The following is a 72,089-nucleotide window of genomic DNA, read 5'->3' as shown; positions in this document are numbered from 1 at the left end:
CTACCTATATAAATGAAGAGACATATAAAGTTTGAATGTCCATTCAAGAGAAAGGGTGTGAAAACTAAACAAGTATGGAAAGTAAAAGAAACATCCTTTATTAAACCATCGAGACCCAAGAAAGTATGGGTACCTAGATAAAGAGACTTATATGGAAAATCTCAAAGAAGAGCTTAAGAGCTTATCTTGTCAAAACAAATAAAAACAAAAATGAAAATTGTTGGCCTAAATTAATGAATGACTCATACAAAGCTTAAATTAGAAAGCATTAAGATACATGAAGTTTGAATGTTTATATGAAATCAAAAGAAAAAGAATATCTAAAGCAAATAGAACTGGTTGCATAAGTATTTTGATAAAGAATAAAGCTTGGCAGAAAAATTGTGAAGGTCAGCCGACTAACTATCGACTGGACATAAGCTCAGCCGACTGACTAAAGGTAACAAGTTTGAAATAAAATAGTTGAGCAAAATAAGAACAATCCAAGCAAAAGTATAGTACAATGCACATTATACGATATACTCCATGCTTATATGAATTCGATATGATACATGTGTATATCTTGAATTTGGTATCTTGAAATCGTTAAAGACAATGAAAATATTGATGATTTAAAGCTCACTATATTTTGAAAATCTGAGCATGAAGTTATTGAGTATAATTTTGAAGCATGAATTGTGATATTGATATATGAATGTGAAATTAATGCTTATGATGGATCAACATGGATAAATCGAGTTGTGCATAATGTGACATTAGCATCGTTATCTATAAAGTGTATTAGTATCCATGAATATATAAATTGATATTTGAGCATGTCAAGCATAATGATATCCATGAGTATGTTGTGACATTGATATAATATTGATATTTGATATTTGATATTTGATATCCATGAGCATATACATGATATGAATCAAATGTTTGAAACATGGACGATAAATTTAGAAAGCATAATTGGTATCAAATCTGAATATATTAAATTCAGGGGGACTATTATGACTCATTGCTTGATTTTTCCCTAGTTTTTAAATAGGTATCATAAATTTTCAATTGGTATTATTCTTTAATGTTTCAAATGGTATTAAAAATTCAAAAGTTTTCAATTGGTATTAGAATTAATGAGAAACTCAATTAGTATCATATGCTTGATATGCATGTTTGATATTCATATGCTCAAAATATGATTTATTTTTTGATATCCTACTTTTTTTTATTGATGTCAAAAGGGGGAGAAGTTTTGAGAAAAAATTGAAAAATTAAGCTTGCTATTGAAAATTTTTTGATTGAAAAATTTTGAAATTTTGTAGCAAAAGGGGGAAAAGTATTTGACAAAGGGGGAGAAATATTTGACATTGAATGATCTTAAACTTAACATGATGTGATGAACATGATATTGTATGATATTGAAATTAGTGTTGATATTGATCTTGAAATTACAAATATTGTCAAGATGCTGCTTATTGTAAGGGGGAGTCTTTTTAAGGCTTACTCATATTTTTGCTCCTTGTCTGTCATCATCAAAAAGGGGGAGATTGTTAGTCTTACAAGGCTTAACATTTTATCTTAATGCTAACAAATAAGTGAAACTTAACATATTTGTTGAGTAATGATATTTCAAGACTCACAAGGATTAAACATGAAAATGCAAGCTTATACTTCAAAGAAGGATGATCATATGAAGCTTAAAGCGTGGATTTCAAGATGACATTTTAAAGCTTGAAGAATATGAGAGAAAACTTAAAAGTATATCAAAGCTTGAAGAAAAACAAGAGAGGCTAAAGAAAACAAAAGTAAGAGAGCACAAAGAAAAGACAAGCATAAAGACTCAAGCACTAAGAATGTTCAAAGTTCTAGAAGTTTTTATGTAAGTGCTTCATATTTTAAATATCTTTTGAAATATTGTTAAAACTCTTTAGGGGATATTTATGGACTCAGAGACCTATTTTAACAAATTGGAAAATGTTTTAGGAAAGATTCAAACAAGAGAGCAAAACTAATTTTGAAAACTAAAAATGAAAAATGAAAGATTTTCTGAAAGTGGACTGGTTAGCCGATTAACCAGAACACACTTGGTTTACTCAGCCAACTGGCAAGAATACAAGGGTTAAATAAACTACCCAGTCGACTGACTAAATGAACTGACCTTACTCAGCCGATTGACAATATCTAGTCGACTACCATTTTTGAACGTGATTGAGCCAGCCGACTGACAAATTAATAGAATTTATTTTTGGCAGATAGATTGGCCTCAGCCACCTGTCCAGCCGACTGACCCTGTGAAATACACTACTTAGCCACATGTCCAGCCAACTGACGCCACAAGAATTTAAATTTTTTCAACTTCAACGGGAAAATTTTAAAAATTAGTTTTTCAAATATGAACGTTATAAAAACATGGTGGACACTCCAAGTAACTTGGGGAACAAGGAAACTAATCCTAAAAAACCTATAAATACTCCATTAATCCCAATAAATTATTTACCAAGCAATTACACAGCAAACTTGCATTTAATCTCTCAATCTCTCTCAAAGTTTTCTATTGCTTATACTCTTGTTGGGGGAAATCATCTGAATTGCTACTGAAACATCAACCTATGGTTCCCATACTGAGTTTTCTCAATCACAAAAGAACCTTTAGTGATCTCTACACTTGAGCTTCAATTCTATTTCATATTGGTATTTAAATTCTTGAAGTACATAGTGCTGAAGTTGTACTAATCTACTATATTTTGAGAGTGTTCTTGTACGTGGCTACTCTTTTGTAATCTTACAGTATTTTTGATGATTCAAGGTGTTTAGATCATTGGCTAAGCATGGGGTATCGCTTAGAGAGGCGGGCTCTAGCCTAATTGAAGGAGTGACTGAGTGAGGGGATATCACTTGGAGAGGTGGGCTCTAGCCTACTAAAGAAGTGTGTAAACGGTGTTGTTTCACCTATAAAAGGAACTGATTTAGTGAATCTTTTGGTGGTTTGCCAAAGGTGAGGACGTAGGCTGGGTATAAGCCGAACCTCGTAAAAATCGTGGTCTTACTCTCTCTTTCCCTTACTCTTTATTTTCAGTATATATAAACTGCGTGGATGTTTTAAATTCCTAAATCATATATACTGCGTGGATTATATATTAAATAAACTTAAGTTTAATTTGTTTTTGGGATTGCGAAAACTAAAGGGAGTACGTTGGTTGATCCATACTTTGCGGAAACTGTAATGGAGTACGTTGATTGGTGAAACACCCAAAGACTCTTTAACTAAAAATTTATTAAACGTCTAAACTTTTAGAAAGAGTATTGAATTTTATATTAAGCAAATTCATTAACCTCGGGGCTTGAATCAAACTTTCATATATACAGGGCTGCAAACAAACAAACGATGAATCTTATATCTTAGTTTGGATATTGAGGTTGATTGGGAAAATTGATTGGTTTGGTTGATTGATTGTTTAAGTACTTGTGTTGGGAAAATTTATATTGTTTTAAGTATTTGTTGTGTATTTGATAAATCAATAAGAAGTCAAGAATTCTTAAAAAAAATTAAAAGAAAATTTTTAAAACTCAATTTACCCCCCTCTTGGGACTACACCCTAATTTTTCATAAATAACATGAATTGATGATGCTTTAGTCAAGTCAGTGGATCATATAAGTAGGATTGGGCGCTTGTTTTTATAAGAGAGCTAATGAACCCACGAAAATTTTTACCACTAGTTTCTTATGAAGCTGAAGGACCAAAAAGAAGGTGGAGGTGTACGATGAGTTTTTATGCATACATAGTCGGACTAAAAATGACATTTTGGAGATGGGAGAATTATCTCAAGGCAAACTATTATTTTTAAATGTTGAGCGACCTATTTAGGAAGAAGCATATGATGAATTTGCTTCAAAATAGATTTTATCCACTACTCAACTATATATATGTCTCCAGAGACTTGTTAGCTATTGTTTGCTTCACAATTCATATATTATTTGTGTTAAAAACATTCTTAACTACTGCCCATCTATCATTTTATTGTTGCATCCTATATGTATTAATATTTTTATTTTTTAATAAAAATTTGAACTAGTTTTACTTACTTAGTGTTATTTTTCTCTCACTATAAATTTTATCGAATAGTTTAACACCAATGTAAGTGCATTTTGAAGTTTGAATTTTTTTGGATATATTTTTAAAAAAATATTGCAATTATTTCATCTATAGGCCAAGAAAGGAATAATGTGTTTTTTTTATATATCATAGTAATAATTAAATTTTGTATTACTTTTTAAGAATGTTGATGTGAAACCAAACATATAAAAGAATATTACAATCTTACGAATTTGATATTGTCATGACTAAAGAACCAAATATGAGCATATACATATGTACAATAATTTGATTACTTAATTCTACATTCCAATAATTTGAAGCTGTCAAAAAGTTTTCTGCGCGGGGCAAACGCAAGTGTCACCCCTGGGTGCGCGAACTGGAAAAGGTGCTTTTAACAATATTTTTCGTGGAAAATAAGGTGTGATGGAGTCACCACTAACCTTTTGAAGTGTGGTTAGAACACTTAATTATTACCCACTTAAGGGTAGAATCGATCTGCGTTACCAGAGTCAGGTCCGCAAGTTCAGTTACGTGAGAGGAAGGTATGAGCACCCCCTATATGTCTGTTCTTACGAACGGTACCTAATTAATCAAAAATTATCCCATAAAATAAATTTAATAAGTCTTAGATATTACTCCCTTTCATGAATTTATGAAATGCACATGCAAAGAATAAATCACACAAAAATGTACATAACATATATATATTCCCTCAGAACTAGGGCATATCTTACTCCGAAGAGCTCATTCCTCTCTTTTAAATCATCGAGATGGAAAACAGGAAAATATTTTTTTACAAAAATAGCTCCTAGGTCTTTCAAAATTTGTAGGATTTTTCTAAGTAAGGAAAAATATTATTTTTAGGAGGTTTTTGGAGCACATTTGGGGGTGAAAAGGGTGTCAAAAATGATCTTCAACCTCAAAAATATTTTTTTTTTTGGATTCTTCTTTTTTTTTTGAAATTTCGGTGATTTTTCCTATTTTTAATTAAATAACAAAAATACAATTAAGCAAAAATAACAAAATTTGAGTCAAAAATATTTTTAGAATTTTCTCCTAAATTTTCTAAATTTTTTGTGATTTTTCTGACATTTTAAAGATTTTTTATGGATTTTTGTGGATTATTTGAATTATTTAAATGAATAAAATGGTCAAAATAAGAAGAATTGGGGGAAACCGATTCAAGGGCGAAATCGGTCAAACTTTGACTTGTCCAAGGGAAACCGATTTAAGGTCCAAGTCAGGACCAAGAGTGCTTGGGGAGATGTCTGGATTGACCACGTGACCTCATCATGGTCGCTGATATGACATGGATCCAATGCCTATGAGGTAAGCACACATGCCTCTGTGTGCGTGAGGAACTGGAGTCCACATGTCGCTGATCTGATGGTGGAGCAATGCTAGAGGAGGCATTCTTCTCGGGACAACTGTGGCTGTTGATGAGGAGCGGTGATCCTATGGCAAAGCTGAGACACACCTAGATTAATGGTGTGGCTAGATCCTAGGCATCCCATGCAAACACCAATTGTATGGAGAAAAACAAACACGCAAGGATCTCTGATGTGGGTTGATCAAGAATATTGGCAAGAAATATAGGCAGACAGCAGTGAGAGAGCCATGTAACCCTTTTGATCGAACAGGCAAGGGAATTCCACGTGTTCGAATCCTGTGGCATTCCCTCTCTCTCTTCTCTCCTTTCCCCTCTCATCCTTTCTATTCTTTCTCTGGTCTATGTGACCTGCAATCGAAACCCTAGTCCTAACTCTCACCTATCTTTTTGCTCTTTCCTCTGCGAAACCCTAGTCAGCTAACTCCCCAATCGAAACCTTAATCTCCACCTCGGATGGTTCACCCTCTTCTCCTTCTTCTCTACAAATCCTTGAGCAAAATTGAAATCCCAACTTGTCAGTTTCCTAGCTCTGTAACTCGAAACCTCCGAATCAATCCTCACTCTCTCCTCTTTTGTTTCCTCCTTCGAACTTCTCAAGTTCTTACTCACCTACAACTCTCCGAACACGACACCCTCCCCCTCTTTGTATTCCCAAAACAAATTGCAGTCTTAGGGTTTTAGGTCATCCTAATGTACTACACTGAGATCCACAGTTCGTCATAAAATCTAAATCACAATTTTATGGTCTTCTTTCTTATTTTGATATGATACCGCAGCTGGTTCATTCTCTTGGCGATGAACGGGCAAACAATCGAGGGTGCTCGAAGGAGTGGAGCTCGAAGCAAAGCCTAAGAGGAATCCCGATCGAAGCTAAGTATTTCTACCCTCACTTGGTTTTTCTCTTTTCTGTAATCGGCTATGAGTCTGTGTGTACTACCTGCTTGTGAACCGTGTGGTGGTTCAAATATGGGGATTAAGGTCTGTTTAGGGTTTTGAACGTTGAGTGAGGCTTTAGGTTTGGGTTCAGGGACGAGCTTGGCTCGTCCAAACCAAGGTAATGAGTGTGGTGTTGACTCATACAAGTTAACCTGGGCAAGTAAAAGAAAACTCGGGTGGACCCGAGTGGGCTGGGTCACGTGTGTGGCTTGACTCGTGTGGGAGTCGTTTGAGTGTTGGGCCCGGGTTGAAATTTTAAAATTAGGCTGCGAGTAATTTTTCAAAAATGGACTTGGGTTAAATATTTTCCTGAGCTTGGTTTAAAACATTAAGTTGGGCTTTGGGGTTATTTTCAATTAGGCTTCTTGTAGTGACCTGAAGAATTATGGTATTTAAATAATAAAGAGGGAGACGAACAAGGAAATTAAAAGGGCACAACAGATCCATGTCAACGAACGTGAAGTATTCGTCGATGACGTGACATATTGGGCTTGTCGACGAGGGTGCGCTTTGTTGACGAGAAAATACCGAGAGGTTATTTTCCCATCTCTGAATTTCATCGGCGAGAAGCAAACGTTCATCGATGAAGATGAAGGTCCTTCTTGACCTCATCGACAGGGTGATGTGACTCATCGACAAATGCTAGTGTATAAATAGGTAAAAACTTCATTTTTGGCTGAAATTTCATGCGTAAAAACTCTCTCTCTCTCTCTCTCTCTCCTCTTCGGTTCCTACCCCTGCTTTGCTAGATCAACGATCCGAAGCCACCATGACACTCCTGGGGAAGTTCTCTACAAATCTGCTAGAGTGGATCGTCGGTGGGGCTAGTTTAGATTTCATCTCAAACTCAGGGTAAGGCTTTTATTTAGTATTTGGCCTTCCCTACAATTGTAGAAAACATAGTACTCGTAGAAATACTGAATTTCTGTTCTGGGAAGTGTTGATTTCAGGGTGTTGAACAGGGAACATTACGGGTGCAGGACTAATTGTTTTAGGGGCTTTTCAGGAATTAGGTAAGGGGATAAACTAAGCTAATTGTTTTATGAAAATATATGTATAATTTTATAGCATTTGATTTCAAGAATATATATATATATATATATATATATGTGTGTGTGTGTGTGTGTGTGTGTGTGTGTGTGTTATGTTTGGAAATCTGCTGTAAATGACGATATATTCTGAATATACATAATATCCATTCTGTGTGGCATGAGTAGAATTTATTATGAGTTACTATTTTTTGGGAAAATGTTAAATGATACAGAGTTTTATAATGATAAACTAGCATATAGGCCAAGAGTTTTTATATGATATACCGGCGTACAGGCCGTGATTGAGCCAGCGTACGGGTCGAACCTCTTATTTGATATGTGATACGGCGTATGGGCCGTGATTGAGCTGGCGTACGGTCTGAGCCTCTTATTTGATATGTGATACGACGTACGGTCCGTGATTGAGTCGGCGTACGGGTTGAGCCTCTTATTTGATATTTGATACGAAGTACGGGCTGTGATTAATAAAATATGAAATACCAGTGTAAGGGCCAAAGATTTTCATATTATGCTATGAAATGTGATATGATGATATTGATTTGACTATTATTATTATGGAATAGCAATGTTTCACAATTTGAAATATGTTATATGTTATCAGAACCTGGTTGGCTTGGTTTAGGCTTACACGAGCACGGTACCGTTGCTACGTGATCATGATCATTATGATGTTAGTGTTATCGCTGTCGTATGGGGCAATATGAGGAAGGATAGTTGATGTGGTTTATTGAAGTGTTGGAGCCCCTGGTGTACGGACCAGTTGTGGCAAACCCATCGTACTTACAAACTTTTGTTTTGACTTGACAGTGGTCGTCCAGCCATTGTCAGGTCTCGCCTTCGGGCCACACAGCCCAGTCATGTGGGGGTAAGACATGACACCAGCCAGCTAACCTTCTAGGATTGTTTTCGTATTATTATTATATGAGATGAATGATTATTATGAAATCCAGTATGTTTTGTCATGCTATGATTATACATGTTTTTCCTAGAAATAATACAGACAATTTTACTAAATATGCTTATGTATGCTTTTATGTATGACACGGAAATACTCATGTTACCACACACTGGTATTAGTTTATTTGTCTTACTAAGAGGTGTCTCACCCCAAATTATATGAACATTTCAGGACCCCAAATAGGAGAGCGGATAAAGCTCTGCAGAGATAGTTATAGCTAATCTACCCTATCTAAAGGGTAAGTATTTGCTAGAGTCAGACAAATTTTTGGGTGGAGACCCTAGGATTATTTTGGGTACTTTTGAGATGTGTGTATCTATATGATGGATGTAGTAAACTCCGGTATTATGTTAAATGGTACTTTGAGATGTATATGATTATATGTTTCCTCCTGCTTAGGCTTCCGTGTTGTGTTTCTGATGTATCCCTAGTACCCCATGGGTTCAGGTTGATTATGATCTACTAGGTTTATTGTATCGATTTTTATTATCATGGAAAAAAAATGGTTAAATAAGTAGGTTGTTACACTTCGGGTTTTATTTTTCCAAAACAGGTGAGATGGGTCACATGTGTGGCTTAACTCGTGTGGGAATGGTTTGAGAGTTGGGCCCCGGGTTGAAATTTTAAAAATGGGTTGCGGGTAATTTTTCACAAATGGACTTGGATTAAAAAGTTTCCTAGGCTTGGTTTAAAACATTAAATTGGGCTTTGGGGTTATTTTCAAATGGGCTTCGAGTTCATTTTTTGCAAAATAGGTGAGCTAGGATTGAGTTAAAAAAAAAAACAAGTGGGTTGGTTAAAGTTTTTCAAAAGCAGGTCTAAGTTTAAATTTTCAAAGCATGCCTGAGTTTAAGTTTTCAAAACGGGCTTGTGATTTTAAAAAGGAAAATAGGGTGGGTTAGATTTTAAAATAGGTTGGCCTCAGGTTCGCTTGCTAAATGGGTTAAGGGTTTAAAAACATGGGTAATGGGTTGCCTTTTAAAATTTTGAAGTGGGCTTGGGGCTTGGTTCTTTTGATGGGCTTGGGTTAAGTGATTTAAAAAAAAAAAAAAGAGGTTGGGGAATTTTTTATTTTTATTTTTTTTAAAATGGTCTAGGCTTGAGGTTTAAAAAAAAATGGTTAGTTGGCATGAATTAAAACGTTTTGGGCTTTGTTTTAAAATGGAAATGGGTTGGGTCGGTTTTAAAATAGAGAGTTGGGCTAGTTTAAAACACGAGTGGGCTAGGGGTTTAAGATCAAAATGGGTCTCGGGTGATCCAAATATAATGGTCCAAATCCAAGCTTGGGTTCGGGTCTGAGGGACTCAAGTCTGGGTTCAGGCTCGGATATGGAGGACTGGTTTCAGGGGCTCAGATCTGAGGATTCGAACCCGAATTGGGGGTTTGGATTAGGAATTCAAGTATGTTCCCTATTGAACTTAAGTTCAGATTCACGCATGAACCTAAGACCTAGGGGAGATGTCCCTACACCCACAAGGCCACAACTACATTTTAATTCATGAATGCATGCTTAGAATGGGGAAAAGGAAGACCACATTTACCTCAACCTTTAACTCCTTTGGTCTTCTTCTCCCTTCCCTGAGCCTTTCTGTTGTTCTGCTTCGGTTTCTCTCTATTTCTTCTTCTCCGCTTCTCTTTGCTCTTTGCAATTTGGCAGAGCTTCACTAACCTCATGAGTTTTTCTCAATTTTTATAGAATCTCCCTCTTCTAACTCTCTCATCTCTTGGTTTCTATAGAGTGTCTCTGGTTTTCTTGTGTGTTCGGCTGCAGTGCGAGCCTCACTATTTATAGGGAGGCTTTGGGGGTTACTTGGTGCCAATTTCTTCCTCTCCAACAGAATTCCCTGTGCTGGCAGGGAATATTTCCTTAACCATTCATTCTTTGCACATGTGAATTTTAGTTTTTTCATTTTATTTTATACTTTTTAAAATTCCAGTTAACTGATTTTGTTACTCTTTGTGCGTAGATGAACTGGAAGATCTAGGTGGCAACCTCGAATTGGGGCACTTGGAATCCCACCTGTATTTTTAATGTACATGTTTTTGTATTATTTATTTTCTATATGTAATCTGTATGTACCCTTGGGTTGCTCCCCCTGCAACCATTCTTTGTAAATCTGTATTTCACTTTTGTATCTTGTTGTATGTATCCTATAGACCTCAGGCACATGCACTCCCCCCCCCCCCCTTTCTTTAATAAAATCTGTGACAGATGCACTTTTCAATTTGGATTAGAATTTTTACATCACAGTTGACCAGTCTTGCTCCTAGAAATACCTGGCAATAAAACGACTTTAAAACTCCACAAACACTCGGTTTAATTAGACTCAATTTAAACGACTCAAATTCAAAAGTTTTGAAAGACTTAATTTAAAATCTAGGACTCACATGCAAAATTAAAAACTCAATAATGATGAAAAGAAATAAAGGAAATTTAACTAAATGTTCAAATTCTTAAAAATTAAAATTTAAAGGACTCAAATTTTTTTAAAAACATGGGATTTACCAAAACCTAGCCCAATAAGAAAGATTCATTTCGACATTATGGGACCTCAACTAAGATTATAAAAATTAAGTTCAAAATAATAAAATTAAAAGGACTCAATATTTTTTTCTTAGAATACCGGGACTCCAGACTTGAAATATAAAGACTTTGTTTTAAATAACCGGGACTCTGAAATGGGACTCAAATTTAAAACTTAGGACTCAAAAGGCTTATTTTTTGGAACTCAGGATTGTTTAGGATTCAAAATCAATTTTATTGCACCGGATCTTCTCAAGGAGGCCTAGTTAAAATTGGGGTGTCTATAGCTGCCCCTTTTGTAGGCTTTGTTGCTTTAATGTAATAGTAGGAACTCTCTTGTGTTATTTGTAACAATAAGCATGTAGAGATAAAAGACACCTATTTTAACCAGACCACATAACTGTATGGGGCCCTTATATAAATTAGATGTGGTTTGCTTTTGCCTATCAGGGATGAGAAAATTTAGACCGGGCAAAATGGGAAGGTGGCACAATTCCTTGGGAAGTTAGTAGTTTTTTTTTTTTTTTGTTGGCTAATCAGCGAGGGTTAGTGACTAGCATGGAATCACTTGGGGATGACTTGTGCTGGGTTTGAGAGTATGACCACTCATATTTGGGAACAAAGCCACGTGCCTCCAAGACAATCAGAGAAATTCTAAATGGGAGGACAACTACTCGAATTTGGGAACAATCATGCCTCCAAGACAGTCAAAGTAATTCTCCTTGAAATATGACCATTTGATTTAGGAACAAAGCCACATGCCTCTGAGATAGCCAAAGTATTTTCTGATTTGGAAAAATGATTTGGTTTGAAAAAATGATCTGATTGGAAAAATGACTAGCCACATGCCTCTAAGATAGCCAAGGTATTTTCTAACTGGAATCCTTTTTTTTTTATATACTAATTTGGTCATGACCATGAAGGCTTGGCTTAAACAATGGGGGAAAACTAGTAACAACTACCCCAGTTTCAAGATGGCAAACACAAATTTGGACCAAGGTCAAGGTCTATAGCTTCCAGGCAGATCACTCAATAAGGGCCTAGATCAGGCGCCACAGTAACCCAATCAGACCTAGGTTAGTGCCCTAGTTTTAGAGAGGATGACTGGATTTAGACAAGGTCAGCTACCCCTGTTTTAGAGTTGACAGTACAATCAGACTTGGGTCAGTGTCCCAATTTTAGAACTGATGAATCAATTTAAGCGTCGGCTAACTGCCCCAATTTCAGAGATTAGCAGAACAAGGATGGAAAAGGATGTACAAAAGTATATACAACCAAACAAGTATGAATAAATGATGCAATGCAGTGCATGCAAATCGCTGCACGTATGCATGTTGCTACCTATGATATAGGGATGCAGGAATGTATGCCTATTGCTATGTGTATGCATATAAGGATGTATGCATGTTTTTCTCACTTTTTTGTGCGATGCATGAAATGTATGAAGACGTGCAAACTTTCCTACATGCCTGTAATCAACAAAACCAACTTTGAACTCCAATCTGATATGGACACCTATGAATCGATTCCCCTAAAATCTTCCCCAATTGAATTCATTTGTAACTGATCCTGCCCATCTTGCATCGTATCCTTGATGTTTTAAAATGAATTTACAATCTAATAACCCAATCTCAGGAAAGGAATGCTCAAACTTGTTTGTTTTCACTTGACTTTCTATGTTTGCTTAACAAGAAACAATTTTACCAGTGCTTTGACGCGGATATCAGTGGGCTAACCCATTTTATTTTCATTGTCATCAGCTTCCTAACCAGAGATTCTTTACTGCTCATATCAATCTTTTTGCCTCAAGTTAAAACTAGTGTCTCATTAAGTAATCCGATTAATATTTTGATGTCAGGGCAGACTTTAAGGCACAGGATGAAATGTATAGGTTTTAACAAGAATAAGGAAACTAAGGCTCAAAAATCTCATCCTATAACGCAAATTTTTGCCCTAGTTTGGGGCGCAATATTCGCAAAGTGTTTACCGAACTTGTTATTTGAACAAGTTACCTACCTATCTTTTCAGGATCAGGTCATTGTGTAGTTCAAACTCAACATTGAGTCTGAAAAATCATTTAAGACAACAATATATACCAATCTGATCAGGACTTTCATTTGGACCGTAGTTTAGGCTAAGAGAATAAAGGTCGAAGAAGAAAGAGATATAATAAGGCTCAAATTTTGTTAATGTTATCAAAGGTAATCATTGGTCAAGGATCACATGTGATGTATCTCTTTCTTTCTTTTTTCTCGTTTTTTGCATCTTTTGTCTTTTATGAAGGAAATTTAACTTCATTTTCATTTGAACTCCATTTGGGACTGAACTTTTAAAATTTCCCCAGTGTAGGGTGTGATCATTTGATGGGTTAATCAAGAATCAACTTCTTTTAGGCTCAAAAGGCTTACAAGAAATTTTTTCTTTGGTTTTCTTCTAGATAGTGGAAAAAATGACCTGTTGTCCCTTTGTTAGTGACCATTGCCTCAATCGACTTGTCAAACTTTAGAAGACCCAAACCCAGGTTAATTTTATGGTGCACTGACATTTTTAGAAAAAGTTGGTATACATTTAGGTTCAACTAGGTTGGTAAGTGGTAAATAAATATTTGGTTTTTTTTTTCGGGAAAATTGGTTGACCAAAAATGGTCACCCTTCATTTGATCAGAATATATCCATCATACTTTTAAGACACTTATCAATTTCAACGAGCCAACGTGAAGCTTGATTTTTTTTTAAGTGCCTCATTGATTAAGATCCCTTTGTACCGACAAAATCATTCCCTATATTGCGTGCACGAAAGAAAAACCAGCAAAATTTGACAAAGGGGGCGATCTGAGAAAAAGAGACAAGACTGAAATGCACTTCATTTAGTTCAAAGCTCCAGCTACTTCAAGCAACAAGATTTATAGGCCATTGTTCCTTACACATATCACTTATTTGATTCCGCCTTTCACCTTCACATTTTCATTACGTTGCCATAGTTGATAATTAGTTGGCCTTCTAAACTTGCGCACTTACCTTTTTACTCGTACAGCTTTTCCTTTCCCTTTACTAATGATTCAACATGAGTATGCAATGGATTACCAAGTGTATTTTCATAAAAAGACAACCATCCCACATTTCTCAAAGCTTGTACCTTGTACTTGAGAGGCCAACATTTTTCAAATGAAGGGCCTATTGCTCCAGTGTGATACTCACATTGAGCATTTGGATTATACCACTTTGGATAAGGGGGTTGTATCATAATTCCTAGTATTGGGACCACCAAGTGACTTGTCATCAATTGTGGGAGCAATTCTACATATACCATCGGGATAGGCTGAATTTCCACTTTCTTCTTCCCCACTGGAGGTCTCCCTTCGGTGTTTTGAACATTTTGCTGTCTAGGAAGGAACATAGTCACAGGGGAAACTGTTTGGGGTTGTGCAACCAATTGGACTACTTGATTGACTGTGGGTTCGTAAGCAACATTCCAATTTATCCCTTGAGTCCTGCTTTCTTGGCTGGGATACCTTTCAATTATATGGGCTTCCTTTTGCTTCCTTTTTTCGACCCACTTTCTGGTTGGGCCAGAATCTGAATCCATGCCTTTGGCTTTGCCCATCTTTATCGTCGTTTCTATCCTCTCTCTAGTAGAAATGACATCCACGAAGTCATAGGGGGTTGCCCCCAGGAGATGCCCAAAGTAGGGATCATTTAATGTATTCACGAACAATGAGATTGCTTCCTTGTCGTTTACCAGAGGGTTCACCTAAGTGGTCATATCTCTCCATCTATATGCATATTCCCTGAATATTTCGGTAGGCTTCTTCTCCATTACTTGCAGGGTCATGTGGTCCAGTGCCATTTCTATCACATGGCAGTATTGGACTATAAAGACATTAGCCAAATCCCTCCAAGTGCAGGTTCGGGTCCTATCTTACTGTATGTACCAATAGATGGTCAATCCGGTCAAACTGTTCTGAAAATAGTGCATCATCAGTCTTTCATTGTTTGAGTATGCTGCCATCACTTGACAATACAATTGCAAATAGGTTCAAGGACACCGGGTTCCATCAAACTTTTCAAAGTCTAGGATCTTGAATTTTGGCAGTAACACTATCTTTGGCACTAGGTAAAGGTCAATAGGATCAACAGAGCCTAACGCCTTAGTTCCTTCAATGGCTCTCAGGCGCTCCTCAAGCTCGTCATAATGATGCTCGGTTTTAGATTTGTTCATTCCCACCTCTGTCATCACCATCGGAAGTATTCCGACCGCTAAACATCCTCGCACCGGCGCAATAGGAGTAAACGGGGAGACATTAGGGAATGGACTCTCTATGACAACAGGTGGTTGGGCCGACGTTCGCCCATGAACCAGGGCAAAACCCGGAGCATGTATGGGGTCCATGTCTACCTCGTCGTCCTGCATTTGTACAAACCTTCCCTTGTTTATTAATAGCTTCAAGATCTTATTCGCTTTATCGTTCATTTCTTCCTGTCCCTGTTCAATGTCGAGGACCCTACTTTCTAGCTGTTCCGCCCTAATCCTCACTTTCTTCTGGTGTTGTAAGAGTGGGTAGAGGTGGGCTCAATGTTGAAATTCTGAGTTTTGATTCTGCCTGACTTCACAAGAAGTTGGAATGTGATTACTTGGCCCATTGGAGATGAAATCTCATGCATCGATTATGTGTAAATTTATGCATAAATGCATGTAATGCAACCTAAATAATCATTTGGCTAGAGTTTCAGGAAAAACCCTATCTGTTAATGATCATGGGAATAATCCATTTTCCCCTTGGTAGGGTACTTTGGACGATAAAATTTGACTTTTTCATTAATGAATTGGGCTTTTTCTAAACATTGGCCAAGTGACATGGATGCCTAAGTAGATTGTTGGAACTGGTGTGATCCCAAGAGAGGGGGTGAATTAGGTTTTAAAAATATTTTGGTTAAATTAAACATTTACGCCGATTCACCACATATCATATCTCGTTTTAATTATGGTCGTGTATGTAAAAATTGAATAAGCAATATGTGCAGACATACACGTGTATCTCATTTAAAATAATGTGTGCATGCAATTTGTTATAATCATAAATGAACAAGCATACACATGCTGAATTTAAAGTGCATAAATTAAATGAGATAAGGAGAGAGTGACACATGATATTTGTTACCAAGGTTCGGCCAAACCAGCCTACGTCCCCGCCTTGGGCATGCCCCCCAAAGATTCCACTAAACCTGCTTACTTAACCGAGCAAAGCAGAAGCCATTTACATCCTCTTCTTATGGGGCGAGAAAAACCCCAATTTAATTACAAAGCTGAGCCCAACTTGTCTCACTTACGAGACTGAGACTCCCCAGTTCAATTTTTGGGTTGAACCGAACCGATCTCACTTACTGGGTTGAGACTCCCCAGTTCAATTCCGGGCTGGATCCAATCGATCTAATAAAAATCATTTTCTGTACTTATAAACATGCTTCTTAATACAAGCAGAGATGTACACCATAAAACTCAAAACACATACACTCTAATATGATATGCAATCTACTCAGTAAAGTAAGGGTGTTTATCTAACAATTTAGGGACAAATGAAATATATGTGAAAAATAAGTATTATTGTTCTCCTATAAATATTTTTACAAATAAAGAATATTTTGAGAATTTAGGAATTTCAGCTCAAGAAAATATTTGTGCAATAAATAACTTTTTCCCAAAAATATTTATCAAGGAAATAACAGGGAGAAACCAAAGTTATACTCTCAAAAAGATTTTCAAAATAAATAATAAGTGAGAGTAAGCATGTAAAAATAAATGCTAAAAAATAAATATACTCTCTTCAAGAGTAATTTTGAAATGAAAGAGTAGAAGAGAGTTGGAGAGTTTTACTTAAAAGATTTTGCCCAAAGAAAAGATTTTAGCAATAAAAATTGGTTTGGGGGGACTTTGATTAACAAAGGTTTAGAGAGAATTTTAAAGTTAATCAAAGTTGCTAATCCGGAGTTATGAGGGGATATTTATAGATTTTCCAAAAATTATGATCGTTGGGGACATACCTGGTATTTTGGAAAAGTTTAATTAAAAGTTAATGACATTTTAGCACTTTTAAAAAATTCCAACTCGAGAGTTTCGGTCGAACATATTTGAGGTTCGGCCAACCATATCACTAAGTTCGGTCAATTGTGGCATTTTTGAACTAAGGTTTTGGTCAACTATATTAAGGTGATTTTGAACCCTCTAAGGTTTGATTGACCAAGGCAGGTTTGGTTGACCAAATTCTGAGGTTCGGTTGACCAGGTTAGATTATAACTAATGGTTCAGTCGACCAGATAGTTGGGAATCACCTACATGTCAATTCGGTCGACTGAGCAGTTCAAGTTCATTTCAAAAATGATTGACCGAATAGTCAAACTGTTGACCCTGGTATGTTCGGTCGACCAAGGCTTCCATGTAGGTTCAAGTTCGGTCGACCAAACACACTTAAAGTGTGCATTTTAGTCCTGAATTTTTTATTAGAGTCACGCCTATTCATATGGGTATAACTTTTAAGTTATGGGAGACTTTTTATGTGATATTTAGGACCTAAAGTCAATATATGGTCATTGAGAGTTAATCCCAAGAATCCGACGTCGGTCAACCGGAGGTGATCCCTAAGGTCACTCTATGGTCCTGTGACTTCCTATGGTCAATCTATGGTCATGTATGAGCAAATAATTATATCATGCATATGCATACATTATTACAGACCAAATAATAAAAATAAATGCAATTACAATAAGAAATAAATGTCTTCTTCGTCTTTCTGCTCTTCTGTCTTCATGGAATGCGCTTGATCATATAGGTTTTAAGTCCTACAAGCTTCCATCGTCGTTTTCTTATGTGTGTGTTAAATTAATGGACTTATTCATATGCTAAATACACATATAAGAAACATGTGCTTTTTCAGCATCAAAATAGGGATTAGACTCAAAAAGTCAACATGGATGCAAAACATATAACACAACACAAAACATTTAGCAACCATATGTACAACAAACAGATTAAAATGTGGAGAAGGATGTGACTTCTGTCCCAACCCCAGTGGATAGGTTTGTATATGTGTGGGGTTCTTCGAGGCTTTACCCTAGGTAAGGGATTTTGGATAATCATGTGTGGTTAGACTCTAATGCCTATTGACAACAAGTTCCCAGATTGAACTTCAATCATTCCCCATAGGTGTCCATACCTGAGTGAAGTGGTTAGCGGGTCCCATCAAGCTCTACCACGAAGGGACTGACGCTATTACACTCGCATCTAATCTTAATAGGGAAATCCTGGGTATAGAGCGTGCATAAGTGTGTGAACTCATCAATTCAACCTAATCCCTTTACCCCACATTTATCCACATGTCTATTCAAACAAAATATTCAGAAGTAATCTCATGCTTGAAGGAAACAAAGTATCATTGTAACGCCCCAGACCCGCCACATGGGGTTCGAAGTGTTATGAGACCAATCATACATCTTGGATACCATTCATGCAGCAGCACTTAATTAAACAACCTCAAACAAAATACCAGAGTACTATATTTACATATGCAAACTCATAACTAGAAGACCTAAAAAGATTAAATATTTGTCGGGGTGAGACACCTCTCAGTAAGGAAGAAATAAGTTACAACAGTGTGTGACTGAAATATTTAATATATAATTAGAAAATATATATACAATTGTATATCACCATCAATAGTAGCAAAGAAAGTGCATTCTTAATCACATCATTGTCGACTTCTCTGTCACCCAATCACATACACATACATAATTATTTTTACTGATAATTTCCAAGAATAGGGAAGTCTACCTGCCCATATAAGTAGATTCCCTCTACTCTAGTGCTAATACCAGGGCACCTGTCTATATAAGTGACTTCCCTCTACTATAGTATCCATAGATAATTACCAGAGCACTCGCCTTCCTCAAAAAGCCCTCGGATAGAGAGTTCAACTTTACCAAAAATACTCATGTAATTAAAGTTACACATATCCAATGCCGTCATTTCATAGAGTTCCACACATATACACATACCACAACCAATCCACACAGTATAATTCGTACAGTTTTCATTCACACCCACACAATGTTCATATCCACATAGAATACAACATCCACACGGGACTCAAATCCATATAAAATACATGTCCATGCATGACTAGTCCATACAAGACTATTGAACACATAGGTTACACGGTCCACACAGGACTAATCATCACACAGATTACAACACATACCACCCTGTTCATGGTAAATAGGTAAAATAAACTCCTCATACCACTGCCAATGTTTTACCTCCTAATATAAACACTCATATAACGACCTCCTCATACCACTACCAACGTTATATGACGGTTATATCAGGTACGATATAACGACCTTCTCATACCACTGCCAACACTATATCACAATTTACATGAACCACAACACAAATCAATAACAAAACCAACCACTCTAGCACATCCACACATCTACCATAGTATACACAATCAGACAGTATTCACAACCAACCAGTATTTTCAACCAAGCAGAAATCGTAGCCCAAATAGTATTCACAATCACATAATAAATCATAAATTCCGCAGTACTAGCAACCATTTAATTATCAAAGTTGTTTTCATGCAACATGATTTTTTCCAATATAATACATAATCAAAAAAAATATTTTCAATACCTACACCATTCATAAAATTATACCAAAATATATAGAATTTTATACCCAAAAATTAACCATTTTAAATATTATTAAGAAGCTGTTATAAAGTATTTCTCTTTACCTGCTCCTTGGGATTCTGCCTAAAATCGAACCAAAACGAGACCCCTATATTCCAAAATTCCCAACTCACTCAAATCTTAGAAAACAACTCATTTAATGCTTCCTAGGCTCCAAATAGTTACATTTAACAAGAAAACTCTAAAAGAACTCACTTACCCTAATTTTGGGATGATACCCCAAAACCCCAAATCAACAATCAGCTCCTGCAGCTTTGTAAAGAACGATCCTATGGACCTCATGGTGGTTCCAGATTGTCAAACCGAGTCAAATCCAACTTGGAATCAAAGAGAGAAGGTAGAGGGACCATTTTTCTAGAGAGAGAAAGAGAGAGAGGCTTCTTGCAGAATTTCCTCGCTGAAAAATGAAACAAACTCTATTTATAAGCAGGGACTCGTCGATGAGACACGTGGATTCGTCGACGATCTCATGAAGAACACTCATCAAAGAGATCATGCGTTCATTGACGAGTTCTCGCTGACACCCTTTTAAATATTCATTTTTCTTCCCTTTTCTCTTACCTTTCCTTTTCTTTTATTATTTTTATTAATTAAATTTTTCATATCGTTACATTCGCCCCTCCTTTAGAAACTTTTGTCCTCGAAATTCGTTAATCACCCATTTTCCCAACTAAAAAGTTAACTAACCACATTCATACATTTCAATCAATTTAAACATGTGCAACATCAAATCAAGCAAAGTGTATCCAACATATAAACACGTGTCGGGGCACCGCCGCCGCGAGGCACCGAGTTGTTCCTCTTATTCTAATTTGGAGCAGGTGCGTTGTTTGGCGGTTCTCAACATTCCCGGGCTATATGACCATATTTTCCGCATCTATAGCCCACGACACCCCTACTCCGGCATTCTTCCCAATGCTGCTGGTTACATCTAGGGCAATAGGGGCATGACGAATCGCCCTGTCATCCTCGATCATTTCTTTTCAATCCCTAACCTGTAACATCTCTGTCTCCCCTCTACGACCCTTGTCTGACATTTGCTTGGGAGCGGGGAGACATGGGTCTCCTTCTTCATTCTGACACCTCTGCACCCCTCTACAGACTTGACTCTGCCACGGTGGCTTTTTCCACCAATTCTGTGAAATCCCGAATCTACAAAAATGCCATATGCTCATGAATCCTATGATTCAGGCCACTTTTAAACCACCTCACCTTTTGGTATTCATCTGGAACCATGGAAGGTGCAAAGTAAGAAAGTTCCAGAAATTTAGTAGCATACTGCTGAATAGTGAGATGCCCCTGAGTCAGGTTGAAAAATTCTTCCACTTTCCCATTTTTGGTGGTGGTGAGAAAATATCGGTCATAGAAGACCTGCTTGAAATGACCCTAGGTCATCGCTATAGGTAATGCTCATTGTTCCTCTGATAGCTTCATCGCATGCCACAACTGTTCAGCTTCTCCTGCCAGTTTGAAGGTGGCGAAAAGAACCTTATGCTCCTTAGTGCAATTCAACACTGCCAATATCTTCTCCATTTCTTGCATCCACATCTCAGCCTTAATTGGGTCAGTTCCAACCTCAAAATATGAGGGTTTCAAACGGTTGAATTGATCAATTGTACAACCCTGATGCACTGGTGGGTAGCTTGATCCCCTGAAGTCTCGTCTCATCTCTTCTTTAACCCATCGAGCTATTCCTTGCAACAATCGGGAGATGTCAATCTCATCCCCGTTGGAAGCTCTCAACTCGCTTCCTCCTCTTTCATCCACACCTTCGCCTCTAGGATCCATCCTTGAATATATATATATATATATATATATATATATATGTATAATAGAGGCAAATTTAGAATCTCTACATCTTAATATATCTGAAAAAATCATAACATAAGAAACCAATTTAATATCCAAATCCTCAATTAAACATCTGATATTCAATTATCCACAATCATCTTAACTTCCAAATTCAAATTCCAAGTTTCAGTCCTTCCGCTTGGAAACATCATCGTCGATAGATTTACTGTGGTTTTTTGAAATCGTCAACTGATTCAAAAAAATCACAGAAGTCCGCCAAGGGTTTTCTGCCTCCGGGCTATAAAACAAACTCAAACTCTTGTCAGTACCTTAACCTACCCATTCCTATCCTTATCCAACTCAAACCTATACTTTTGTATTAATCCTCCTAAAGTATGCAAGACCATTATGCTCTGATACTAACTGTAATGCCCCAGACCTGCCACGTGGGGCTTAGATTGTTATGAAACCAATCATACATCTCAGATACCACTCACACAATAGAACTTAATTAAACAACCTCAAACAAAATACCAGAGTACTATATTTACACATGCAAACCCATAAAAGGTACATCCATATTCCATATTACATAACCAGCACAAAATATTAAACACAGTCGATACATATATCCGTTCTTTTATTTACTCACAAAACTACCCTGCCCTGGAGCTTTCTAAGCTCGATCACCTGGAAAACCTGAAAAGATTAAATATTCGCCAGGGTGAGACATCTCTCAGTAAGGAAGAAATAAGTTACAACAGTGTGTGACTGAAATATTTAATATATAATTACAAAATATACATACAATTGTATATCACCATCAATAGCAGTAGAGAAAATGCATTCTTAATCACATCATTGTCGACTTCTCTGTCTCCCAATCACATACACGCATACATAATTATTTTTACTGATAATTCCCGAGAATAAGGAAGTCTACCCGCCTATACAAGTAGATTCTCTCTACTATAGTGCTAATACCAGGACATTCACATTTTCTCAGAAAGCCCTCGGGTTATGTAGTTAGGTAAAGTCTCTGAGAATAGTGAAGGTCACCCGCCTATACAAGTGACTTCCCTCTGCTTTAGTATCCACAGATAATTACCAAAACACTCACCTTCCTTGGCAAGCCCTCGGGTGGAGAGTTCAACTTTATGATAAATAATCATGTAATTAAAGTTACACATATCCAATGCCGTCATTTCACAGAGTTCCACACATATGCATACCACAACCAATCCACACATGATATTTTGTACAGTTTTCATTCACACCCACATAGGGCTCATATCCACATAGAATACAACGTCCACACAGGACTCTAATCGATATAAAATACATGTCCATATAGGACTATCGACCACACAAGTTACATGGTCCACACAAGACTAATCATCACACAGATTACAACATATACCACCCTGTTTATGGTAAATAGGTGAAACAAACTCCTCATACCACTGCTAATGTTTTACCTCCCAATATAAATGCCCATATAACAACCTCCTCATACCACTACTAACGTTATATGATGATTATATCAGGTACGATATAACGACCTTCTCATACCACTGCCAATGCTATATCGCAATTTACATGAACCACAACACAAATCAATAACAAAACCAACCACTCAAGCATATCCATGCATCAGTTACACAATCAGACAGTATTCACAACCAACCAGTACTTCAACCAAGCAGAAATCGTAGCCCAAACAGTATTCACAATCACACAATAAATCATAAATTCCGTAGTACTCATAACCATTTAATTATCAAAGTTGTTTTCATGCCACACGATTTTTCCCAATATAATATATAATAAAAAATAATATTTTCAATACTTGCATTGTTCAAAAAATTATACCAAAATATATAGAATTTTATACCCAAAAATTAACCAGTTTAAAAATTATTAAAAAACTATTATAAAGTATTTCCCCTCACCTGCCTGCTCCTTGGGATTCTGCCTAAAATCAAACAAAAAATAGACCGCTGTATTCCAAAATTCCCAACTCACTCAAATCTTAGAAAAATACTCATTTAATGCTTCCTAGGCTCCAAATAATTACATTTAACAAGAAAATTCTAAAATAACTCACTTACCTTGATTTTGGGATAGTGCCCCAAAACCCCAAATCAATGATAAACTCTTACAACTTTGCAGAGAATGATCCTACGAACCTTGTGGTGGTTCCGAATCGTCAAACCGGATCAAATCCAGCCCGAAATCGAAGAGAGAAGGCAGAGGGATCATTTTTCTAGAGAGAGAGATGCTTCATGCAGAATTTTCTCACTGAAAAATGAAGCAAACTCTATTTATAAGTAGGGACTTGCCCACTAGACACGTGGATCTGTCGACGATCCCATGAAGAACACTTGTTGACAAGATCGTGCATTCATCGACGAGTTTCAAAATATCTCAAACCCTCTCGGTAATTCCTCATTGACGAGGTAGTCAACGAGCCAAGGAAGAACACTCATTGATGAGACTAGTTGGTTCGTCGATGAGTTCTCGCTTACACCTTTTTAAAAATTCCTTTTTCTCCCCTTTTCTCTTTCCTTTCCTTTCCTTTTATTATTTTTATTAATTAAATTTTTCAGGTCGTTACAATCATGCTTATTCAAAGTATTCACAATCAATCATATGCTTAACAAAGTATTAATCACATGCTTATTCAAACACATATGGAAACATAGACAAGTAATCGCATGCTTAACAAGGAAACTATTGACCTTATAAGGCTTAAAATCTTATTTTGATGATAATAAATAAAATGAACTTAACATATTTTGTTAAGTGATGATATTTCAGGATTCAAGTATGTGAACACAAGATCAAATGCTCACAAGAATCATTCAAATCTTATGTTCCAAAGAAAGATGATCAAATGAAGTTTAAAAATATTGAAGCTTGAAGATCATGAGAGCATGAATGTTACAGAGGACTGCATGGATGTTAAAGAGGACTTGCTAAAAAGCTTAAAGAATATTGAAACTTGAAGACAGGATGGAGCTCAAAGAAAGACAAGCATGAAGACTTAAGTGTTTAGAATGTTAAAAGTCATAAAAAGTATTTATGTAAGTACTTCATATATAAATATCTTATGAAAATATGATAAAAGCTCTTCTAGGGTTAATTATGGACTTAGAAAGCTTATTTCCAAACTTGGAAAATGTTTTATAAGAAATCAAAGGAAGAGGGTAAAAAGGATTTTTGAAACCAAAAATGAAAATTCTAAAGTTAGTTTGCCCAGACGACTAAGGTGTACCCTCAGAAGTCTAAAGATGCACGCTCAGACGACTGATGTTTTACTTTAGACGTCTGAAAAATTTCTTTAGAAGACTGAAGAATTAGTTTAGTCAACTGAAGATTTATTTGTTGAAACATAGAAAGACAGAACACCTTCAGAAGACTGAACCCTCAGTTCAGTCATCTGAGTTAGGACTTCAGAAGTCTAAACCTGCAGTTCAGTCGTTTGACCCTATGTCTAGTTCAAATTTTTTAAAGTATTAAGGAACAACAGAAGACTGAATCCGATAGTTTAGTCGTCTAAAGACTGTTAATGACTAGAAATTTTAAATGTTTTAAATTTCAAATAAAGGTTTCTTGAGCCCCAAAATTAATGAAAACTTGGGAGATACTCCAAGTAAACTTGGGCATCATAAAATTATTTTTCTAAGCCTATAAATACATGATTTTACAAATCAAATTACAACCAAGAAAGAAAGAATCGAAAAATCTACTGAAAGCTATCTTGCAAACAAAGCTCTCTCTTGCTCAACACTTTCCACAACTGAATTTTCTCTAATTTTTTTTTTTGAAATCTTGGTGATTTTTCCTATTTTTAATTAAATGAAAAAAATAAAATTAAGCAAAAATTAAAAAAATCAAGTCAAAATTTCTTTTAGAATTTTCTCTTGAATTTTTTGATTTTTTTGTGATTTTTTTGACATTTTAATGATTTTTGTGGATTTTTGTGGATTATTTGAATTATTAAAATGAATAAAATGGTCAAAATAAGAAGAACCGGTGGAAATCGGTCCAAGGCGGTGGGAAATCGGTCAAACTTTGACTAGTCCGAGGGAAACCGGTTTAAGGTCTGGGTCAGGACCACGTGTCATGCTGCAAGAGGTGCTTGGGGAGATGTCCGTATTGACCATGTGGCCTCATTGTGGTTGCTGATACGAGGTGGATCCAACGGCTATAGGGCAAGCACGCATGCCTTTGCGTTTGTGGGGAACTGGAGTCCATGTGTCGCTGATTTGATGGTGGAGCAGTGCTCGAGGAGGCATTCTTCTCGGGGTGACCGTGGCCGTTGATGAAAAGCAGTGAACCTACGGCAAAGGTGAGACGCACTCGAATTAATGGTGTGGCTAGATCCTAGCTGTCTTATACAAACACCGATCGTGCGGTGAGAAACAAACATGCAATCTCTACTGTGGGTTGATCAAGAACGTTGGCAAGAAATACAGAGTTTTTTCCCAATTTGTCTTTTAAAAAAAAAAAAATATTAAATAATACCTTCCTCGGGAAAATAATTTCTGGAATAATCCTGATGTAATCTCGCTACTTCAAGTAGCGAGATTTAAGCAAATCTCGTTACTTGAAATAGCGAGATTTGCCACGTGTTATTTCGGGAATTATTTAATATATATTTTTAAAAAAAAGACAAATTGGGAAAAAACTCGAAGATCCTATAGTAGGGAAGTGGGTGCCTTCTAACATTAATTGTTCGGGGGCAGCATTGCCAAGTGCTGCCAGGCGGATGGAAGAAGCAAACGCTCATGATGCTTCTGACACAAGAGTGATCCTGACCATTGCTATAGCAAAGATCAGACGGTTTATATGGAAGGGCATTGAATGAATGCGGAGAGACGTGTGGGCGACTTAGCAGAGTGGTAGAAGAGAAAAGAAGCTAAAAAAATTTTGCTTATTTTTAATTTTTTTCCTAAAAGAATGTTTAGCTTTTCTTTCCCCCTCCCCCCCCCCCCCACCCCCATTAATGGTGTGGCTAGATCCTAGCTGTCTTATACAAACACCGATCGTGCGGTGAGAAACAAACATGCAATCTCTACTGTGGGTTGATCAAGAACGTTGGCAAGAAATACAGAGTTTTTTCCCAATTTGTCTTTTAAAAAAAAAAAAAATTAAATAATACCTTCCTCGGGAAAATAATTTCTGGAATAATCCTGATGTAATCTCGCTACTTCAAGTAGCGAGATTTAAGCAAATCTCGTTACTTGAAATAGCGAGATTTGCCACGTGTCATTTCGGGAATTATTTAATATATATTTTTTAAAAAAAGACAAATTGGGAAAAAACTCGAAGATCCTATAGTAGGGAAGTGGGTGCCTTCTAACATTAATTGTTCGGGGGCAGCATTGCCAAGTGCTGCCAGGCGGATGGAAGAAGCAAACGCTCATGATGCTTCTGACACAAGAGTGATCCTGACCATTGCTACAGCAAAGATCAAACGGTTTATATGGAAGGGCATTGAATGAATGCGGAGAGACGTGTGGGCGACTTAGCAGAGTGGTAGAAGAGAAAAGAAGCTAAAAAAATTTTGCTTATTTTTATTTTTTCCTAAAAGAATGTTTAGCTTTTCCTTCCCCATCCCCCCCCCAACACCCCCATTTATGCTGTGGATAGATACTAGCTGTCTTATACAAACACCGATCGTGCGGTGAGAAACAAACATGCAATCTCTACTGTGGGTTGATCAAGAACGTTGGCAAGAAATACAGAGTTTTTTCCCAATTTGTCTTTTAAAAAAAAAAAAAAAATTAAATAATACCTTCCTCGGGAAAATAATTTCTGGAATAATCCTGATGTAATCTCGCTACTTCAAGTAGCGAGATTTAAGCAAATCTCGTTACTTGAAATAACGAGATTTGCCACGTGTCATTTCGGGAATTATTTAATATATATTTTTAAAAAAAAGACAAATTGGGAAAAAACTCGAAGATCCTATAGTAGGGAAGTGGGTGCCTTCTAACATTAATTGTTCGGGGGCAGCATTGCCAAGTGCTGCCAGGCGGATGGAAGAAGCAAACGCTCATGATGCTTCTGACACAAGAGTGATCCTGACCATTGCTACAGCAAAGATCAGACGGTTTATATGGAAGGGCATTGAATGAATGCGGAGAGACGTGTGGGCGACTTAGCAGAGTGGTAGAAGAGAAAAGAAGCTAAAAAAATTTTGCTTATTTTTAATTTTTTTCCTAAAAGAATGTTTAGCTTTTCTTTCCCCCTCCCCCCCCCCCCACCCCCATTAATGGTGTGGCTAGATCCTAGCTGTCTTATACAAACACCGATCGTGCGGTGAGAAACAAACATGCAATCTCTACTGTGGGTTGATCAAGAACGTTGGCAAGAAATACAGAGTTTTTTCCCAATTTGTCTTTTAAAAAAAAAAAAAAAAATATTAAATAATACCTTCCTCGGGAAAATAATTTCTGGAATAATCCTGATGTAATCTCGCTACTTCAAGTAGCGAGATTTAAGCAAATCTCGTTACTTGAAATAGCGAGATTTGCCACGTGTCATTTCGGGAATTATTTAATATATATTTTTAAAAAAAAGACAAATTGGGAAAAAACTCGAAGATCCTATAGTAGGGAAGTGGGTGCCTTCTAACATTAATTGTTCGGGGGCAGCATTGCCAAGTGCTGCCAGGCGGATGGAAGAAGCAAACGCTCATAATGCTTCTGACACAAGAGTGATCCTGACCATTGCTACAGCAAAGATCAGACGGTTTATATGGAAGGGCATTGAATGAATGCGGAGAGACGTGTGGGCGACTTAGCAGAGTGGTAGAAGAGAAAAGAAGCTAAAAAAATTTTGCTTATTTTTAATTTTTTTCCTAAAAGAATGTTTAGCTTTTCTTCCCCCCCCCCCCCACCCCCATTCATAGAATTTGATATGCAAAGCAATACAAGTGATGGGCCCTCACGACTTTGTGCCTTTCCCACCTGTAGTTGGAATCTAAGATTCAAAGAAAAATAGAATATGAGTTTTTCTAGTTGATGGATTTTCTGTGTTTTCCCTCCTCTTCTTCATCTTCAGATTTTTTTTTTTGGGATTTTAGATACTCAGGAAAATAAGAAAGGGTTTTTGTTGAATTTTTATTTTCTTCAACCTCCTAAAAAGAAAAAATTATTCGCGAAATTAAGAGATTTTTTTTTTATTACTGTATTTTTCTTTTTCTTTCCTTTTTTAATTTAGTGAACAAAATAATACTTTTAAGTAAAAAATTTTTTAAAAATATATTAAATAGAAAAAAATAGATATAATTAAATAGGAATTTTTTTTTTTAAAAAAATTTATTGTTCCAAAAGTAATAAGATAAATAATTAAATTTTGTTTTATTTCCTGATTTATTATGGAGGATATTTATTCCTGATTTATCATTTTTTAAAAATATATATTAAAAGAATTTATTTTCCTATTTATTACGTAAAAAAATTTATTTCCTAATTTATTATTTTTTGAAAAAAAAAAATATAAATAATATTTTTTTGGAAAAATAATTCCTGAAATGACACGTGACAAATTTCGCTATTTGAAGTAGTAAGATTACGTCAGGGTTATTTCGAGAATTATTTTTTCGAGAAAAGTATTATTTAATATATTTAAAAAAAAAAAAAAATAAATTGGGAAAAAACCAAGAAGTACATGCGGATGGAGGTGTGAGAGCCACATAACCCTTTTGATCGAACGGGCAACGGAATGCCACATGTTCGAATTTTAATTTTGTGGTTCCAGGGCTTAAGATACTTTAGCCAAAATTGTTTGGGCTTCTCTCATTTCACTCCTCGCAGCATTCCCTCTCTCCCTTCTCTCCTTTCCCTTCTCATCCTTTCTTATATTTCTCTGGTCTATGCGACCTGAAATCGAAAACCCTAGTCCTAACTCTCACCTATCTCTTTGCTCTTTCCTCTGCGAAACCCTAGTCCGTTAACTTCCCGATCGAAACCCTAATCTCCACCTCGAATGGTTCACCCTCTTCTCCTTCTTCTCTACAAATCCTTGAGCAAAATTGAAATCCCAACCTGTCATTTTCCTAGCTCTGTAACTCAGAACCTCTAACTCAATCCTCACTCTCTCCTATTTTGTTTCCTCCTTCGAATCTTCTCAAGTTCTTACTCACCTACAACTCTTCGAACATGAAACCCTTCCCCTCTTTGTATTCCTAAAACGAACTGCAGTCTTAGGGTTTCAGGTCATCCTAACGTACTACACTGAGATCCTCAGTTCGTCATAAAGTCTAAATCACGTTTTATGGTCTTCTTTCTTTGTTCGATCTGACACCGCAGCTAGTTCGTTCTCTCGAAGATGAACGGGCGAACAATCAAGGGTGGTTGAAGCAGTGGAGCTCGAAGGAAAGCCTAAGAGGAGTCTCGATCGACGCTAAGTATTTTTGCCATCCCTTGGTTTTTTATCTTTTCTGTAATCGGCTATAAGTATGTGTGTACTACCTACCTACGAACTGTGTGCTGGTTTAGATTTGGGGATTAAGGTCTGTTTAGGGTTTCGAACGTCGAGTGAGGCTTCAGGTCTAGGTTCAAGGACGAGCTTGGCTCATCCGAACCCGAGGAATGAGTGTGGGTAGAATGAGCTTGGCTCAATTAAAAAGACTCAAATTCAAAAGTTTTGAAAGACTTAATTTAAAATCTAGGACTCACATAGAAAGTTAAAAACTCAATAATGATGAAAAGAAATAAAGGAAATTTAACTTAAAGTTCAAATTCTTAAAAATTAAAACTAAAATGACATAAATTTTTTAAAAACATGGGATCTACCTAAACCTAGCCTAATAAGAAAGATACATTTCGACATTACGAGACCTTAACTAAAATTAGAAAAATTCGGTTCAAAATAAGAAAATTAAAAGGGCTCGGTATTTTTTCTTAGAATACTGGGACTATAGTCTTAATATAGAAAGACTCTGTTTGAAATAACTGGGACTCTAAAACGGGACTCAAATTTTAAACTTATGACTCAAAGGGCTTATTGTTTGGAACTCGGGATTGTTTAGGATTCAAAATTAATTTTATTGCACCGAGTCTTCTCAGGGAGGTCTGATTAAAATTGGAGTGTCTACATAAACTTTACTAGATTATCATATTTCATGAACCAAACATTCCTTGAATTCTCTATTCCCTCCTTTCAAAATTTTATTTCATTACATTTCTATCCATTCTATTTTACAAACCAAATGCGACGTCTATCCTACTTCTTAAACATGTAATGCATGTAAATATTTACTAATAATTGTAAAAAGATATTTTGAGGTCTTTACAAATCATGTGTATTGTATAATTTCTTCAAAAATATAAAAAGGGGAAAAGTGTTGCTCCCATCGGAAATAAACATGGACATAACCTCAACCAGGCCTGGTATACAGGCGTTACCAAACACCCCTCAATTGATTTGGTTTCTAGAATTCTCCAGCTTGGACGCCAGCGCATGCGTCATCGTCCGCTATCTGTTTCTAAAATACGCTTGTTCTTCTCTACTCCCCCTCGTTTCCGATACACTGGTTGATCATCAAATCCATTTGTTTCTAAATCCGCAGAAAGATTATCAGAGCCCTAGGTAAATTCTCAAGCGTTTGTTTGATAATAGATAATTTGTCGTATACTCTTAACGTTTTATTGGAAATTTAGCCAACTGTTATGAAGATAAATTTAGATTTTTCGGGACTTTTGGTTTGGATGTCGATGCCCATGAACTTTACTTTGATTTAAAAAAAAATAAAAATTGTATGTGATCTTTTGGTTTTTTAATGTGAAACAGGCTATGGCTACTGATTGTGAAAATATTATTAGTTTCCTGACATTTCTCTCCAATTTATGTGGGTTTTAGCTGATTTTCGCTAGAGTTTCATTTGAATTTGAACGTGCTGAGATGACAGACTTGTGAGTGCAGTTAGTCGCAATTGTAGTTCCAAACTGTGTCTTTCTGATTTCCTAGCTGCTGTTGGCTAAGTTCAATCGTCTGGTTTTCCTTCATTTTATTTTATTTTTAAAAAAATTTTCCTGGATAGTCTCGAAATTGTTTGGGTGTTGTATTGTTCTCTTTGCTTTTTGTCATTATTCACAAAAAAAAAAAACAAGGAATTAATTTTTTAAACCACGGTAGTGTGTTCTGATAATGGTCGGATCGGATAATGAAGATGCACAGCGGAAATAAAAACAACAAGTGAATAAAAATACACAATCAGAATGACAACACAAAGATTTAACGTGGTTCGGCAAAGCCTACATCCACGGAAGTAATGACACACAAATTTTTCACTAAAAAATCAAGATATACACAATACACTTCTCAAAATGATCAACTCTCTCTCATATATGCCCAGAATAACATATATAAAAGTTTCTCAGAGGTTTCCCCCGTTTGCCCAACCACCCAACATACAAATTCAAAAATTCTGAAAAACTGCTCGCAGCCCAGGTGTCTCTCGTCAACGAACACAGGGCTTCGTCGACGAGGCCAAGAAGACACTTCGTCGACGAACACATGGCTTTCGTCGACGAATCCAGAAATCTGAAATCACCTGCTCTCGATAATTACTCGTTGACGAAATTTAGAGCCTTCGTCGACGAGCCTTTGCTGTCTCCTCGTCGATGAATATAGCTCCTCGTCGACGAATATAGCTCCTCGTCGACGAGTCTGCTGTGCTCTTTCATATTTTTCCTTTTTTATTCTTTTCTTAAAGTATAAGAGCCACAATAACAATCTCCACCTTGGCGATTATACGCCCCTTAGAAGAGTCCTAAAAATATGATTAACTCCACCTTGAACTTGAAAAACGTTAGGTTTGGGCTTGTCTCCCTTCAATCACTTGGAGACATGAAGCAAGTCTAAGCAATGCTTGAACTTCTCTGAAGTAATTGATTTGGTTAGAATATCTGCTGCATTATCAGATGTGTGAACTTTCTCTAACACAAGTTCACCCAAAGAAATCAATTCCCGAACCCTGTGAAATCTCACATCAATATGCTTGGTTCTAGCATGATATACTTGATTCTTCGCCAAGTAAATAGCACTCGGACTATCACAATGTAGCACCACTCCATTTTGCTGTATTCCCAGCTCTCTGACTAAATCAGTAAGGCATAAGGCTTCCTTTGTAGTTTCGGTAACTGCCATATATTTCGCCTCAGTCGTGGATAATGCAACCAGAGACTGTACCATGGAATCTCCAACATACCGGTCCTCCTACAAAGGTAAACACATATCCCGTTGTAGACCTTCTGTCATCCATATCTCTAGCATAATCTGCATCAACAAACCCCATAACTGTAGGACAACTCTGTTGCTTGCTGAACATGATGCCATATCCCGATGTACCCCGCAAGTATCTAAATATCCATTTAACGGCTTTCCAATGCTGGCTTCTTGGATTAGAGAGAAACTTGCTCACCATGCTTACCGCATGCGCCAAATGTGGCCTTATACATACCATGGCATACATTAAACTCCCCACAATACTAGCATAGGGAACCTTTGACATGTCCCGTATTTCTTCATTCGAACTTGGGCAATCTGTAGTAGACAACTTAAAGTGATTCGCTAAAGGTGTACTCATTGGTCTTGCATCAATCATGCTAAACTTCTCCAACACCTTCTGCACATAACCGTCCTGAGATAACCATAATCTCCCTACAGTCCTGTCACGGCGAATCTCCATTCCAAGTGTTTTCTTGGCTGAACCAAGATCCTTCATGTCAAATTCCTTATGCAACAAATCTTTTAACTGATTCACCTAAGTTAAATCCTTTGCAACTATCAACATGTCATCGACAGACAATAACAAGAAAATAAGAGAACCATCCTCAAGTTTATTCACATAAATGCAGCAATCATACTCACACCATTTATAGCCAATCTTGATCATGTAGAAATCAAAACGTTTATACAATTGCCTTGGAGATTGTTTTAGTCCATAAAGAAACTTCTTTAACCTGCAAACAAAATTTTCTTTTCCTGATTCAATAAATCCCTCCGATTGTACAATGTAGATTTGTTCCTTCAAGTCGCCGTGAAGAAACGCCGTCTTCACATCCATTTGTTCCAAATGAAGATCGTAATGAGCTACCAACCCCACCACCATTCTAATAGAAGTATGTCGTACCATTGGAGAAAAGATCTCATCATAACCTATTCCCTTCTTCTGTAAGTATCTTTTTGCCAGCAACCGTGCCTTGAATTTTTTTCCTTCCTTTTTTGAAATTGTTTCCTTCTTCCTATACACCCATTTGCACCCTATCGGTCTCTTTCCATCTGGAAGTTCCACCAAGTCCCAAGTTTGGTTCTTATGCAAAGATTCCATCTCCTCAATCATTGCTCCCATCCACCCATCTTTCTCCTGGCCGTGTACTGCCTCTTGAAAGGTAGTTGGATATTTGGAGTAAGTAAGAAAAACATAAGATACTAATTCATCAAAACAATACCTTGATGGAGGCTTGATAGTGCGACCGGATCTTCGTATAGGAATATCGTTGACTTGCTGGTTTTCCGAGCTAGAGCTCCTTGCAACCACGGGACCATGATCATTTTCGTTGCCCTGAGCTTCCAACTCCACCTCCACAACATGTTCATCACTGCCTTTGCTTTCTGGCTCCTGTTTCTAATCATCAAACTTTTGATTACGCTTCACCATAGCCTTCTCATCAAAGACTACATCTCTACTGATCACCATGTTGTTTGCCGCCAGGTCCCACAACTTATACCCCTTCACTCCCTTTGGATACCCCAAGAAGATGCAACGACGAGACTTCGGATCAAGCTTAGACCTCACCTCACTAGATACGTGGACATAGGTTGGACACCCGAATACTTTCAATTCGAAGTAGTCTACTGCATTTTTGTCCAAACCTCTTCCGCCACCTTACGCGCTAGTGATGCCCTTGGTGATTGGTTTACCAGAAAACAAGCCATACTAACTGCCTCGGCCCATAAATTCTTTGGTAGCCTTGCATTCAATCTGAGACACCGAGCCCTATCAGCAAGAGTCCGGTTCATCTGTTGCTCGTAGGGGACGCCCCAACAAATAGTTGGTAAGGATTCATTCATAGTGATCTGACAAATTTTACGCTGGCTGTCAGCTACCTAATGCAACACTCCTCCTTTACCTTAAGCTTGGGACCAGCTGTGTATGAAAAAAATTAGGACATTAAGTGCATCACAGGCGGAGTTCATTAATCGTATAGATGTCGACACAAAATTGCTCAAGCTTGGTCGACCTATCAAAGGGTTCAGTCAACCATTTGACTATTGGCTTTGATTAGTTGACTATTCCCTTTCCTTGAAGGACAGTAAGGAGTAATCAATTTTCTTTTGTTTTTATTAGTTCTGCCATTATTGATAGTCCTATGAAATTTAGGTACTGAACCGCATTACAATTAAGAGAGATTAACGAATACAAATAACAACAGAGATTAACAAATACAAATAACAATCAATAGAAATCTTCAAGCTCTATCAAGATGGTAATGTTGATGTCAATGTGAGTTTGTAGACTAGATGACCATGGCAAAGTGTGCCTTGACGATCGAGAGGATGAGATTTGTGGAGGTATTGACATGTTGCTAATGTGAAATCATTATTATGTAGTTGAAATGTGCCTTGATGAATATGATGCTGAGTAAAATAACAATCAATCTTATATGCTTTGTTTGCTTGTGGAAGACATCACTGTGAGCAATTTGGATGGCATTTGTATTGTCACAATATGTTGTAGAGGAACCAGGGAAAGGGGCACCAATGTCGTGTAATAACCATTGCAGCCAAAGGACCTCAAATGTAGTGTTGGCCAAAGCTCTATGCTTTGCCTTTGTATTGGAGCAAGAAACAATTGTTTGCTTCATGCTTTGCCAAGAGATAAATGAGTTGCCAAGCAAGAAATAGTATTTAGTGGTGACGGTCTGTTAGGCTATTAGCCTAGTGTGTATCTAAGTAGGTTTGTAAGTCCAAACCTAAATGTGATGAAGAATGGAGACATTAAAAATGGAACCCTTTAGCATCCTGGAGAATCTGAAGACAAACTGCAAAATGAGTAGAGTGAGGAGCATGCATAAAATGGCTTGCCAAAGAGATTGCATAGACAATGATAGGGTGAGTCACTATCAGGTAGATAAGACTCAACCTATTGCCTATAGAGAGTGGCATCTATGTGACCACTATCTGTGGCAAGAAACTTATTGTAGGTGGTAGGTACTATCAACAGTCTCACCATCTGTTAGGCAAGCATGAGAAAGAAGTTTGGAAGCCTACATAGCCTGTGAAAGATAGTATCCATTTGAATCATAGGTGGCCTCCAAAGCCAGAAAATAACTGAGTGTCCCCTAGTCTTTCATCTCAAATGTTGGCTAAGAAATGTTTGAGCACTTCTAAAATATTGTTTCTAGTAATAAACATGTCATCAACATAAAAGGAGAAGAAAGATAATACCAGAATTAGAGTACCCTTCTGAGAAAGAATCAAGCTAAATTTAGAAAACCAAGCTTGAGGAGACTTGCTTAAGCCTATACAATGCATGATGACGGTGGCTAACCTTATATGGGGGAGGATGCTCACATCTAGGATGAGGCTTCATTTAAACCTCCACAACCAAATTGCTTAAGAAATGCATTCTTAACATCTGGAACATCTGCCAGCTTTAGACAATCGCAACTGCAAGCCAAGAATGAAATGATTTGAGATGGGTTACTGCAGCAAATGTTTCCTCCTAATGGATCCCATACTCCTTCTCAAACCTTGTGCAACTCTACGAAACCATAAGCTCGAGTCTTGTTCTCGCAGACACACTTGCACCATATTGTAGCTTTGCCTAAAGGGAGATTAATGAGGTGACAAGTACTGGTTTAGTAAGGGTGTGAAGTTTGTTGGACATGGCTTGTTGCCAAAAGAGGTCGTGCTAGCCTCGCAATAAGTGCAAATCTCCTGAAGAGAAGAATAGCAATGGTAAGCACTTAAGTGGGGAGAAGAGACCCTTATTCAACTAGAAAGGGGTTGGGTAGAATCTGAAGAAGTGACCTTAAATGGAATGGATGTGATCAGTGGGTAGGGTGTCATCTAGATAGCTAGCAGTATCTGTATGCAATCCTAGAAACAACTTGATGGATGGATTAGTGAAACTGTATACAATTCTAGAAATAACTTGATGGAGGGGTTATTGAGAATAGGGGAGGGCAGTAGAAAGACGAGATGCCAACAAAGTAATGCTGCTAAATTATGTTCCCGTAGTCTACATGGCTGGAGATCCGAAGACATTTGGCTTCACTGATACCCATTATGCTCAAAGAAATAGGCCAGAAAACAAGCAAGATGTGAGCTAGGCTAAAGCTTGTTATGCTCATAAGTTGGAAGCAACACTAAACAAGCACCACAGAAAGCTTTTTAAGGCTGAATAATTAGGAACCTTATAATACAAAAGCTCAAACAGAGACTTACCAGTGATATGACAGGATACTTTATTAATGGTGTAGACTAGACCTGATGATTTCCAAAAATACTTTGGAAGAAGAGAAAAAAAAGAGAAGGAACCTGATCATTTCCAAAATATGACGATGATTATATTTAGCCCCATTTGGTTGTAAGGTGTATGGGCAGGATTGTCGGTAAGTGGTACCTTTTTTATTTTAAAGAGTAGCAACAAGAGAGACATCCTAGTATTCCAAGGCATTTTCTGCATGAGAAACCTTGATGGTGTGGGAGAACTGAGTTTTGACCATGTGTTGGATTTCAAGTAGCACTATGTAACTTAGAACAATTATGGAGAAGGTAAAGCTAACTGGGGTGAAGGAAATCTTTAATAAATAAAACAGAATATCTAGACCTGCCCTTAGAAGAAACAGGTGCTTTCTCCCAAATATTGGAATGTATAAGATCAAAGGTGCTAAAGAAACAATTCACTCTTATAAAAAGGGAAAGCAATTTGCTGTCCCAGTTGATGAGACAAACAATCAAAATTCTTAAAATCAACTCCAGCCCAGATGGTCACAAGAGGTTAAAAGTTGAACTTGAGATTAAGCTGCATGTTCATGACAGGAAGGCAGTACTAGATGGTGTAGCAGCATAAATGAATGTTGCGGAAGAACAGCTACGCAGACATGAGGAAGGTTGCTCAAATAGATGACCCACTTTATGGCCAGTCCCAAGAAGTTGACTGTTTAGGGATCTTGCACATCACAACCATGGTAATAAAATTTAGCAATAAGATCTAGTTCAACAAGTTGGCTAACCGAGATGATTTAGAGACAAAATAGGTACAAGATATGTATATGGAAGGGACAAAGAAGATGTGAAAACAGTTTCACAGTCCCAATATGACTAACTGCCATATTTGAACAGTTGGCAGTATAAATAGAAGGGGCATGAATGACTTATGAGAAAAAAAATTGAAACTAGAAGTCATATGATTGTAATGGCCTGACTCTATATACCATGAATGGTCACCTGATGTGATGGATAGGACATTGGTCGAATGGGATGAAACCTCTTTTATAATTTCTTGGATGTCAGGTGCAGAATGAGCAGAGTATGATGCCCTAGAGGTCTTACAAGCTGGCACTGCTCTGGAAGATAGTGCAGCAGTCTGGTTGGGAGCACTGTGTTTGCGAGAGGAACCAGGCTTCTTTACATCTCTAGCATCTTTAGCTTTCTTCCAAGGAATAAAAATCTATGATTGAGAAAGGAGGACAGCCAGTGGAAATGACAATGGTTTGGAAGGCCCAAAAGCACATGGAGTAGCCATGACCATATCCAAGAAGACACCATACTACAAGTCTTTTGATGAGCCACGTCTAAGGATTGAAGAGGTGATTGATGCAAGAGAGATGCCCTAGTGTGCTCAAAGTCATCATGAATACCCTTCATAAAATTAATGAATTGTCATCAACCACTATACTTAGCAAAGAGGTCAGCAGATGCCTCATAAGAAAAGGCTAGAGTGGCATGCGAAAGTTGGTCCCAAACATTACCTGAAAATAAAACTCAGCAATGTACTGTCGAGGCTCTGGGTGCATCTGATCTGATATAGCTTGGATTCTGACTGAAACTATAAAGCAGCATCGCAAGAACAATTATTCCGATTGGCCATAAGACCTAAAGCCTTTTGTACATTTGAAAATTTCAGTAGAAGACTCTAGATAAATGGAGCAGATATGTCAATGAACCAAGAAATTATCTTTAAAATAAGTGCTTTTCCAATCCTTCATATGGGCGATGAAAGTATCCTTTATTTTCTGCTTAGTTTTCTTGGGTTCCTTCTAATCAACATTCAAAAAATGCCAAAATTTATGTCCAATCAAGAAAATTGACATGTAATTTGTCCAGGCAGTGTAATTGCTACCATCCAAAGTAATATCGATAGTACTAGTAACATCAATAGCAGAAAACGTGATCAAAGTAGAAGATCCTAACATCAAATGGAGAAGTGGATAGTGCCACTAAAATCAGCATGTAAAACTGAGTAGGGAGGCCTTGGGTAGCTGGGGCGCACGCTGCCCTGCACAATAGTTGGCAGGGGTGGTCACAGCAGTGGAGAACAGTGGCAGGCAGTGCCGGTTGGCAGCCAGAGGTTGGCGGAGGATCCTGGTGATGGGGCTATTCAGGAAGATGATCTGTGACAGGATTGGCAATTGGAATTTATAACTGTGCTGGAGAAAATGGCAGGTGGCATAATTGTGTTAGTATGGTGATGATGGCTAGGTAATGTGTTGCACTCTGATTGGCTGCAGTCTTGTAATAACAAATCACAGGCTGTCACATTGTGGATGTGATGTCAGCTGAGTGGAGAGTTGAGGGCGTGAAACAGACTGGTAACTTCTGGTAGCGTCTGCTGCCACAAGTTGGGCTGATTTTTGTGGCTGTGGAAAGCTCGGACAGAGATGAAGCAAATAGTGGCAGTGGATTAAAAATTGAGGAGAAAACTACATAAATCAGTGAAGAAAGCCATGAGTGGGAAGAGAGAAGAAATCCCTAGGAGAAGAACCTTGCCTTGATTCCATAAAACAGTATGAATGTAGCTGTAGATGATAAAGTTGATGATTTACAATGTAACACAGGCTAATACATAGTGGAGGAGACCCATGAATAAAAGCAAAGATACTAATAATACACAAAATCTCAACACCTCACCAGGAGTAAAACACCTTGCCTTATTATGAGTTATGCCTCCTTTTAGAACATTGATTAATTTACATTTTCTCAGTTGAGCAAATAGATATAGACAGTTCCATTGAGTTGATTAATGCATGGTTAAAAAATTTCTTGCTACTAAAGAGCGAGTCTCTGGTTAAAAGCTGTTTTGTGCTTCTTGTCTTCATTTCTTGCAGTACAATATGCAATCAGATCAAAGCTTACTCACCATATCAGTTATGTGGAGGGGGAAGAAATTTATTTTGGACATCAATTCCAGTGCTGCTCTTAAAGAGTTTGGAGAAGAACTTCAGAAACTGACCAATGTCAAAGCGGAGACTATGCGGCTTATTGTTCCACAATCTTCTAGCGAAGGGCCGAAGCTGCTTTCTCCTTTTTCTGATGAACAGTCGCACTTAAGTTTGCTAGAAATTTCCATTCCACAGGTACCATTCTTCAATCCCTTTAAAATTAATAGCAAATCCATCTAATATGGCACAATCTATTAGATAAGTTTGCAGTTTTATAATTCTTATTTTCTCTCCCTGCATGAAAAGAAATAATTGCTGGCGCTTGGTTTATTTTCATTCCTCGTTCTTGTATGAAACCATTATAAAAAAAAAAACACAAATATACATTTGTATACAGACTCAAATGTTTTAAGAAATCAGCCATGTTCTCTTTCTCTCTCTCTCTCTCAAATATGCTGGAGGACCTACTTAATTAGTCTTTCTGGACTGATTGCATGTAATTTTCACTTCAGGGGAAAGCTGTTAGAATGATGGGTGTACCTGAAGTTGAAGCTGAAGAAGTTCTGCAAAATGCAAAGGCGAACTTGAGGATAGCTGGGTTTGATGAAGAGGAGAAGAGGTTGAGACAACGAATGTCAAATAGGCCACATGCTGCACTGAGACTTCCGCAAGGAACTTATATTTTTTGTAATTTCCGTACACTTCAAATTCCGGGAGTAGAGGTATTGTTGATTTTGATTTTTCTAATTTATTTCTTTTATTTATCTCTATCTGTATTGTTTAAGGAAACATGAAGAAAATGCAAATACTGTTTGATTAGTTCAAGTAAGTGCCATCTTGATTAATAATTTCAACTCTGAAATTGAGGAAAATGAAAGAAGGGTAAATATTCTTAAAGTTCAATCTTTGAGGAGAGTTGTGGCTTTGTTTATTTGTTGAGGTTGTAAATTTTTAGTGCTACGAAGCTCAGTAAGATTTGTGAGTCAATATTTGACACTGATGCCTCTGAAAGGTTGTGCTTGTCTGCAAAAAATTGCTGAACTCAAGAAGCTTTGGTAAGATTGTTGTGTCTGACGTTTAAAATTGAACAGTTGGCTCTGAAAACAGAAGTTGTCAAGAAAATGCCTGCCTACGTTGACTTGGATAGATAAGTGATAGTATGAAACTAGTATTTTGGGTTTCCTGAGTAATAAAACATGAAATGTTTGACCTCTTCTTGTTGCAAATGAATAAACTTTGTTGTGCTAAATGCTATTCTATTTTATTATATGTCTTAAAATTGGGAGTATGACAGGGAATCATGGTACAGATGATGGATTGGTGATTTTATTTAGGTTCCAAATTTTTTATTCAGTGCATGTAAATGCATAATATGGGTTTTTTTACGTTATTAATGCAAATACTATCTGCCTGCTCTAAAATTTTTCTTAAAAATTTTTCACCACTCTGAAAATATGTCTTGAGGGAAATTTCCAAATAGCCTTTTTTCCCCCCTTCATGGTCTACAGCTGAATCCTCCTGCTTCAGAGGCATTGAAAAGAATGCACATGCTCGCTGCAGATCCAGGAATTGTTGCTATTATGAACAAGGTACTTTATCGTGCAGAACAACTGTGGAGTCAAATTCTTTATTTTGATTGTAGTAGATGCTGATAGAGTTTCTTCCTTCTTTAAAGCATCGTTGGCGTGTAGGAATTATGACAGAGATGGCTCCAGTAGGCTATGTTGGCGTGAGTCCCAAATGTATTCTTGGTTTCAACAAGGTATCTGCCATTCTGATCTTAAGATTTATGTATTGTTGATAGATAATTTTTGTTTTGTTTTTTTGTTTTGTTTTGTTTTTGTTTTTGTTTGTTTGTTTTTTTTTTTTTTTTTGTGTTTGTTTTAACTCTTGTTTTGTGCTACAGAATCATGGGGAGGAGATTTCTCTGCGTCTTCGAACTGATGACCTGAAGGGTTTTAGGAAATATGAGAGGATCAAGGCGACTCTTTTGCATGAACTTGTATGCTTTTCCTTTTGTTTTTAATTGTCGAAATTTCTCATTGTCGTGAGAGCATGTGTACATTTAGGCAGGCGTCTTTCCACATGCTCAGAATGGTTTTGATGTTGACCCATGATTAGATGACCATTGGGATGCTGATTTTTTATTTTTTATTTTTCCTTAATGCATCTCAGGCTCATATGGTACACTCTGAACATGATGCGAACTTCCACGCTCTAGAAAAACAGGTAGAATTATGTTTGCTTGTCTCTGTGTGTTTGTGGTTTTATTTATTTATTGATTCATTTTATTTTATTATGTTAATGTGTCTCAATTGTAGCGATCTTATTTGCTATACGATCTTCTGTGAGCAGCTTAATGAAGAAGCTGCTACTTTAGACTGGACAAAATCAAGAAGCCAGACTTTGAGTGGAGTACAGCATTCAGAGCATCATGAAGAGTTTTATTTTGAAGAGAGTAGCAATTTATCTCATAAACTTGGGGGCAAGACATCAGATCAGCTGTCTAGTGCTCGTGCATCTTCGATTGCTGCTGCCCATCACCGTTTAAATGCTTCTATTAACAATTTCAGCCCAGGGGAACTGCATAACGAACCAGATACCAAAGATTATGGGTTCGATATGCATGAAGAATCTGGCCCTAAATATTCTCTGAAGGAAGGGAAGTTGGTTATTGAAGACCCAAACAATGCTGGCTATGAGCCTGAGCCTGATCTTGATGATAGTTCTTCTAATCAGAACGAGTTTGAGCCTGATCCTGATGACCTTGGGGGTAGTGATGTCATGGAATCTGAACCTGATTCTGGAATTAATGCAAGTAAAATTACATCTGAACCAAATTTTATTGATATTGAAATGACACAGTATGCATCTCTAACAACTGATGAGAAGTTGGCAAGTGCAAAGATTTGTGAAGAACCTGATCCTGATGATTCATTGAAGTATGACCAACATAACCTTGATCATGCTCAAGTAACAGAAACTCTGGACATTACTACACAGACGAGAAAGACTAGTGATAAACCTGATTCAGATGATTTTGAAGCACAACAGAATGGTTTTGTTCATGAGAACATCATGAGACAAAATGCAGATCATTCTGTAGCAAATGAAACCATGGAAGATCTAACACAACCTAGCAAGACTTGTGCAGAACCTGATCCTGATGATTGTCAAGCAAGTGGAGTTGTGCAGGCAGAGCCTGATCCTGATGATAATTTGTTGCCCCTCATGGGACTTCCCGGACTGAAAACTGATGTGCATGATACAGAATTGAAGAGAATTCAGGACCCTGTTACTGTTGTTTGTAATCGCCTACAGAAGGCCATTGAGATGCTGCAGATGGAAGTTAATCCCAGAGACATTACTACAGTCTTGCAAACTCTATTTAAGATCATCAGGTATGCTCAATTAACTCGAGTCTTGCTTCTCCATTTTTTTGGTAGATATATATTTGTTGCATGCAATCAAATTACCTGTACATGTTTTATTTTATTTCCTGGCAGGAATTTGATTGAACATCCTGAGGAGATGAAATTCAAAAGACTTCGGATGGTATATCTTTCTTTCCAAGTCTGATATTTTTTTTTTAGTTTTTGAATATGAAAATTTTGTCCCATAGCTTGCTCATTAATCTGGATTTACAATGGTTTACAAACTGCAGGCAAATCCCATATTTCAAAGGAATGTTGCGAATTATAAAGGTTTGCATCTTTTGTAATATTTTGTTCAAAATCAGATAGATGCATTGTGTGGGCATTACCTATGAAAACTAGCGGGATCATTTTTGTAGCAAATTGTTGATATATTTACATTATCCAATGGGCAGACCTATCCACAGAATTCTGGGAGCTAATTTGTTAAGAGTGATAATTGCCCCTCAAATTTTTGTTCATCCTGTTTGAGAAGGGCCCGACCTAATAAAAGATCTGTTTGACATGGTTGTTCCCTTGCATTGTAGCTGTGAAATCTTATCAGGATGGGTCGGCCTTGTATGGTTTCAGTATTAAACTAATGCTGGATGGGATGTAGTTGATTAACCATTGTCCTAGGGATTTTTTTTTTCCCTCCTAAACCAAAATAAATAAGCAAGCTAATAACAACCAAGTGATGTTTTCCTGTTCCTGAATCTGTTTCATCAAGTTGAATTATCTGGTTACTGAAGTTTTCACATTTGTAGATGGGATTTCTTTCCTCTTTTTCTTTTTCCTTTTCCTCATACTTCATGCGATGGATTTCCAACTTGACAACTATTCTTTTGTGTTTCTCTGATCACAGCTGCAGTGGAAATTCTTTCCTTGATTGGTTTTATAGAAGATGTTGTGTTTGATGAAATCGGAAAGGTGGAACCATATCTGGTGTTGAAGCGGAATGACCCGGGCTTATTATGGCTGGCCAAATCCTCCATCGAAACATGCATTGCTCACTAGCCATGGAAATATAAATGTGTAAAATTGATGAAAAAGAACAAAAAGGATAGCTATCTGTATGTTGTAATGTAGATTGTGCATTCTGTATTGACAATGATTCATGAAATATTATTGCGGTTATGCATCTCATATTGTTAGATGACTAGAATCGGCTGTGCATTCAATAATATTGATTGTTGATAGATATCCCATTGGGATTTCGTTCTGTTGAGATTTGCGTAAATTTGAAGTACCTTCTCTTCTTTTTAGCTATTCTATTTGGAACTTGTAAAGTGCTTGAAATAGAAAGCAAAAATAAAAAATAAAAAATGGAGGAATATATTTTGTGTGTTTGGTTATTGAGGAATTTGGGCTAGGAGGTAAAATGTGTAGCGAATCAATAAATCAGAAATTAAATGTGTCATTAATTCTTTATTTTTAAAAATTAATAATTATATAAAAATAAATTTTTATTCTTGATGGTAATTAACCAAGTGGAGCTTCTAACCAAAATTTTCAAGACTGGATGCTTGTTGCGCAGCTCATTATTATGGAATTCCAATGAGAAACTAGGAAGGAATAGAAAAAGGAATAATGACTATTCCTTTCATATTACATTTTGAATGAAAGAATTAGAAATACACGAGAAATAATTATTTTCTCGATTTTGAAATTTTCAACTGTATTCTGTCGAATCAAACAAGCTGTAGGTATCAAAACAAACAGTTTGAATTGTGCAATGGCTGTGAAATGTAGGAGTAAAAAAGGGGAATTATATGATAATTTTTCTATTTGGATCATGGACTTCTACAATTTTTTTAAAATAGAAGGAAAGAAAAATAAGAAAAAAAATTAATTTCTATTGTATTTTCTCTGCACTTAAAATATTATTTAAAATTGAAAAATTTTATACTATAATTAACTTAAAGAATTAAATATCAATGATATATAAAATTAAAATTTAATTATTAGTTTGGCAATTTTTTTTTTAAACTTCATATGATAATTTTTTTTAATGATATTTCAGTTTCAAACGAGTCCTAAGCCTTACTTCTCCCACCCCTCCCATGAGTTTTGAAATGGAACTTTTAGAAAGGATCCATTGAAAATGTTGGGTACACCATTGGCAGCCTCTCCACTATTGTTTACCCACACACAGCAGCAAGCCAGCTCCCAGAGTTCCATCTCCATTCGGTTTTTTTTTTTTTTTTATATACACAGTACCTCCACCACGCCAACCAGCTGCTGCTCTTCTCAATTCCGGCCGTGTCTTATTTACAGCATATTGAGATTTCTTTTATTTTCGTCTTTTGGTTGGTTCTTTGGAACTTTATTCATAACATTGGTGAGGTCTTTCCATCTTGTTATATTTGTTTATACACTTGTATATTTGTAAGGCTTGTGTCTCTTGTATCCACTTTGTACAATATTTTGGTAATCGTGGATTAGAACCGCTGTGCCCCATGGACGTACCTCAACATTTGAAGAAACAATGTTAAATTTTGTGTGTCTTATTTTTATCTATTATTTGCATTACCCCATTGATTTACTTGTGGGAATTGTTTCGTATATAATATTTTTCCCAACCAGTGGTATCAGAGACGTGTTATTTGTATGCATTAAATTTGTGTAAATCATGGATAGTAATGTTGCCCATATGATTAGCTTCAATGGAAGCAATTGGATAACTTGAAAAACAAAAATGCAAGATCTTTTATTTTACAAAGATTAGGATAGACCTAATGACGATGATAGTCGAAAGCCTAAAGATACGAGTGATGATGAGCGGAATAGGCTTAATAGAAAAGCCGTTGGTGTCATCCGACAATGGATTGATGATAGCATTTTTCATTATATTTCTATCGAAATTTCGGCACATGAATTATGGAAAAAATTAAAGGGTCTTTATGATAGAAAGTCGATTACAAATAAATCTTTTCTTTTTTGAAAATTAGTGAATTTGAAATATAAAGATGGTGGTATTATTACCGAACATTTGAATGAGATGAAAAATATTATCAATCAACTTGCTACTACAAAAATAGTTTTTGATGATGAATTTCAGGTCTTAATGCTTCTCAACTCTTTGTCGAAAAATTGGGAGACTTTAGTTGTGATAGTTAGTAATTTGGCTCCCGATGAAATTATTACTATGAATCAAGTAATTAGCAGTTTGTTAAATGAAGAAATTAGAAGAAAATTAGTTGGTTCTTCTCATTTAGAGGCATTTGTGACAGAAAATCGGGGGAGAGGCAGAAGCAAAAGCAGATATTCTCACTGTAATGATAAATTAAGAGGCCGGTCCAACTTAGTTTAGAAAAAAGATATTGAGGGCCACTATTGTCATAAAAAAGGGCGTATGAAGTGGGAGTGTAAAAAATTGAAATTCAAGGAGCAAAACAAAGAGACAAATTTTGAGAAAAAACATGAAAACACAACTCCAATTGCATTTGATTGTGATCTTACGCTTGTTTGTAATGAAAGTTGCATTAATTTGACAAGTCAAGAGACTGATCAGGTTATTGATTCCAGTGCATCATTTCATGTCACTTCTCGGGGAGATTTCTTCAATTCTTATTATAAAGGAAATTATGGAATTGTTCAGATGGGAAATGAAGGTTTATAAAAAATTGTTGGCATGGGAAATGTTTGTTTGGAAACAAATCTTGGATGTAAGTTGGTGCTCAAAGATGTGAGACATGTACCCGACATTCGGCTAAATTTGATATCTACTGGAAAGCTTGATGATGAAGGGATTGACAACCATTTAGGTAATGGAAAATGGAAGCTCACAAAGGGTAATTTGGTAGTGGCTAAAGGCAAGAAGACTGATACACTCTGTATGATGCAAGGTAAAATTGGTAATGATATTGTGAATGCAATTAAAAGTCACTCTTCCCCCGATTTGTGGCATAAGCGGCTTGGGCACATGAGTGAAAAAGGAATGTAGTTTTTGTTAAAAAAAGCTTCTACCTGGAATGAAAGGTACTTCTCTTAAAGCTTGTGTTCATTGTTTGGCCGGTAAGCAACATAGAGCTCCTTTTCGTACAAAGTTTGTTACTAAAAAAAATCTAATATTCTAGATTTGATACATTCTGATGTATATGGTCCTTTGAAATTTAAATCTCTTGGTGGTGTACTTTATTTTGTTACTTTCATTGATGATTGTTCAAGAAAAGTTTGGGCTTACACTTTGAAAACTAAAGATCAAGTTTTAGATGTGTTTAAGTATTTTCAGGTTAAAGTTGAAAAGGAGACTAGAAAGAAGGTGATATGTGTGCGCTCAGATAATGGTGGAGAGTACATTGACCCATTTAATGCATATTGTTATAGCCAAGGCATTAGGCATAAAAAGACCATCAAGAAAATCCCTCAACAAAATGGAGTTGCCGAAAGGATGAACTGCACCATACTAGAGAGAATGAGATATATGCTTTCTTATGTGAAGTTGCCAAAATCATTTTGGGGCAAAGCAATGAGGACGGCCGTAGACTTGATTAATTTGTCTCCTTTAAATCCTTTACTTGGTGAAGTTCTTGAAAAAATTTGAAAAGGTAAGGATGTCACTTATGATCACTTGAAAGTGTTTGGTTGTCGTGCATTTGTTCACATTCCAAAAGATGAAAGATCCAAACTTGATGACAAGACAATGCAATGTATTTTTCTTGGCTATGGGCATGATGAATTTGGATACGTATTGTGGGATCCAGTTGAAAATAAAGTTGTTAAAAGCCGGGATGTATTTTTTGAAGATCAAACAATAAAAAATTTTGGCATGGTTGAGCAACCACAATCTAATGAGAATGATTTTATTGACTTAGAGTCACCTTCTCCACCTTTGGTACATGATGAAAATATTGTTGGATTTTTGAGTCTGATCTTTGTTTTGATTCTGACAAATACAAGCAGTTCTTATGTGTGCTTTTAAGTGCGTGAACAAGTATAATTCAAGTCTCATATAAGATCAAGAGGACATGGAAGTCATGACATGACTCAAAGCTCATATCTGGCGTATTCCATAGAGTTAAAGAGCAAAAAGGAAATAAGAAGACATTTGTGTTTTATTTGTATTGCATTTAGGTTCATATTTCTCGTCTATAATAATGCATGCATCTGCATGATATGGATTATATGCTCAAATGGCCGTAATTTGACCACAGGGAATCAAATGACCTTAGTCGACCGACGTCGGATTTTTAAGGTTATTTTTTAAAGGCCTTGGACTGACCTTAGGTCCCTGAATATTTCATAAAAATATGCCCCATAAGCTTAACATTATCCATTGTATGAATAGGGTAAATTTTATAAGAGAAAAAGGATTGAAAATGCCCAAATTGGCATGTTAGTCGACCGAACTTAGTTATACTGAGTTCCTCGGTTGACCAAACTCCCACCGGGTCAACAAGTTGACCTCTAGGTTGACCGACCAGATATATACAGGCAAACTTGGTCGACTGAACCTCCCCCAGTCAACAAGTTGACCTCCTAGTTGACCGACCAGATTTATACGGGCAACACTCTGGTAGATTGAATCCCTACGTGGGAATTGTCAACTGCTCGGTCGACCCAAATGCGCGAATTTGGAAAATCCCCCTTGAACCATGCAAGTCTGGTCGACCAAAACTATAGTTCAAAATTTCTGTGGTCAACCGAGCTTGGTTTCACGGTCGACCGAACCACAAAAGTGGTCGACCGAAGCTCTCGGGTTGGAATTTTTTAAATGCATTAAAATGTCATTAAAATTAAATTAATCTTTTCCAAAATACCGAGCGTGTCCCCAACGGTCAAAATTTTCAGAAATTTTATAAATATCCCCTCATAACTCCAGATTAGCAATTTTGATTAGCCTAATTTTTCTCTCAAATATTTTTACTAATCAAAGTTCCTCCACATGCTCTTTTACTTGAAAAATCATTTTGGGGTCAAATCTTTTCATACTCTCCAAACTCTCTTTGACTCTTTTGTTGAAAACATTCTTTTTAAGAGAGTACTTTTTATTGGGCTGATTATTTTTAAAGTGTGGTTATTGCAAAAACGTTTTGAACATAAATCATATTTTCTCCAAACAATATTATTGCAAATCTTCATTGGAGAAAATATTTGTTTTAATTTGATCTTTGAAGCTTTTATTGCATGTTTCATATAATATCAAAGATCTTACATATTAGTTTTGGAAAAAATACTTTTAGAACAAACCCTTGATTCTCCGATGCATTTGAAATATATTTTTAGGAGAATATTTTATCAGGGTTCAAATCTTTGAAGCATTTTATCATATACATCTTTCTTCAAAGATTAAAATATTTATTTAGAAAAACACCCTTACTTTACTGAACATAAATCATATCATAAGAGAGTACATATATTTAGAGTTTTATCGTGTACATCTCTGCTTGTATTTCAGAAGCATGTTTTATGTACAAAAATGTTTTAGTGTAACAGTTGGGATCAGCCCAGAATTGAATTGGGGAGTCTCAGCCCCGTAAGTGAGACCAGTTTGGTTCAACCCAAAAACTGAACTGGGGAGTCTCAGCTTCGTAAGTGAGACCAGTTCGGTTCAACCCAAAAATTGAACTGGTGAGTCTTAGCCTCGTAAGTAAGACTAGTTCGGCTCAACCTAGTAATCGAGCTGAAATTTTCCGCGCCTTATAAGGAGAGGATGTAAAAGGCTTCTGCTTTGCTCGGTTAAGTGAGTAGGTATAGTGGAATCTTTGGGGGTATGCCCAAGGTGGGGACGTAGGTCGATTTGGCTGAATCTCGATAACAAATTTGGTGTCGCTCTCTCTATCTTATTTAAATTCCCGCCCTTTAATTTCAGTATGTGTATGAATTTTTACTTAATGTCAAAATTATTTGTCTGCACACATTTGATTTAACTAAGATACTGCACACGTGTACGTTTGCTTTCATTGTTAAACTTATTTTACATACACGTATATATGTTGAATGAGATATGAATTGTGATGAATCAATGAAATGTTTTAAATTAACCGAAAAAATTTTAAATGTCCAATTCAACCCCCCTCTTGGGATCACACCATTTCCAACAAATATGGAAGATGTTCTTCCACCTCTTGAAGATGTTGGAAATGATGAAATTCCTAGTGATGTTGAAGATGAAAATGAGGGGGAGCAACAAGTTTAAGAGCAAGCTCCATTGAGAAGGTCTTCAAGAGAGCTAAGACCTTCAATTAAATATCCATCAAGTGATTATGTTAGTCTAACAGATCAATGGGAGCCTGAAAGCTATCAACAAGCCATGAACCATGAAAATAAAGTTAAACGGATGGAGGCTATGCAAGAGGAAATGAAGTCTATAGTTGACAATTACACATATGATTTGGTTAAACTTCCTCTTGGAAAGAAAGTTTTGAAAAAAAAAAAGGGTATTTAGGTTGAAAAATGTTGGAAAAAATCTTCGGTACAAGACTAGACTTGTGGTAAAAGGCTTTGGTCAGAAAAAAAGGGATTGACTTTGATGAAATATTCTCACCGGTTGAAAAGATGTCATCTATTCGGGTTGTTCTTGGCATGGAAGCATACTTGAATTTATAAGTTGAGCAACTAGATGTGAAAACTACTTTCTTACATGGTAACTTGGAAAATGAAATTTACATGAAACAACTGGAAGACTTCAGACAAAAGGGAAAGAGAATTTAGTGTGCAATTTACAGAAAAGTTTATATGGGTTGAAGCAAGCACCATGGAGATGGTACAAGAAATTTGATTCTTTCATGATTGATCATGGTTACTCAAAAATCTCTTCGAGTGATTGTGAAAAAATTTCCATATGGTATTTATATCATTCTCTTACTCTATGTTGATGATATGCTCATTATAGGACAAGACTTCTCCAAGATTGACAAGTTGAAGTTGGAGTTGAGCAAGTCTTTTGTTATGAAAGACTTGGGATATGCAAAGCAAATTCTTGGCATGAGAATTATTTGTGATCATGAAAAAGGGCAAATTTGGTTGTCTCAAGAAAGGTACATTGAAAAAGTGTTTGAAAAGTTCAATATGGATCACGCAAAACCTGTAGGTTGCTCACTTGCCAGTCACTTCAAGCTTAGTACAAAACAAAGTCCTACAAATGAGAAAGACAAGGAAGATATGAAAAAAATTCCTTATGTTTCGGCTGCTGGTTTGCTAATGTATGCAATGGTTTGCACAAGACTAGATTTAGCTCTTGCTGTTGGAGTTGTTAGTCAGTTTCTCTCTAATACTAGAAAAGAGCATTGGTTAGTGGTAAAATGGATTCTTCGATACCTTAGAGACACTTTGAAGGTGTGTTTGTTCTTTGGAAATGGTAAATCTATGCTCTATGGATTCACAGATGCCGACATGGCCGGTGATGTTGATTCTAGAAAATCTACTTTAGGTTATTTTATGACTTTTGCAGGGAGAGTTGTGGCATGACAATCAAAATTACAGAAATGTGTTGCTCTATCTACTATGAAAGTCGAGTTTATTGCCATTACTGAAACTTGCAAAGGATTGCTTTGGTTGAAGAAATTTTTGAAAGAGTTGGGGATGGAATAGGAAAGGTATGTTCTTCACTGTGATAACCAAAGTGCAATTCATATGAGCAAGAATTATATCTTCCATTCAAAGTCAAAACATATTGATGTTAGATATCATTGGATTTAGGATGTGTTGGATAAGAAATTATTGCAACTTGACAAAATTAACACCGATGATAATTGTTCGGATATGATGACAAAAGCATTGTCTAGAAACAAGCATGTGAAGTGTAAAGTTTTGGTCAGATTGGTGAAGTTGTCCCCATAACTAGGAAGGGGGAGATTTGTTGGGTTGCCCTCCTTGTGGTTCCCAACAATTGGAAAGTTTTTTTTTTTTTTTTTTTTTGATGTTTGTTGGCTTCTCAAGGAAGCATGTCTACCATGCCTTGTCTTCTATTTTCATGTGGGTGAGCCTCTCTAGAAAAAAATTATGTGCAGCTACATCCTCCATTTGGATATTCCACACACAACACCATAGGCAGCCTCTCCACTCTCTGTTTACCCACTCACAACAGCAAGTCAACTCCCAGAGTTCCATCTCCATTCAATTTTTTTTTTTTTTTTTAACACAACACCTCCACTTGCAGTTTCCACTCACGCCTGTAGCAAGTCTCACGCCAACCAGCTGCTGCTCTTATCTATTTCGGCCGTGTGTTATTTACAGCATATTGAGATTTCTTTTATTGTGGTTTTTTGGTTGATTCTTTGGAGCTTTGTTCATAACATTAGTGAGGTCTTTTCATCTTACTATATTTTGTAAGACTTATGCCTTTTTTATCCACTTTGTACAATATTTTGGCGATAACCGCCGTGTACCGTGGACCCACCTCAACATTTGAGAGAATCACATTAAATTTTGTGTGTCTCATTTTTATTTATTATTTGCATTACGTCATTAATTTACTTGTGGGAATTGTTTCGTATATAATATTTTTCCCAATTGAAAAAGAACTAATTGAAATTATTAAAGAATTTGTTTGACCCCCAATATAAAGGAAAAACCAATTGCAATGCTTGGTAAAAAGGAAAATTGTAAAGTGCCTAAAAAAAATTTAAAATAACTAAAATAAATATACTCAATTTTTATTTGTGATTTTTAAATATCAAAACAAAAAAAAAGGGCCTAAACTGAATCTAAAACATCAGTCCATTAACTAAAAAAGCACACTACTCACAAGATTATGAAATTGGATGGTGAAAATTTAAGAAAAAGACGAAATAGTGGCAGCATAGTTCCTTCTTTTTTTTTTTTTTGTTTGGTGCAAGAGAAGGCTGGCCTTCTTTCAAAATGGACAGAAGAAAACTTCTAGGCAATAGAGGTGCTATGAGATTTATGCAGTTCTCCATTTCACATTTTTAAAAATAAAGTGGGATATGGCACATTTCATCAAGTGTTCTTAAAAAAAAAAAAAAATTTTTTTTTAAGCAAGGCTAAAGCGGTGAGTTAAGGGATGTCATTATCATCGTTATCGATCGAAACATAAAATAATGTCATGCTCTAAGAAGATTTTTTAAAAAAAATGGTAAATATATTTTTTCAAATTAACTTCTTAGGCAAATCAAGGAGGCAAACTAACTCTTTCTAAATTAATTTTCTCTATATTTTTCTTTTCTCCTCCAAAGATAGAGAAACTTCAATGTATAATTGAGTAGGGGTGTAAAATGTTGAACAGCATGGGAGAAAAGATGGGAGCCTGCACATGGGCTGACCCATCAAAATAGTATTCTTAGAAAAACTTTTGAAAAGTTTATAATGGAGTATTTATTTTTTTTATTTTTTTTGGAAAAAATACATTAGATACTTTTGAGGTACGGGAATCTTTATGAGACACGATAGTTACGTAAGGCAATCTGTAAATCAATAGAGCTAATTAAACTGCACTATTGGTGAAATAGATAGATGGTAATATTTTCTTGGCACACTTCTAAATTCAAACGTTAAGTAGTATTTTGAAAGCATAATTTCAAATTTTAGATTTAAATTTATGTAAATTTGAATAAAATTTAATATAAATTTGCAGTATATTTTATCCAAATCTACACAAATTTAAACCTAGGATTCGAAATTTAAGTTCCCAAATGTATGATTAGTAGATACAAATTGGTTCTCATAAGCTTAGTGAACTGTGGCTAAATTAATGACACTAAAATGAATAATAAGGTAAAAACCCTAATAACACAGCCACGCCGTCAACGTCGAGCCCATTGCCACCTCGTCACTATCGTCGCCACCTCGCCATTGTCACACCCATCGCACCGTCGTTGTCAACAGCGTCGGTTCCCTCTCCACCGACGAGATCCTCCAGTAGTCCCCGCCCCTGCACAACAGCAGTAACAAGCTGTGACATTCCGGTGAATCACCACAGTCTCCGGTGAATCACCATAGTCGCCGGAGCCAGGATCTGCGCCCTCGCCCATGAAAAGCTCGCATTGCCGGTTCCCTCCTTACACGACGACCTCGACCTCTTCTCTGACCTCGCTTTTTTCCACCCCGCCCTGACGACGCCTGCCTCTATTACAGGAGTTGACCCCAACTATGCCCACCCTCCCCGACTACCTCGGCCTACTCTCTGACCCGTCCTCTTCCTCACCAACTCCAACTGCTTTGCCGGCACCTAATCCACACTTTCGACGACCTTTGCTTTGTAGCTCGGCTAGCCGCTGTGCCTCTCAGTGCCGCCGCTGTATTCTCCTGTCGCCGTCACCGCTTTTCCCTATGAAGCGAACGCCAAGACTCAAGGTTTTTTGTTTCCGAGGAGACACATGAGGGGTAGCACAGAACAACGATCTATACCAAAACTACGAGCCATCGCAGTCGAGGACAGATCACGGAAACTGCAAGTTGCTCAGGGAGTTGGCAAACAATGCAAGTCAGTCTCTTTTCTATTTAGAAAAGTTTGGCTTTAATCTCAATATATTGCAATATAGTGTCGTCCCCCGCCGATGGCCGCACCGTTGGCGGGGAATGACGTCTAGGCTAGTCCTGGGGTGTAGTCGTATGCACAAGTTGTAAGTAAAAAAGTGGAGATGCTTGCGTTCAAAATTCCTATGAGATTGCTCGTTAATATCAATGGGGAATTGAGATTTATTTTCTCAGAAGTAGAGATGGTTAAGGCTGAGGAAGAATTTTGTTTTGCATTAGTAATGAAAATTTTGAGGAATCGACCATCTATTGATAAAATTCGGCTATCGATTGTGAAAACGTGGGGTTTGACAAAAATTCCAATGATCAGTGTTATGGATGATTATCACGTGTTAATTTACATGAAAAATGAACATGACTTTCTGCTTGGTTGGGCAAGGGAAGGTAGAACTATGGAAGGCAATTCTTTTAAGATGTTCAAGTGGACAAAGGATTTTGATACCAAAGAATAATCCCCATTGGCTCCTCAATGGATTTTCATACCGGGGTTACCAATGCATCTGTACCGAATGGATTTTCTCCAAATAATAGCTACTCGTTTTGGTCGTTATCTTGGAACTGATAATGCAACAATCAATCGTACGAGAGCATCGAGGGCATGTATTTGCGTGGAAGTTAACCTAACAATGGAGCTGGTAAAGGGATTTCCTCTTGTTTTATCTTTGAAACAATGTATTTGGCAAGAGGTCAAATATGAAAAGATGGATTTTTTCTGCTCTAAATGTTGCAGGCAAAGACATACCTCAATTGTTTGCAGGGTGGGAGAGAAGCGAAAGGAGGATGAAAAATATAAAGAAAAAAAGATATGGAAATCAAAGACTAATGATGGTGTAATAGAAACCAATACCAACGTGGATAAAGGGGCAAAGAAGGTGGTGTAAGAAGCAGGACCCAGTAATGTGCATATGATGAAGCAGATTAATGATAGGGGCCCTAAAATAGCGGAAATTCCTATGGTTAAAAAAAAAGGGGATCCTGCAAGGTAAAACTATGATATACCACAGAGAGGATTAGAAAATAATGGGAATGAAGAGTCAATAGAGAGGAATGAAGGGGAGTATGAAGAAGTCGGATGTGATGATGATCCTCAAGGCTGAAGGTGGGGACCAAGGTTTGCAACAGGAGGAATTGGCTCGAGGTTATTCATCTGAGAGGGAGGAAGGTGAAATATTAGTTTTAAAGGGCAAAGAAAAAATGTATAAGTTTGATACAGGGCAAGGATGGATTTCCGTAAAAAATTCGGTGAGGAAATCTCAGAGGGTTCTCATCCGACTGCATAAATTAAATTTATGACGGATACAATTCTTTTATGGAATATTAGGGGGTTGGGCAGGTCAAGAGGTAGGTTAAAGAAGCTAATTAAAAAGTTTAATGTTGGGTTGTTTGCTATTTTAGAACCGTTTGCGATTGAGGAGCGGATGGTAATGTTGGGTAATTTTTTGAATTATCACCATTTTATATCTAATGAAAATTAGGGCGGTAAATTGTGGCTATTTTGGAAGGATATAAATGCCTTTGAGGTGATTTCAATCACGACTCAGAAGATTTTTGGGTAGTTTTTTAAGGATGGACAAAGAATTTTGGTGAGTTTCGTCTATGCCAAATGTTCTTATGTTGAAAGAAGAGAGTTATGGTGGCAACTGGAAGAGTGCCAATCAGATTTTCCTTGGTTGGTCCTGGGTGATTTTAATGTGATTCGAATGGATACTGAAAGAATTGGTGGAAATGCAAGACCGCTGTTACCTATGATGGAGTTTAATGACTGCTTACATCACTGTGGTCTCTTTGACTTATCTAACACAGGCTCACGAATGTCGTGGTGCAATGGCCATGAAGGGGTGGCTCGTAGTTGGGCTAAGCTTAATCGTGTTCTTATTAATAATGGTTTTTCCAACCTATATTGTGACGACCTGCTTATTTTCCACATTTTTTTTACATATAATAAAATCAACATCATACATTCCAGCTCAGCATATCACAATCCACCTGGACCCGTGGGTACCAGGGATACAACAAAACACAAAACGGAAGCCTAAGCAGCAAGAAACATAGACATCTCATCATAACATACATCACAATATACCAGAGTTACTACAATCACTATATCTCAGTATATACATCCCAGAAATCAGATCTAGGGACATTCCCCAAAAAATCTAACTGTCCCTACAAAAAACTTACCCTTCAAAAGGGCAACTAACCCGCACTAGATCAGCGGGGCTTTTCCCGCTCTCCTATCTGGGGCTCCTAAAAAGTTTATAAGATTTAGGGGTGAGACACCTCTCAGTAAGGGAAATAAACTAATACTAGTGTGTGGCAACATGAGTATTCCGTGTTCTATGTATACCATACATAACATATTCAGTATTGTTTTGTCAAACCTGGAAAAACATATATACATCAACACATGGCAGAACATACTGCATTTTCATAAACATATCTCATATCATACAATAAGAATATCACAAAAACATCTTTGGTAGGTTAGCTGGTTGTTGTCATGTATTACCCCCACATGACTGAGTTGTGTGGCCCGAAGGCGAAACCTGACAATGGTTGGCCGACCACTGCTAAGTCAAACATACATTCTGTAAGTCCGATGGGCCTGCCTGACTTGGTCCGTACACCAGGGGCGATCACACACACTTCTTAAAAGCCACATCGACCATCCAATCTCCCACCACTCCGTACAGCGGCGTTAACACAAATATCATGATCACGAAGACCATGGACACATAGCAACGGTACCGTGCAAGTGCTAGCCTAAACCAAGCCAACCAGGTTCTGATAACATATAACGTATATTGAAACTGTGATACATGGATATTTCATATCATAAATTTTCACATTTATCATATCATTTTGCATATATATATATATATATATATATATATATATATATGTATCATGAAAATCATCAGCCCGTATGCCGGAATTACACATTTTATTATAGCTGGACCCACACGCCGGCAAATCATAGCACAACCCGTACGCTGGCAAATCACATCATAGCACGGCCCGTACGCCGAAAAATCACATCGTAGCACGGTCCGTACATTGGCAAATCACATCATAGCACGACCCGTACACCGGCAAACATATCATAAAAATCTTAGCCCGTACGCCGGTTTTTCCCCAATATAAAAATCCGTATCATAATCACAATTCCAGAAAACAGCATCTCATAACATTTTATACTCATGCCACACTGAACAGATTTTCCACATATTTAACATACCGTCATTTTAACCGTATTTCCCAAATATAAATCATATATATATAAACATACTTTCTTTCCAGAAATCAAGTGCTATAAATATACATACATTTTTCATCAGATACTAGCTTAGTTTATCCCCTTACTTGGCTACTGAGAAAGCCCCCAAAACAATCTAGTCTAACCCCCATAGGATTTCCTGACCAATACCCTGAAAATGAAAACTCATAATATTAAAGTTCAGTATTTCTATGCGTATAACAATTCCTTCAACTGTCAAAAGTCCAAATATTGAGTAGAAAGCCTTACCCTGGATTTGGGATGGTTTCCAACTTGCTTCCACCAACGATCCGCTCCGACAGATTTGGAGAGAACTTCCCCAGAAGCGTCGTGGTGACTTCAGATTGTCGATCCGGCGTAAATCTGGTCCAAAATCGACGAAAGAAAGAGAGAAAATCGAAGGGGAGAGAGAGAGAGAGAGAGAGAGAGAGAGAGAGAGAGAGAGAGGAGAGAGTTTGCTTATGAAAGAAGTTAAAAATAAGATTTTTCCATACTTATAGAACAAGGTTCGTCGACGAGTCACGTCCTTCGTCGACGAATTCTCATTAATTTCGCCGACGAAATTCAGTCCTTGTCGACGAAATTCAGTCGGTTCAAAACCCCCTCTCGGTATTTCTTCGTCGACGAAATTTAGTCTTCGTCAATGAATTTTCTTAAGCCTTCATTGACGAATTCCCTGTATTCGTCGATGAAAACCTGTTGTTTTCCCCTCGTCTAATCCTTCCAAAATCCAATGTCGTCAACTGCCTCTTTCTGTTTCCGGTTTCCATCTCCCTTCCTTTTATCATTTAATTCCCATTTTTATTTAGGTTGTCACATATATGGTTTGGCTCAATTCAAATATCTGAGTCGGAAATCATCAAATCATAGCCCTATGGTGGTGTATACAAATAAGTCTTTCTCCCGGTATGGCCTTACCCTATTTCGGTTCTTGAATATGTGGAGCTCGCATGATATGTTTTTGTTGTACGCTAAAGATGCCTGGATCAGGAATGACTCGGTCTCAGGTCTTTTGAAACTTGCTATTCGCCTTAAGAGAACTAAGGTTGCATTACGTGCATGGAATAAAAATGTCTTTGGGAGAGTGGAAAAAAATTTAAAAGCTCTTGAGGAAAGGATGGAATATCTAGAAAATCAACTACAAGCAAGTTTTTATGAGGACGTCGAAACTGATTACTTGACTACTAAGTTGGAGATTCAGGTGTGGGAGAAGAGGGAAGCATCTCGCCTAGGACAAATTGCGAAAAAAAAAAATGGTTGATTGAGGGGGATCAAAACTCTAAATTATTTCATTCAGTTATCAATCAAAAGCAGAAATAAGAGTTGTATATACCATATGGTTCTGAACGATGGGAGGATATTGGAGGGTCCGGAAGCAATTCATAATGAGGCAACTATTTTTTTCCAGAATTTTCTTTCAAAGTCTTTAGCAGTTGAACCATGTGATCTCTCCAAGTTAATTCAAAGGCAAATTTCAGATGTTGATAATAATTTCCTGCCGAACCGATAGAAGAAGAAGTTAAAAGAGCGGTATTCTCTATTCCCAAAGAAAGCAGTCCGAGATCGGATGGATTTGGCTCTGAATTTTATAAATCTTGCATGGACATTGTAAAAAAAGATCTCTTGGATGCGGCAATGGATTTTTTTCAGGGCACTACTCTTTCCAAGTTTTTTTGCTCTTCATTTATTATTTTAATTCTGAAGGTGGATAATGCTTCTAGCTTTGATAAATTCCAGCCTATTAGTTTATGCTCTGTGGCTTATAAAATTATTTCCAAGATTATTGTTTTTAGACTAACCGAGGTAGTTCATAAGTTGGTCTCCCATGAAAAGGTGCTTTTATTCCTGGGTGAAGTATTTTTGAAAATATTACACTATCTCAAGAAATGGTTCAGTCTTTGCACAAAAAAATAGCTGGCGGCAATGTGATGATAAAACTTGATATGGCTAAGGCTTATGACAGAGTGAATTAGAATTTTCTTCTGGAGGTTCTTAAGGCTTTTGGTTTCTCTTAGAGGTTTTGTAAGCTCATAAAAAATTGTGTGGAGTCCCCATGGTTTTCTGTTTTGATGAATGAAACCTTTAAAGGGTTTTTTCAATCTATGAGAGACTTGCAACAAGCGGATCCATTCTCTCCTTATTTATTCGTCATAATGGAGGAGGTTTTGACAAGGTTGCTTAGGAAAAACTATGAGACTGGTCGGATTGGTCAATTTAATCATCCGATTGGGGCCCTATTGGTTTCGTATTTATTATTTGCTGTTGATATTGTTATTTTTGCGAATGGTGGGAAGAGGTCTATTAGAAATTTAGTTTATGCTCTCAAAAGGTATGAGAAGTGGTCGAGTCAAAAAATCAGTAAGACTAAGTCAGCGTTATTCCTTTCAAAATACACCACTCCTGCTCGGAAGTGTGGTTTATTGAGAATCACGGGTTTCATGGAAGGTAAATTCCCAGTTACATATTTAGGTGCTCCTTTGGTGTTTGGAAAATTGTCATCCAAGACATTGGAGCCTTTTGTGGAGAAGATTAGAAAGAAATTTGCAGGGTGGAAATCTAAGTTACTCTCGCAAGGCGGAAGATTGATTTTATTAAGACATGTGTTATCTAGCATGCCTATTCATTTGATGTATGTTATTAAGGTTTCACAGGTCACATATTCTCACATTAACTCTATTCTTTCTAATTTTTTATGGGGAGAGGTGAAAGATAAAAGGAAGATTTATTGGCGCTCTTGGGGGAAAATTTGTAAACCTACCTCGGAAGGGGGTATGGGCCTGAGAGATCTTAAGGAAGTTCAGAAATCTCTTCTCATGAAATTTGCCTTCAGATTACTCACTTCTAACAATCTGTGGGCAGGTTTTTTCAGGGCTAATTATTGCAGAAATGATAATTTATTAATAAGGAAGGGGAGACCAAATGATTCTTAGTTTTGGAAATCAATTATGGCCACCATTCCAAAAGTTATGGATAATGTTAAAATTTTGGTGAGAGGTGGGAACTCTTCTTTTTGGCTCGACAGGTGCCTGTCATCAGGCCTGTTATCTGTGAGGACTGAGGATATTTTGAACAAGAAACTGTGTATTAAGGATTGCTGACTAAATAATAATTGGAACTCTGATTTAGTATGGGAATTGGTTGGTGCTGATAAAACAAGGGAAATTTTGCACCAGGTGCCGGGGGGTAAAAGTGGGCAGGATATTTTTTTTTTGAAAGCATGCCCTAGACAATAAGTTTTCTACAAAAATGGCTTGGGAGCTAGTGAGGAGCAGAAGTGATAATTTTTTGTGGAATGACTGGTTTTGACATTCTTTATTGCCCAGAAGAATCTCAATGTGTTTATGGAGAGCATGATTTAGATGCTTGGCTGTAGATGATAGAATTCAGGCCAAAGGAATATCGATGGCTTCGGCTTGTGATTGCCGCGTTTAGAGAAGTCAGGAAAACATTGATCATATTCTTTCTTTAGGTGAGGTGGCTTCAGAGGTTTGGCGTCGGGCTAGTGTGGCGTTGGGGATTCCTTTCCAACGATCTCTTCCCTGGAAAAACAAAATGGCAAATTGGTTTCACTATGCTCAAAAATCGTCTATTAAAGGTATTTTAATCGGGCTGATTCCGTGTTTGATTAGGTGGTGCCTTTGGAATAAAAAATGTAAAGCGAGAATGGAAGGAGTTTATCAAAGTGTAGATCATATGTGGAGAAGTGTTCGATTCTGGGTTAGTTTTATTGCTGAGAGCACCAATTCTTTTCAAAAATTGAAGAAGTCGGACATTAAGATTTTGAATGAGTTTCAAATTAAGCATTAGGGAGTTTGCGACAAGCCTGAAAAAATTATTTCGTGGGTTAAACCTCCAGTAGGATGGATAAAACTTAATTATGATGGGAGTTGTAGGGGCAATCTGGGTACTTCAAGAGGTGGAGGAATTATTCGGGATTGCCATGACATGGTAAGAGCGGCTTTCTCAAGTTATTTTGGCAATGGTACGAATAATAGTACGAAATTAAAAGCAATTAGGTAAGGAATTCATTTGTGCAAATGTTTGCATTATGTTAATGTGATTATTGAAAGTGACTCGCGAATTGTAGTTGATTGGCTTCGGAAAGGTAGATGTACTTTGTGGTATCTTTGGGAATTTTGGGAGGAGCTCGTGACAGAGTTAGAACTAGTGAATGTCATGGTGATGCATCAATACAGGGAAGGCAACAGTGCGGCTGATTTTCTTGCTAAGGAAGGAGAAATGAGAAACAATGTAATCTATGAAGAACAACACCTTCTACCACGTTATCTGAAAGGTATTCTTCGGATGGATAGGTGGGGTCTCGTTTCCATTCGTCGTTAGTTCAACTCTAGAGTTTCGTTTGGTGTATTTCGTTTTGATTTTGGTTGTTTTTATGTTTTTAAATTCATCGTTAGTTCAACTCTAGAGTTTTGTTTGGTGTATTTCCGTTTTGATTTTGGTTGTTTTTATGTTTTTATCTTCTTTGTTAGTTATGTTTAGTTTTGTTGTCCTAGTTTGGTTGGTTTGTTTTAACTTGTAACCACGATATTCCTCCGCCAAAAGTGAGGGTATATTAATAAATAAATGGAGGTGCCGCCTTCTTTTTTTAAAAAAAAAAAAAAAAAAAAAAAGAAATTGATACACTAATCAACTAATAACTAATCAATGATAGAAAAGAAGAAGAAGAAGACGGTAGCTGAGTTCTATTCTTTTTAATAAATAAAAAACTAGTTCATAAGGAGGTGTTTGTGAGATGACTAAATACCCTTTTAAGAATTTGGTTAGGTACTTGTCACACTATCAATTTGAGTTTTTTTTTTTTTTTTTTTTTTTTTTTTAAATTTAAATTTTATTTTAATTAAAATTATTTAAAAGTAGTCTGGATAGAACTTTATTTTCCAAATTGATGGGTCCCAAAAGATGACCAACTAGTGTTTTTTAATCTAGACTAAAAATCACACGTGACAGGTGGGCATAAAAAACATTACACTAAGTTGCGTTTTTTAATCTGAGCTAAAGCAAGGTGACACGTGACCATTAAAAAAGTAGCGTTTTAAGCTAAAAACACTGATTGAACTAGCGTTTCTTGCATGGCATGCCCCATGCAAGAGGCACTGGTGACATGACTTTTTTGTTCTTTTTTGTTAATAATATTTTATTGTAGTATTGAAATAAGGCATTTTTGTTCCTTTTCGTTAATAATATTATATTATATTATATTATTGAAAGAAGGTCTTTTTGTTCCTTTTTTGTTAATAATATTTTATTATTTTATTGAAATAAAATTTTCCTATTTTATTCAAATTAGGAGGCAAGATCTTATTAGGGGCACAAGAGAAGTAAACCGAAATAATTAATTTAAACTTCAATAATGAACTTTCATTTACAATATATTTGGATAATAGGTCATGCAAATTATAAGAATAGGTTACTATAAAATTTTTTAAGTATGAAAGTAGTTGGTGTATTTGAATTGTTGATGCATGCTTTGCGATTACTTTAATACCATATTTTTCTATGTTTGCAGGGTTTATTCTAATTCAATAGAGAATGAATTTTTTTTTTCTAAGTGGGGATGATTGTCAGGTTGACCGCTAAGAAGGGAGTCACATTTGTGGATCTTGCATACAAGGGTATGTTTGATGGGTTTGGTTCCTCTTCTCTTAGGTAGATGCAGCTTTTGGTACGCCAATAAATATGGCATGCTACCAAAATATTTATAAAACTTTTTAAGGATGTTTAGTAGTTAAAAACAATATATATTTTTTATTTTCAATGAATTTAAAAACACACAAACAAACTTCAGAAATCTCATGAATCAGTTCATGTAGTTTGTCATTAATTGCTGCAATTCCAATTCATGCTTTTATGATATCATAATTAATTCGTTCTTATGTAATAGATTTTAGAGGATGAAAATGGAACTTAAATTGTATTTGACATTTCTCCATGCTAGATGTGTTTTATGAATCTACAAAATATAAATACTTCATTGAGCAAGTAATGCTACTGAACTAGTTCTTGGACCAATTTTGCTTTTCCTATTAGTGATAATATAACAAGATCTAAGTAAGTAGCCAATTGAAAGATACAGATTAGCTTAGTGGTCGCATCATGATAAGAAGGTTTTGTTTTGTGGGACATTTAAGGGTGGCGGCAGGTCCTTCAAGCAAGTGTTAGCCTTTGAATGCCTTGGCTATAAGGGAAAGGATTGAGGGTAGAGGAGGGGAGGGTGCTTTGAGGAGATGTGAGAAGAAAGGTTTAGAGAACCCTAAGAAATCAACCTCCCAACTCTCTTATCCCCCTTATTGGAAGGAACGAAATGATCTAATATGGAAAGAAAGACAGTTAGCATTGTATTTTGTGACTTAATGCTCTAAAATATTTTATTGAATGCAAATTTTTAATTTTCTATAACCTATACAATGAATTGTATAAATGTTCATAATGGCAGTGTATTTTCTGACTTCATTATGCAAAAATGTTCTACTCAATGCAAAGTCTGAAGTTGTAATTGCCTATGCAATGATATACATCATAAACATTTTTATCACTATAATAGTAAAAAATATCGAAATTTTCACCCTTAAAAAGTTGTTTATCTTTAGTGTGAGATCAAGTAAACCCATTTTTTACCGCAACTATTAAAAAAAAAAAAACAACTTTCATAGGCATGACAACGTTTTTTCACAACATTCATACACATAAGTTATACATTGATAATATGTTGAATTTTTGTAAAAATTTTGGCAGAGTCTCCTCTTAAAATTGAGTATACCCATTTCCAACCGTACCTATTAGAAAAAAAAAAATAAAAATAAAGAAGAACTTTTATAGGCAAATAATGACAACTTTTTTTCACAAGATTCATACACAGAAGTTATACATTGATAGTATGTTGAACTTTTGTAAAATCTTCGATATAGTATCCTCTTAAAATTGAGTATACCCATTTCTGACCCCACCTGTTAAAAAAAACAACTTTCATAGGCAAGCAATGACAACTTTTTTTTTACAACATTCATAGATAGAAGTTATACATTGATAGTAAGTTGAACTTTTGTAAAAATTTCGGCAGAGTATCCTCTTAAAAGCGAGTATACCAATTTCTGACTACACAAGTTAAAAAAGAAAAATAAACAACTTTCATTGGCAAACAATGAAAATATTTTTTCACAACAGTCATACACATAAGTTATACATTGATAGTATGTTGAATTTTTGTAAAAATATTGGTAGAGTCTCCCATTAAAATTGAGTATTCCCATTTCTGCTTGCACCTATTATGTTAGCTTTACCGTAATCCCAAGAGAGGGAGGGGGATCAATTGGTATTTTCAAATTTTATCCCTTAGGTCAATCCACTAACAACAGTATTACGCAACCCTAAGGTCAATCTAGTGCAAATAAAGTAAACCAATATAAATATACAGAGGAAATTAAACTGCACAATTAATTTAGCTAAGCATGCACAATAAAGTAGTAAATAGAGATGACACCCAAAAATGTTATCGAGGTTCGGCAAACTGCCTACATCCTCGCCTTGACTAATAGGCACGAGGATTACCACTATAAGCTTACTTAACGGGTGGAGCGGCACCTAATCAACCAGGTCAATTAGCACAGGGCTGATCTCAACCTTTACATACAATCTTTACTGGACTAGATTACCGTCCCCTCAGGCCACACGTAGAATACAACAGATTTCATAATAAAATTTGCGTACAACCAATATGCTTCTCAACTAAGCAGATTATGTACCAATGTAATCTATATACTACCAAATGATATGATAAGATAAGCTCAATGTATTCTTAGTGTCTACTCTCAAAGATTTATGTAAATATTGCAATCAGTACGTGAGAGTATAGGTGATAGAATCTTTGTGTCGAAATAATAGTTTCAATCACAATGTAGCAACAAAATCGCAACCACACTTCAAATATCTCAACAAATATTTTTCTCAAGATAAACCACAAGAGATATTCAAAAATGGTTTGTAAAAAATTATTTGATCTTTGTGTTAAGATGATAATATCAATTAAAAGATATAGCAACAAAGATCTTTAGCACTCAAGAAAATATCTCAAAAAATATTTCTCAAAGATAAGCACAAGAGATATTTTGAAAATGATTTGTAAAATATTTTTCGCAACCAAAACACAATGTGAACTCCTTGAGTATTGCAATGACAATGCAAAACCCAAAGGCTCAATGAAGTATTCCTAAGGAAGACTTATTAACAAAGTCTTCTGAAACACTTAGGGCTTACTCTCAAGATAAATAAATTTCAATCAACTCCAAACAAGTGAGAGTATAAGCCTAATGAGAATAACACTCAAGCACACTTACAAAGTGATTTTAGCAATAAAAGTGAGTAAGAATGAGTATAGGATGCTTGAAAATGAGAGTAGGAATTTTTAAGTTTCAGAGGATTTTTGTTAATTAAGATTGCTAATTACATGCTAATTTTTGCAAATGAGGGGGTATATATAGAATTCCCCAAGATTATAACCGTTCAAAACATATTGGTCATTTAGAAAAAGTTTAAGTGAGGTTAAAAAATTTAACAGTGTTTTAACCTCGGTATTCTCGCCAACCCGAGAGCATCGGTCGATCGTACTTAAGGTTCGGTTGACCGAGTGTCTCAGTTCGATCGAATAGGATTATTTTAAACTAGAAAGATGGTCAACCAAGTAGAAGGCGATTTTTTGATTTGCGCGGTTCGGTTAACTGAAGTGAGCTCGGTTGACCGAACTAGTTGAACTTCGGTTGACTGAGATATTTTGAACTTAAGGGTTTGGTTGACCAGGAGATTGGAATTTCCCACGTGGGGGTTCAGTCGACTAGGGTGTTGCCTATATATTTCTGGTCAGTCGACTGAAGGGTCAACTTGTTGACCCGGTGGGGGTTTGGTCGACCAAACTTCCTAGTGTATCAAGGTTTGGTCGACCGAATATGCCAATTTGAGCATTTTCGGTCTTTTTCTCTTTATAATGTTGTCCATATTCACATGATGATTAACTTAATTTTAATAGGGCACTCTTTTATGCATGCATGGGGGACCTAAGGTCAGTCTAGGTCTTTTTGAGCTTATCTATCTAATCATGCATGTAATGCATTGACCATTTCCTATTTACTATTACAGACCCAATTAAGAAAGGAATTGAAATACAACATAATATAGTCTTTAGGGTTTTCAAGCTCTACTTCATGTGCCATCAATTTGATTTGCTAATTATATACCTGCTCATAAACTAGATAGCCATCAAATACTTAAGTATTTGTCATTATCAAAACCAGGTGTATTCTCCCCTTTTTGTATGATGGCAAATAGACCATGCAAAATGTGGGTATTGCCTTGAAAGGCTCCCCCTGACAATATGCATAATGCAAAAAATAAAAAATAAAAATTTCAATGCAAATAAATTTTCAAGGACTAAGTACTACTACCTAATTTTTGCCTCTCATCTCGATCTCTCCCTTTGTGCAATTGCAAAAAGGGCTATGAAATAAATAGCCATATGCATTGGGGGTGATACATTAATAGACAAGGTAAGTTTGGGAAATTTTTAAAATTTCAACAGCATGCTGTTTGAAAAAAGGACATTTTCCAAAAAAATACCTATATAAAAATGACATGTTTTGAGTTTTAAGATTAACAATTTATTCACAACTACTTAACCCAAATGGTTCTAGTATGATTAAGATGTAATATATAAATACAATCATCATCATGCAGTAGATATGAGAATTATTCATTGCAAAACACAAACAGATTCATAAAGTCTAAACCAATGAAAGATACCAGTTGTTATATCAATCGTTAAACTTAAGATTTGTTAGAGAGCTCCCCCTATGTTGATGCAATCTATCAAATATCTAGGAAGCATCTCTACTATGCATGAGACCTAGTTCACATCTAATTTGCATGAACCTATCTTCTGGAAGTGGTTTAGTAAGAATGTTAGCCCATTGTTCATTTTTGCACACAAACTCAAGTGCCACATCACCTTTTTGTACATGATCACGAAGTAAATGATGTCTAATCTCAATGTGTTTAGTTAATGAATGTGAGATAGGGTTCTTAGTGATATTTATTGCACTAGTATTATCACATTTAATTGGTACAACATCATAGTGCAATCCAAAATCCATAAGTTGTTGTTTCATATAAAGAGTTCGAGTACAACAACTTCCAGCCGCAATATATTCTGCTTCGGTTGTGGATAAGGCAACTGAGTTTTGTTTCTTGGAGAACCCAGAAACAAGAGATTGTCCTAAATAGTGACAAGTGCTGCTAGTGCTTTTCCTATCAGCCTTACTGCCGGCAAAGTCAGCATTAGTATAGCTAACAATCTCAAAGGTCGTATGCTTAGGATACCATAATCCTAGCTCTATGGTTCCAACTAGATACCTAAGAATTCGTTTTATTGCTAATAGATGAGATTCCTTAGGAGCGGCCTGAAACCTAACACACATGCACACACTAAACATAATATTAGGCCTATTAGCTGTAAGATATTGAAGACTCCCAATCATGCCACGATACAATTTCACATCAACATGTATTCCTTGTTCATCTTTATCAAGTTTGATGGAAGAACTCATAGGAGTACCAAGAATTTTACTATCTTCCATATTAAATTTCTTTAGCAAGTCCTTGACATATTTAGATTGGCATATAGAAGTTCCATTTTTAGCTTGTTTAATTTGCAACCCTAAAAAGAAACTGAGTTTGCCCATCATACTCATTTCAAATTCACTTTGCATGCATTTGGCAAAGTCATTACACAACTCATCATTGGTTGCTCCAAAAATGATATCATCAACATAAATTTAAACTAGGAGCATATAATCATTTTTGGATTTGATGAAGAGTGTAGTGTCAATCTTGCCACGGGCAAACCCATTTTCTAATAGAAAACCATTAAGCCTCTCATACCAAACTCTAAGAGCTTGCTTCAATCCATATAAGGCTTTAGACAACTGGAATACATGATCTGGATATTTATGATTTTCAAAATCGGGTGGTTGTTCTACATACACTTCTTCGTTAATATAGCCGTTAAGAAAAACGCTTTTAACATCCATTTGAAACAATTTAAAGTTTTTAAAAGCGGCATAAGCAAGTAGCATACAAATGACTTCCATCCTAGCAACATGAGCATAGGTTTCATCAAAACTAATTCCCTCTTCCTGATTATAACCTTAGGAAACTAGTCTAGCCTTATTCCTAGTTACTACCCCATTCTCATCTTTCTTATTTCTATATACCCATTTGGTTCCTATAATTGTATGATCATTTGGCCTAGGAACTAGGGTCTACACTTTGCTTCTTTCAAATTGATTAAGTTCTTCTTACATGGACATCATCCAAGACTCATCCTCTATTACTTCTTTAATATTTTTAGGTTCTTCTTGGGACAAGAAAGTAGAATGACTCACTAGGTTTTTCAAGGAAGATCTTGTAGCTATACCGCGGGAAGGTTCACCTATGATTTGATCTATAGGATGGTTCCTAATGAATTTCCATTCCCTAGGCAACTCCTGAATTTCATTGTCACTGTTATTATCTTTAGATGATTTATCATTAATTTCAGAATTCTCACTTGCATTGTTTTCAACAGATAACTTGTCTAAGCATTTTCTATTGTCAATGTCATCTTCATTATTTTTCTTAGAAAATGGATTAGATTCATCAAATACAACAAGAATAGATTCAATGACAGTTAAAGTTATTTTAGTGAAAACTCTATATGCTTTACTATTAAGAGAATAACCTAGGAAAATGCTTTCATCAGATTTAAAATCAAAATTTCCTAGATGTTCATTATTCTCAAGCACAAAGCATTTACAACCAAAAACATGAAAGTAAGAAATGTTAGGTCTATGGTTGTTCCACAATTCATAAGGGTTTTTATTAAGTGAAGGTCTAATCAACACCCTATTCATGACATAACATACAATATTTATGGCCTCAGCCCAAAAATATTTAAATAGCTTATGCTCATTCAACAAGTCCTACCCATTTCTTGTAAAAACCTATTCTTTATTTCTACCACACCATTTTGTTGAGGGGTCCTAGGTGCAGAAAAGTTGTGTGATATACCCTCTAGGTTACAAAAATTTTCTATGCCTTCATTTTTAAATTCAGTGCTTCTATCGCTTCTTATGTGCGTTATCTTATAGCCTTTTTCATTTTGAATTCTCCTGCATAGCTTAATAAATTGCTTACATGATTCATTTTTATGTGAGAGAAATAGCACCCACGTGAACCTAGAATAGTCATCAACAATAACAAAAACATATAATTTTCCACCAAGACTTTGCACAGAATTAGGACTAGACAAATCCAAGTGAAGTATTTCAAGTGGTCTAGCGGTAGATATAAATTTATTTTTCTTAAAGTTGGATCTTGTTTGCTTACCCCTTTGACATGCATCACAGGTTTTATCTTTCACAATGGTGTTTTAGGCAAGCCTTTTACTAAATCTTTTCTTACTAGTTTTGACTACAAGTCCACGCTAGCGTGTCCTAAGCACCTATGCCATAACCAACTAGTTTCATTTATTGCAGAAAAACAAGTTACTTGTTGTGAAACTAAATTATCAAAAGTAGTAATATATACATTTTCATGGCGATCTGTTGTGAAAAGAATTTTATGATCTTATTTGCTTTCAACTATGCATTTATCATTTTTAAATAAAACCTTATATCCTTTCTCACACAATTGACTAATGCTCACAAATTATGCTTCAAGCCATCAACTAATAGAACATTATCAATAATAAGGGAAGGATCCTTACAGACCTTACCTACGCCGATGATGCGTCCCTTTACATTGTCGCCAAACGTCACGTACCCTCCATCCTTGGGAGTGATTGAAGCAAATTTTTCCTTGTTGCCGGTCATGTACCATGAGCACCTGCTATCCAGGTACCATCTATCCTTGGAAGAGGACGATCTTAAACACACCTGCAAGATAGACTAAGTAACTGATATTGGTCCCCAAATTCTATTGGGTCTACAGGGGTTAGTGACTGGATTACTCTTAACTACCCACACCTTTCTAATTTTTATATGTTTATTCCTAAGTGGGCAATCAAATTGAATGTGATCGATTTGCTTGCATTTAAAACATTTTAAATGACACCTTGGATCTTTAGGTGGGATATAGGATTTTGATTCACGTGTGAAATGTCCCAAATAAAGATTAAGTTGTCTAATATTTTCAACTCCATTAAGACTAGGTCCCTCTTTGCTAAGAGAGTTTCATTGGACTCCAAGAATTTTTTCAAGATTACGTTGGCCCTAGGTAAATTTAAAAACAATTTTGGAGCTATCATCCAATTTTCTTTCAAACTCATAAATTTTCAAATCCTTTTCTTTAGGAATCAAAGCATGAGAATTTTTTGCCATTTCAAATAATTTTGACCAATTCACACATTTCTTTTTCAAAACATCATTCTCCTTAGTCATTTTATTCAACAGTTTAGACACACGAATATATTCAAATTGCAATTCTCTAAAAGTAGGCATGCTATCAGATTCACAATCATCAGAAGAATAATATGAAGATAAAGAGCAAGAAGATGATACTTCATCATCATATGCCATCAAGCATAGATTAGCAACCTTTGAGTCACTACGGTCTAAGTCAGAGTCACTGCTATTTAGTTTCTTCCATGAAGTGCCCGCTTTTGTGGCTTTCTTCTTTTTCCTAGCATCCTTTTTCAATAGTGTGCAATCCGGCTTGATATGCCCTACCTTGTTGTAGTTATAGCATGTAGGAGAGTTTAGATTTTCATTTCTTTTACTCGACTCTCCCTTATCAGATGCAGACTCCCTATATCTTTTGTATGGCTTTCTATTCTTCCTGAAGAATCTGCTGAATTTTCTAGTTAGCATGGTTATATCATCCTCATAATCAGGTTTGCTGCATTTTCTAGACGTATTAGTGGAAGTTTTTAATGCAGTTAATATGTTCATTGAGTCTCTCATTTATAGCTAATTCATAGGCAATCAGTGAACCTATCAATTCATCTAATGTCATGGTCATAAGGTCTCT

The 72,089-nt window shown here is 36.4% G+C and overlaps 1 protein-coding gene across 1 annotated transcript; it reads left to right on the top strand.

Annotated features, from left to right (window-relative positions):
- Positions 1 to 29,219: 29,219 nt before the first annotated feature.
- On the top strand, positions 29,220 to 44,506 carry LOC131147957 (uncharacterized). The gene is made up of 11 exons (XM_058097640.1): positions 29,220 to 29,902; positions 39,837 to 40,085; positions 40,403 to 40,612; positions 41,399 to 41,479; positions 41,566 to 41,652; positions 41,797 to 41,892; positions 42,066 to 42,119; positions 42,246 to 43,291; positions 43,397 to 43,445; positions 43,555 to 43,594; positions 44,169 to 44,506. Exons 2-11 carry the CDS (start codon positions 39,843 to 39,845, stop codon positions 44,318 to 44,320), a joined length of 2,058 nt encoding a protein of 685 aa, XP_057953623.1. The 5' UTR covers positions 29,220 to 29,902; positions 39,837 to 39,842; the 3' UTR covers positions 44,321 to 44,506.
- The last annotated feature ends 27,583 nt before the right edge of the window (positions 44,507 to 72,089 follow it).

Source organism: Malania oleifera, chromosome 2 (assembly GCF_029873635.1).
Source record: "Malania oleifera isolate guangnan ecotype guangnan chromosome 2, ASM2987363v1, whole genome shotgun sequence".
In the NCBI taxonomy this organism is placed as follows: domain Eukaryota; kingdom Viridiplantae; phylum Streptophyta; class Magnoliopsida; order Santalales; family Ximeniaceae; genus Malania; species Malania oleifera.
Note: the sequence above shows the minus strand (reverse complement) of the source record. Positions and strands in the feature narration are given on the sequence as shown.

Bases quoted from the DNA above. Each gene is read 5' to 3' on its own strand.
- LOC131147957 (XM_058097640.1), top strand. From the start codon at position 39,843: ATGCAATCAGATCAAAGCTTACTCACCATATCAGTTATGTGGAGGGGG. The intron at 42,120-42,245 runs GTAGAATTATGT...TTCTGTGAGCAG, and splicing joins TCCACGCTCTAGAAAAACAG to CTTAATGAAGAAGCTGCTAC. The intron at 43,595-44,168 runs GTTTGCATCTTT...CTCTGATCACAG, and splicing joins GAATGTTGCGAATTATAAAG to CTGCAGTGGAAATTCTTTCC.